The sequence below is a fragment of the Lolium rigidum genome, chromosome 7, assembly GCF_022539505.1.
Source record: "Lolium rigidum isolate FL_2022 chromosome 7, APGP_CSIRO_Lrig_0.1, whole genome shotgun sequence".
In the NCBI taxonomy this organism is placed as follows: domain Eukaryota; kingdom Viridiplantae; phylum Streptophyta; class Magnoliopsida; order Poales; family Poaceae; genus Lolium; species Lolium rigidum.
The window spans coordinates 336,689,861-336,761,949 of NC_061514.1; the positions used below are offsets into that span (position 1 = coordinate 336,689,861).

General features: G+C 45.2%; 3 protein-coding genes and 1 non-coding gene across 4 annotated transcripts; 2 read left to right on the top strand and 2 right to left on the bottom strand.

Annotated features, from left to right (window-relative positions):
- Positions 1-6,496: 6,496 nt before the first annotated feature.
- On the top strand, positions 6,497-12,016 carry LOC124676214 (probable leucine-rich repeat receptor-like protein kinase At1g35710). The gene is made up of 3 exons (XM_047212288.1): positions 6,497-7,119; positions 8,566-11,268; positions 11,407-12,016. The coding sequence occupies exons 1-3, from the start codon at positions 6,591-6,593 to the stop codon at positions 11,763-11,765; spliced, it is 3,591 nt and encodes a 1,196-aa protein (XP_047068244.1). The 5' UTR covers positions 6,497-6,590; the 3' UTR covers positions 11,766-12,016.
- Positions 12,017-19,879: 7,863 nt separating this feature from the next.
- LOC124679930 lies at positions 19,880-20,015 on the bottom strand. Its single transcript, XR_006995347.1, has one exon. It is a non-coding gene; the product is annotated as a small nucleolar RNA Z247 (small nucleolar RNA).
- Positions 20,016-62,109: 42,094 nt separating this feature from the next.
- On the top strand, positions 62,110-65,862 carry LOC124678493. The gene is made up of 8 exons (XM_047214369.1): positions 62,110-62,662; positions 62,750-62,869; positions 63,539-63,839; positions 64,130-64,538; positions 64,630-64,729; positions 64,867-65,016; positions 65,122-65,241; positions 65,327-65,862. Exons 1-8 carry the CDS (start codon positions 62,477-62,479, stop codon positions 65,684-65,686), a joined length of 1,746 nt encoding a protein of 581 aa, XP_047070325.1. The 5' UTR covers positions 62,110-62,476; the 3' UTR covers positions 65,687-65,862.
- A 2,150-nt stretch (positions 65,863-68,012) lies between these two features.
- On the bottom strand, positions 68,013-70,801 carry LOC124675874 (G-type lectin S-receptor-like serine/threonine-protein kinase At2g19130). The gene has a single exon (XM_047211942.1). It carries the CDS (start codon positions 70,611-70,613, stop codon positions 68,109-68,111), a length of 2,505 nt encoding a protein of 834 aa, XP_047067898.1. The 5' UTR covers positions 70,614-70,801; the 3' UTR covers positions 68,013-68,108.
- Between the last annotated feature and the right edge of the window lie 1,288 nt (positions 70,802-72,089).

The following is a 72,089-nucleotide window of genomic DNA, read 5'->3' on the forward strand; positions in this document are numbered from 1 at the left end:
GGTGGGTGCGTACGGAAGCAAAAACGTGGTAAAATTAGTTTTATTTTATTTTTTAAGAGATCATCCATTAGCTAAGTGAAGATAACCTTCTTTTTTTCATTCTCTTTGTTAATTAAGCCAAAATCTAACGCGAAAATCCTAGAAAAAGTCTGAAATCACCACTAACCACTCCAGCTGCACTTTTTATTAATATGATGGTCCAGGCGGCGATGCTCGCACCGTCAAACCGCTGAGAACCTAGGGATTGCAACAACCTTACTCTATTTAGGTAATTAGATCCATCGATTAATTTGACCTATTGGAACTCTTCCACACCTAACCCTCTTGCACCCACCGGGCGACTCCTCTAGTTCTGCTCTTCCTTTTCCTCGACCTCCCCTCCTACCATAACCGCCTAGGGAGTCGCCTAGCAAAGCCCGTGCGGCGCGGAGACGGCGGATTTCCTCGATCGTAATTTGGGGCGTGACAACGGCATTTAGACAGCCCTCCCACCGGTGCTTGGTGTGGGTAGCGGCGGCCGGAAGCGTGGCGTTTCGGTGGCTGCAAGCGGTTTGAGGCACCGACATCGTGCAGTCAGGGCCAATCTAGACCCAGATGGGCTCGGATGGGCCACGACCTGTAGATTGCTTCTTCATCTTGTCGTCTTCATCGACGACACGTGCGATACTGGGCTATGCCCTCATCCTGAAGAAGACATGGACTATGTTCCCACGCATGGTGGTGGTGGTCTCCTTCTCCACCGAAGGTGGTCGGCCGGTGATGCATGTAAAATGCATACATGAACTTTGTAGTTTATTGTGTCAAAATCATTATTATTATGCAACTTTATTATATTTATTGGTACTAACCTATAGTTGCAAACATGCACTAGTTCTTGTTTATACTTCCCCTCGGGGTCTGATCTTCCCGCGGTTTGATGACATATTTGATATGTTTCACCTTAATCCGTTGCACTATACTTTTGTTTGCCTATTTTCGCTTAGTATCGAGATGCAGATGATTAAAGACAAGACCTAGGACATCACGATAGTGGATCCCTTCTACATGTGTGGCAACCACTTGGGCAACACTGTGGACCGGCAAGTTGCGACTAAGTACCTCCAAGGCATCATGGTAGCGAAAAAATAGGAAGGATTACATCCTGATGCCTTACTTTTCCGAGTAAGTCATCCCCTCACCCCTCACCGTCGTAACATATGATTTCTTAGATTTTGAGCTTTTTTTCCAACATTCCGTTCAAACTAGTTTCCGCATAGAAAAACACTGCACACTCATTTCTTTCTACCTGAAATATTTGGTAGCCACGTATTTCGACTTGGATAGACTTGGATAGTAAGTGGAAGAAAGACTATGAGAATAGTAAACATTTCAAGACTATAAAAATTGTCAGATTTTGCATGTAATATAATACAAATTAATTTGCATTGAGAATTTACACCATTGTAGCACCTCTATAATTTTGATTTAGTTTTTTTGAAACTTTAAATACAAATTTTGAGTGTTTGAAAATAAAGAGTTACCTCCAACACGTCACAATTGTGAACATATACTATTCACAATATAACAAAGTTTAGTTCTCTTTTTTATGCATGTTACACTGATTGTATTTTCTCTTATAAATTTGCACGAGTAAGTATCATTTTGACATGCACGAAAAATTTCAATTTTTTCTAAAACATTTGATTACCATTTTTCAAAATTTTCCTAATACTCCTCTATTATACTTGCTTTGAGCGGAAGCAGAGACGCACGAAGCCTAGACTCTAAGGGCATCTCCAGCGGCGCGACGCATTTCAGACACCCAAAATGTCCGCGGACGTCCGTTTGCGTCGCCTGGCGGACACGGAAATGGTCGCACGTCCGTTTGCGTCTGGGGCCGGCTCCAGCGGGGCGATGCATTTTCGGCGCAGGCCAGATTTCAAAAAAGAGAAACTAGCATCAACTTTGCACGAAATTACAGCCGCAAATTGAGGTATGCAATATGTTCATCACACTTTGCACAAAGTAGGACGCAAAGTGGATCAAAAGGGGTACAACAAGGCCTGAACAGCAATAAAAAAAAGGTCCAAAAGGAAGCCAAGGTGCTGGGCGCATGGCGATCAGGCGTCTCGCGCGCGGATTTCGGCGCGCCTCTTCATGAAGCATGCCCTGGTGTCGTCGTCGACGCCGCTCAAGTCGGCAAGCATGATCCTTGTGTCTTCTGCACGGGTCTTGGCCTCGGCGTCCATCCTCCCCGCCTCGGCGTCACGCAATTTGGCCTTGGCGTCTGCCTTTTTGGCCTCGACGTCCATCCTTTGGACCTCAATGACCTCCTTCGCGAGGTTGTGGTAGATGGCAGCTGCGGACTCTTTTTCCAGACACCTCTTCTCGTCCCTAGCAGCCAAGGCGGCAATGTTCCCGGCCTTATCTTCTCCATGCTCTGGGTGAACGCAATGGCCTGCACCTCCCGGGCTAGATCTGCCTTGGTAGCCTTATGGCCTCGGTGAAAGGACACGGATGTCGCCTAGAGGGGGGGGGTGAATAGGCGATTTAAACTTTTACGAGATGGGCTTAACAAATGCGGAATAAAACTAGCGTTTACTTTGTCAAGCCCAAAGCCTATATACTATGGTTCACCTATGTGCACCAACAACTTATGCTTAGCAATACAAGCAATTATGTGATAGCAAGATATATAACTTCAAGCACGATGGCTATCACAAGGTAAAGTGCATAAGTAAAGAGCTCGGGTATAGAGATAACCGAGGCACGCGGGAGACGAAGATTTATCCCGAAGTTCACACTCTTGCGAGTGCTAATCACCGTTGGAGAGGTGCGGTGGCTTAGTGCTCCCGAACGCCACAAGAGGCTCACCTTGAGGTGTGGTTGCTCGATGCACACCAACGCCACAAAGGCCTCACCCCAAGATGCGGTACTCACACCACACACCGAACGCCACGAAGGCGCCTCACCTTATTCTCCGGTGACCCTCGCCACAAAGGCCTAGGTCACGGTTCCACTAAGGGATTTCCTTCGAGGCGGAAACGGGCCTTACACAAAGATTGGGGCACACATCCACAACTTAATTGGAGGCTCCCAACAAACCGCCACAAAGGGCTAGAATCCGTCTAGGGTTCCAAGAACCCAAGAGTAAAAATCTTCTTGCTTTCACCACCACGAATCACCGTGGAGAACTCAAACCTATGCACCAAATGCAATGGCAAGAACACCACAAAGATGCTCAAGTCCTTCTATCTCAAATTCCAACAAAGCTACAAAAGCTATTGGGGAATAAGAGAGGAAGAACAAAGAGGAGAACACAAAATTCTCCAAGATCTAGATCCCAAAGATTCACTCACAAAGAGATGATATGGTTTGGTCAAAGTGTGGATCTGGATCTCCACTCTCTCTTCCCTCAAAAGGGGGCAAGAATCATGGAGGGATAGAGAGATAGGGCAAGCTTCTGAAGATCAACAATGGAGGAGAGAGAGAGAGTGGAAGAAGCAACAGCCCAAGGAGGAAGAAGGGGGGTATTTATACCCCCAAGAAAATCTAGCCGTTGGGGCAAATTTGGGGGCGGATAATCCGGCCTAAGTGAGGGGCGGATAATCCGCCCCCCCCCCCGGAAAATCCGGGTCTTGGAAAAATCCGGGAAAATGTCCAGCCCTTGATCCAGGGGATTACTGAGCCGCACGTCGAAAAGTCCTTAGCCGATTTTCAGGGGCCGGATATTTTGCAAATATCCGGCCCGGATTATCCGGCCTAGCAAACTTGTAAAATCAATATCTGAAGTTTGGTAGCTCCGAATAGAGTGAACCTAATTTTGTTGGAAAGAGGACGAATAGAGTGAAAATATGGAAACTAGTGAGGGTGATTTTCTATTATTTTTAGAGGTGCAACACCTCAACATGAGAAACCGAGAAAACCACCAAACTCGAAAACACAACAAGTGATCTATGCAAAATCCGTTTTCGATGAACTAGAGCTTGTCATGAGAATAAGCACAAGTTCTAAAACATCACATGGATAAGATCCAAATAACAACCAAGAGAGATGATGCAAGGATGCAAAGGTTTGAGCTCTTCGAAGGATACGATCGAGTTACTCAATCGAGAGCCCTCTTGATAGTACGGCAACTAAACTGTAAACCGGTCTCCAACTACACCATGAGATCGGTGAGAAAGAAACCCTATCAAGAGCAAACCTTAACCTTGCGCATTCCACTTGAGCTTGATGATGACGGTCTTGACCGCAACAAGATGGAACGCCTTTCTTGATTGTGCTTGCTTGATGAAGTCATGCGAAATGCTCCCCCATACTCCACTATGGGAGAGCTTCTTCTTTGGCGCGTCTTCACATATCCATGATCACCATATGGATGACAAGCTTCAAGCATATGATCTCTTCGAGTTGGCTCATCTTGAACTTGCACTTCATTTCTTCATTCTTCATCATGTTGATGTCTTGAAGTAACTTGAGGGCTCACTTCATCTTTATCTTCATCTTCAAGACATACTTGACACTTGATATCCTTCATCAATTTCTTCTTATTGCAACCTTGAAGCCAACATATGGTTCAAGCATTGCTATGGACAACTCCTACAAATATAACTCAATGCAAACATTAGTCCATAGGGATTGTCATTAATTACCAAAACCACACATGGGGGCTCCATGCACTTTCACTCGGGGACGAGGTGGAAGGGCTGGACGGCCTTGATCGTCGTCTTCGCCGTCGAGGTTGATCGCTGTCCCATTCCTCATAGCTTCGTTGTAGGACGCAAAGCTTTTCATCCACTTGTTGGCGTCCTTGAGCACGTCCCAGCAATGGACCATATGGAATCCCTTCTTATGCATCGCCCTGAACTTCTCCAAGGCGCGGGATACCTGCAATCATAGCCGCCAATGATGTACATAGAATGATGCAAATAGTGTAGAATGATGACGGTTGTATCGTGTTTACCAGTGAAACGACGCCAGTGCCGCTTACGGGGTGGTTCCTAGCATGTTCGACCTTGGCCCAATAGACTTTGCCCTTTTGCTGCGCGCCATTAATACAATCATGGCTCGTTGCCAGCCACGCTTCGCACAAACACTTATCCTCGTCGTCGATGAAGCCTTGTGTCCTGCGGCTCTCCCCTTCTTCTTGGTAGCAATGTCCGTGGGGACATGCTGTGTTGGCGCGTCGTCGAAGTCGTCGACGGACACGGGTGGTGGTTGCGTCTGCTGGGTGGCGAACAGCCGTGCGGTCCATGGCGGTGGTTCCGCCGGAGTTGCACCCTCCATTGTGGCTATGGTAGTGGCTACGGGGGAGTGTGGGGCGGCGGCGGGTGCGAGGGTTTGCTCCGCATCCATGGCGGTGGCTGCGGCGGCGAGGACGTCCATCGCTTCTGGACTGCTCGCACCGGTCTAGTTTGATATTTCGCGCGGGGAATGGCCAGTGGCGGGAATAATATCGGCCTCCCTGTCACTAATGCGCGGGTCCTACGTCTTTTTCGGTGGACACTCGGCGCGACCGCGGAGCGTCCACGGAGACACAAACCTGGCGCATATTTGGGCCAGGTTTGCGTCTCCGCGAACGGATCGGTCACTTTGCGTCGCCCCGCTGGAGCAGGATCCAAACGTATTTTCGGTCACGGCGGACGAAAACGATCGCTCAGCGTCCATTTGTATTGCGGGCCGCTGGAGATGCCGTAAGCCCGCGAGCAGCCAGATAGGCCCAGTCTCCAGTCTCCAGTCCAACCATATCACTCTCTCGGCATGGCCGTGTACTTTTCAGAGGGGTTCAGATGGAGAGAGGCCCGCCTGTAGTATTAATTTAGTGAATTTTCGGTCGTAGTCTGACAGTGAATTCCCCCGGCCCCGGGTTACTATCGATGCTGACAGACTGGAGCCATTTACATGTCAAAAGCTCTCATATGATTTCCAAAGCAACGAGTTCGTTGTGATGAGGCCGTGATTTCCAGAATCTGTTTTAAGTGTACGCAGTCCTAAAATATTCCGCTGATGGCTTCAGGAAATAGATGAATTATTGGCGACCCTTGTGTTCTGAATTGCTAGCTAGATAGAACACGTACGTACGTCCCATTGTGTTTATGAGCTCCCGAAAGCGCAATACCTGCTGTCCATTTCCAGCCTAGCTCCGATCCACCTGCACCACTTGCCAATGCACAGTGTACTTGTCCGCAACCTAGCCCGATCGATGCTGACAAACTTCAAAGCGTGGAGCAGTACGTTTTTCTGGTCCAAAATTCTCGTAGTACATATGCTTTCCAAAGTGTATTTTTTGTGGTCACGTTTTGTTGCTCGACACATTATTATTTGATGCATGTATGGACGTTGCGAGAGCCCTAGTCCGTCACAGCGTAAATTAATTTGCTGATGGCTCTAGGTAGCGCATAATGAACAAGTTCATCTTCTTCGACGATTCGGTGCTAGCTAGTCGTCGTCAAGTCATGGAGCGGGCCAAAAGACTAGTCTCTGCCTCCCCTCTGGTGAGAGATACATTGATCAAAGTGAAACCATGTAGGTACTATACATACCAAGGTAACACCACAAAATTTCACAGGCAAAACCAAGAGCCAACAAACTCCGCCATAGCTACTTCTGCCATGCAAGTAGGCATGGAGAACTCCCCTCTACTAAAGCTCATCTCACTTGTTCTACTAGCCTGGTTTCCAACGACCATGGCAGTACTGCCAACCCTCGAGGAACAAGCAGGAGCCCTCCTTGGCTGGAAAGCCACACTCCACAGACCACCAGCCGAGCTCCGATCATGGGGAACGGGAAACACTACTACACGGCCGTGCAGCTGGCATGGCATCAGCTGCAGCAAGCATCAAGAAGGCCACCAACAGGTCATCACGGAGATCTCTTTGCGGGGGTTGGGGTTGAGAGGGGAGCTCGACGCCCTCAACTTCACAGCTTTGTCAACCCTGACGAGCATCCAGCTCGCGCACAATCAGATAAGGGGCTCCTTTCCACCTGCTCTAGCATCATCCTTGACAAGCCTGCGACACCTCATGCTCCAGGAGAATGAGCTCTCTGGCAAAATACCATGGCAAATAAAACACCTAGAGAGTCTTGTAACGCTGGTCCTGTCCAACAATTACTTGTATGGTCCCATCCCCAGCGAACTAGGCTACTTTTTTCGATAAAGGGAATATATTAATATCAAAACGATACCAATTACACCCAGCCTCTGCAACAACGCACCACCCTAATGGCACTACGGATGCACACAGCCAAAAAAAAAGAAAAGAAACTAAGAAACAAAAGTCCCGCTACAGTATCTCGGGCCTAACAACAGCAATACATCCACCGCCAAGACAACACCTGAAATACAGAATCTCCAAAAACGACGCCTCCAAGAAGGGAACAGTGCGCGAACACCATCATCGCCCGATCAACGATCTTAGGTTTTCACCCTGAAGATAATTCCCGCTCTCAAAACAATGCCTCCAAAAAGGTCATTGCCAGGCACAACCAGTTAAGGCCAGACCTTGGATTTTCACCCTGAAAGGTAGGACTCTGAACTTCACCTGTGTTGTCGCCCCACTTTCATACCGCTGCTGTGAAGCCCGGAACACCAAGCAAGTCCCTCAACAACGCGGAGACTTGAACCTCCCTTAGCTAGTCCTCCCTCCGGCCTTCATGAACTTCTCTTCTTCCGACTTTCATCATGGATTCATAGTCACTTGATGTCAACACAGAAAAAGAGCTTCGCGCCGCTCCCTCCGGAACCAATCGGTCGGAATAAAAGCATGGGTGCGCACGACCGAATACCACCGATCCAGCAAACTCCGGGCAAAAAGCACTCGTTACATTCGCCGGCGGAGCCTTCCGGAACTCAACACTCCGGCCAGATCACGAGTCCAGGCCTCCGGTAGGTCTTCCTCTTCACGCAAGAGAGACCCTAGGACCACCGCCTTTATACAGGTCGGACCCCCACGTCGGCGACCATCCCGGGCTGGCCACTCCAACCCTCCACCGGCGACTCCGTCGCCGGCTCCAAGCATCTCCATCTCGCCGCCGGAACGCGGTGATAGATCGATAGATCCACCACCACCAACCGCAGGCCAACCCTCTCCGGCGAAGAAGAGGGCCACCTCCACCGTCTTACCCAAGGCTGCTGCCCCGGGCGACCTCGTGTCGCGGGTGAAGCCCGAGATCGCCTCCACTCACCGGCGAGAGGCGGGGGGAATTGGCGCAGGCCATGAGCCTGGCCGCCGCCCACCACCAGTCCCTGTCGGAGTGCTGCGGAGAGCCGACGGGAGGAGGGAGGCCGCAGCGCTGGCCGCCGCCGCCCATCCCAACCGCGCCGGCCGAGGGAGAGCCGATGGGAGAAGGGGGCGCAGCGCAGGCCGCCGCCGCCCAACCCATCCGCGCGCCCGCCATGCGTCGAGGAAGGGGATCCGGCCGCCGTCCACCAGGCGTCGACGAGGAAGGGCCCCCGCCGCCGCCACGCCGCGAGGGTCTTTGCCCCGGCGGCGCTAAAGGCGGCGGCGGCGGCGTTTAGGGCTGGGGAGTTACGGGAGGCTGGGGCGTTTAGGGCTGGGGCGTTTAGGGCTGGGGTGTGCGAACTAGGCTACCTAAACAAGCTGGTTAGATTAGACCTATCCAGCAACAACCTCACGGGGGGTCGCATTCCAAGAAATTTAGGGAATCTTACTCAACTCACTATCTTGTACCTTGATGACAATCAGGCACTCGGACATATTCCTCGAGAACTAGGTTACCTGGCGAATTTACAGGAGTTAGATCTTAGGGACAACAAACTCATGGGTTCCATCCCTGATACGTTTGGGAGTTTGGTTAATATCACTACCTTGTACCTATGTGATAACCAACTTTCCGGGTATATTCCTCGAGAACTAGGTTACCTGGTGAATTTAGAAGATTTAGAACTTTGCCGTAACAAACTCATGGGTTCCTTCCCCAATATCTTTGGAAATTTGACAAAGCTCACTACCTTGTACCTTTTTAGTAATCAGTTATCTGGATATCTTCCTCCAGAACTAGGTTACCTAGTGAATTTACAAGACTTAAAACTCGGTAATAACAAACTCATTGGCTCCATCCCTGATACGTTTGGGAGTTTGGTTAATATCACTATCTTGTACCTATGGGATAACCAACTTTCTGGGCGTCTTCCTCGAGAACTAGGTTACCTGGTGAATTTAAAAGAATTGGGTCTCAGTGGTAACAAACTCATTGGTTCGATCCCCACAATATTTGGAAATTTGACAAAGCTCAGTAAGTTGTACCTTGATGAAAATAAATTCTCTGGGCGTATTCCTCCAAAACTAGGTTACTTAGTGAATTTACAAGAGTTGGATCTCGGCGATAACAAACTCATTGGTTCCATCCCCGGTACGTTTGGGAGTTTGGTTAATATCACTATCTTGTACCTATGGGATAACCAACTTTCTGGGCGTCTTCCTCGAGAACTAGGTTACCTGGTGAATTTAAAAGAATTGGGTCTCAGTTGTAACAAACTCATTGGTTCGATCCCCACAATATTTGGAAATTTGACAAAGCTCAGTAAGTTGTACCTTGATGAAAATAAATTCTCTGGACATATTCCTCAAGAAATTGGAACCTTAATGGATCTCCAATATCTGCAACTTGATGGGAACAATCTCTCTGGTCCTCTGCCACCCAAGTTGTGTGTTGGAGGATTTCTCCAAAGGTTAATTGCATTTGATAACAACCTTAATGGACCTCTGCCATCAAGTCTGCTAAATTGTAGAAGCTTAGTCAGAGTTCGTCTTGAAAGGAATCAACTAGAAGGGGATATCTCTGAATTGGGGATTCACCCAAATCTTGTGTATATGGATATGAGCTCAAACAAATTGTTTGGCCAATTGTCTTATCATTGGAGGGAATGTCGTAATCTTACCATGCTACACCTCTCGAACAACAATCTCGTAGGAAAAATACCTGCAAGTATAGGGGAACTATCTCAGCTAGAGATACTTAATCTTTCATCAAATAAGCTTGAAGGAGAGCTTCCAAGTGCAGTGGGCAATCTACAAAAATTGTCCCGATTAGGTGTCGCAAACAATTTTCTCCATGGAAGCATTCCACAAGAAATTGGAGCATTGTCCAACTTGGAGTTCCTTGATTTGTCATCAAATAACCTAAGTGGTTTGATACAAGGTTCATTCAATAACTGTTTGAAGCTTAACTTTTTGAAATTGAGTCACAATAACATTAAAGGAAACATACCTCTGGATCTAGGGGTGATGTTCAATTTACATGAGCTGTTGGACTTAAGTGATAATTCCTTTGGTGGGGAGATACCAAGTCAATTGAGTGGTCTGGTCATGCTAGATGCTTTGAATCTTTCGCACAATGAATTGAATGGATTAATTCCATCATCATTTCGGAGTATGGGAAGTTTGACATCCATTGATGTATCTTACAATGAATTGGAAGGACCAGTACCGGACAGTAGGTTCTTCCAGGGAGCTCCGGTCCAGTGGTTCATGCATAATAAGTTGCTATGTGGTGAAGTGAAAGGATTGCCTCCTTGTACTAGTGCAACTCATGAAGGAGGACAGAGGAATGCATACAAAATAATTGGTGTAGCAACGGTTCCTATTTTGTTATCTCTTGTTCTTCTCGCGGCTATAGTGATGTTCCGGCATGGAAGGAGGAAATCCAAACAAATTATTTCCAATAAAGAAACACAAGCAAATGTGTTCTCCATTTGGAGCTTTGATGGGGTAGATGTGTTCAAGCAAATCGTTGAAGCAACTAAAGACTTTAGTGAGATGCATTGCATAGGAACTGGGAGTTATGGATCTGTCTACAAAGCCACACTTAAAACAGGTGAGATATTTGCAGTGAAGAAGATACACATAATAGAAGAAGATTGTTTCGTGAATGAGTTGCTGTTCAATCGTGAGATTGAGGCATTGTTGCAGATTCGGCATCGAAACATCGTAAAATTATTCGGATATTGTTCCTCTAGCAGAGGGAGGTTTCTTATATATAAATACATCGAGAGAGGAAACTTGGTAGAAACACAGAGATCCAATGAAAGGGCAATAGATTTGGATTGGAAAAGGCGGATACAACTTGTGCTGGATGTGGTTCATGCTTTGGCATACATGCATCATGATTGTTCCTCACCAATAGTCCATCGGGATATAACAAGCAAAAACATTTTGCTTGATGTGGAATTTAGAGCTTACATCTCGGATTTTGGGACTGCTAAAATTCTCAATGTTAATGGCCGGAATATCACACAAATTGCTGGAACTAAAGGATACCTTGCACCAGGTAAATAAAAGTCAAATCATGTACTATTCTCTAGACTTAGATATGTCATATATGTGTGTTGCTTTTATATATGCAGAACATTATGATACTCGGAACTTTGTATTGCAATATTGATGAACTATTTGCTACTGATTGCAGAGCTAGCATATACACAAAATGTGACAGAGAAGTGTGATATATACAGCTTCGGAGTGCTTGCTCTGGAGCTATTTATGGGATCCCATCCAGGCGATCTGCTTTCATCCCTCCACTTGACAACCAACAAGAATGATGTGTGCATGAAGAATCTGCTTGACTCCAGGCTCGAGATACCTGATGCTGAAACCGCTAGAGAGATCTACGGCGTGCTCAGTGTTGCAGTTCAGTGCCTGGAGCCTAACCCATCACGCAGGCCAATGGCACGAAGTGCTAGTGATGAGCTATCTGCTGGGTTTAAGATATACGGAGACCAACATGTTGATTATCTAGACGCCGTCCTGACCATTCCGACCCAATAGTGCCGATGGCCATCGATGAGAAATTGGTAGTCCCGTGTATTTTCTTCGCTGCTGCCTACGGTTCGTGCTTACATGGACGAGGAATTGGTACTCCTATTTTTTTTATATAAGCATAAACTTCGGATTGTTTGGAACTAGTAAATAAAGTTGGATTAATAACGAATGTATTGTACTAGTAAACCTTTTTTTTGTACATGTGAAGGTGATTGTATTTTCTAAGTCAAAATGTTCCTGATGGTTCTTATATTTCCTGTCAATTGTTTGGCCATGTACATCTCTTAGTGGGTGTGGTGTCGTGTTTTATACTACCTCGCAATAATCCAGAAATTATGAGTTCACTCGAAACGAACGATTTTCCTGGGAGGCGAGCTTGCTTCATCGTTGACATGGTACTTGTCATCTTACCCACATTTAATTGTAAGATGAAATTTCAGAAACAAATATGAAAGATAATATGCTTTCTCTGAACAAGAAGTACCTGTGGCCTCTTGATATACATTGATTGTCTTTGTGGTTGCAGGATCATGGTTTCCAGACTCACAACTCTAGTCATAGAAGAACTTCTCTAATTAAATGATTATTATCTATTATTTAGGCTTGTTTTATAATACCTTTTACCACTCCACGTGAGGGGAGCGGTATGATTTGAGACAACGGTCAAGATTAAACGAACTAGATTAGGCCCGGCAGCCCAGCAAAACATAGGTAATAAAAAAGTAAACAAAAATATGAGTATTCAGCCCAGCCCAAACAATTGGATACTAGAGATTTCCAGGCCGAGGACGCGACCTCCAGCTGCCAGTAATGTCGCCGCCGCATCAAGGGACATCGCCACCATCCTTCATCGCGGTCGACCGCCACCGCCACCAGGCCGACCCCGTCCTTCATCGCCAGGTTTGCCTTGTATTGCTTCGCCAGCGAGCGCCGCCGCCACCAGGTCGACCCCGTACTGCAGCGCGGATGACCGGCGCCTCAACCATGTTGCCAGGTTGGCCCCGTCCTGCATAGGCCGCCACCAATCTCGCCAGGTACGTCGACTCCGGAGCATCCTGGGAGAAGGTATACTATTGCTGGTGTAGTCGCTGATGCGGGTTTAGTTCATGGCGAGTGGTAAGAAAGTTCTTGTTTCGCTAAATCATGGGTGCCGTGAACCTGATGCTTCACATTATTCAGACTATGTGTGCGTTGTTGCATAGCTCATAGCTGCTTCTAGCTTTGCAGCGAATTACCTTTCGAAAATAAGAATACAAGGAAACTGTTAGCCATATTCAATCAGCTAGATATTACTTTGAGTGAGTAATAAGAATTAAGTATTTAATATCAGTGGTTCTTGGCATCCTCGTTCTGAAAAAACAGTGCAGAGAGGAGGCCTATATATTGGTTCAGTGTTTGCCAAAAGTTCGTGTAAAATTCGTTTGCCCTCATATAAAAATTTAAAAAGAAATCGTTTGGTCATGTATGGTCGCCCTTATTTTATTGCTAGGATGATTGTACCTTCATCTAATGGAGATTGTCATAGGCCATAACACGATTGGTCTATTTCCTTCTAATTCTGTTGTAGTTGTTTTGTTCTCTTTTTCATAAGGCAATCTTAAATCTTTCTCATTTACCAAATTTGTATATACATGTCGTCGACTGATTTCAGTTTATTTAGTCATGAATTATGTCATGTGTTGTTCCACTCTGTTAATCATTATTTCTGACTGAAGTAATTTGAAAGTAATCATTGATAAATGCATCAACTCCTATGGTCTAAACTGCAATTACTTTTGTTAATTTAGTTTCTTCTTTCATGCTAATACTGATGCAGAGTGTGCTTACTAAATTAGTCTTTGCTGAAAGGGCAAGTCACAGTAATGTATGTCATTATATTTGTTATTGCAATAAGTTCTGATACATGCATAAACTTGTTCCGTGCATGAGCTGATTTGCATGCAGAATATGCAGTCTTCTCATATAATAATCCACACTGCTTTATAATTTGGACTATTAAAATTTTCAGTTGGATTACCATTTCGGATAACTTATTTTTGTTACGTAGTAGTCTGCTGCTCAGAGTACTACTTGATTTCTCATTCTAGTATAGAACCTGCAGTCCGTTCTTCTGAAATTGCAGATTTCCATCATAATATATAGTGATGAGCTTTACTTTTTTGTTCCTGGTTTCAGGTTTCAGGTTTGGATTTGTGGTGAAGTGCTTAGGCCTAGATCGAGCCCAGCCGCCATGTGCGGCCACGGGCAGCGGGACACTCACCACACAGCACCCTTCACCGCGTGCCCTCCGCATCGCCACCACGCGCCCTCCCTGTACCTGCACACCGCAGCACTGGCCATGGTCGTCGTGATGAGGCAGTGCGGGAGAGATAGACCCCGCCTCAGTTGGCGGCAGCGCGAGCTAAGCCATGTCTTCCGATAGAGGCGGAGGGTAGAGAGGAGGGAAGGAAGCCGCCTGGTGGGTGCCGCCTGACGGGAAGAAGATAATATTGCCTTGTAGTGAAGATGTTCCATATATGGATCCTGCTTGTAATTAGGGCTTTCTGAAGAAATGGAGATGGTTTGCTACTAATAATTAGGACTTCCAGAAATAGTACTAGAAAAAGAATACAAATGAGCAGTTACAAACGGCCATTGTAGAGAAGTTCAAATATGGTCAACCATCCAGGCAATTGAAGCAAATATCCTCATTACAGAACCTACAGTACTTTCCATGTGCTCTGGGTTTAGAGATGACTCTGAATATTGCCACTCCGTTTGTATCTTAACTTGTTGACGGCAATATAGCTGACCACTTACAAACGAGATACATACTAATGATTTCTCTTGTATTTACCACTTACATACGAGATACGTAGTAATGATTTTGGCATTGAGAACACAACTCATATTCAAATGAGAGCTCCACCATGTAAGTTTTTTCATGATTAAACCTTCTCTTTGTTGTTTCACACATCAGGAGTAAAGCTTCAGAAAAAAAATTGATCACGACTAAAGGTCACTACACACACGTGGCTTATTCCTCAATTCACCTCTACGGTACATAATATTATTCTACTATGTTATGGTAAAAATAAATTGATCTCGGTACAAGGGTTTTCGTACACCTTTACTGTTTACAACTAAGCTAACAAATCAATACCGCAACACGACAGACCAATGCTAATTTTAATCTCTCCTGGGCTATAAGGAGCTTATGCAACTCAGCCAACCTTGAGCTTTGAGGGCTTCACTGAGGAGATCTTGGCTTCTTCGGGCGTCCTGGCCTCAACATGTTGCTCCTGCAACACATCAGAGATGGCTTGTTGGAAGAAATACAAAATTCAGTGTTGTAAGGAGTAAGGTACACAAAAACAAATTCTACGGACAGGACATACAACCCTATAAAAAGGGTTTGATGATTTCGCTAACTGGTATCAGCATCTTACCGGGGGGAATTCCCTGGAAGCTGCTATAGCAAACTGCAAGCAAAAGAAAAGAACCACTGGATAGGAGGAGGCAATGAGATAAACTGAAGCTGATGAATGGAGGAACTGATGGTATAAATGGAGCAAATGCAGAGTATCCTGGTAGGGTAGATGCTTAATATGCGGAAAGAGAACATTTGTTTCATGATAAAGTCCACCAAGTGTATCAATAGTGCTTCATCCCAATCACATTAGGCAGCTAACCCAGCCCGTGTTGCTACTGTTAGAAGAAAACAGTTACACTTGTCTCACAGCAATGACTTAACCACGATCTGACAAGTGACAAGACAGTTAGCTCTGGCATGATCTAGGTGCTAAAAGCACGCTATTTTTCAACATCAAAAAATATGAATTCCAAATAAAAGTCAAACTTTGAACAATGAAATTTGAACTATCAGCAATGCATCAGGCAGGCAAGTATAATGCTATGATTGCAAATGAAGAAGAAAACCATCAGAGTTGCAGTTTATCCGGAAATCTTGGAGAAGAACTGGATAGACCTCCTCCCACTTTTCTCTGGAGCTGTAGAAGCTCTTTACAGCGTGCTGCATGTCAATTGTGACGGGAACGATACCCTCTCCCTGGGCTCGGTTGCGTGTTATATATGAGTATGGAACAGCCCCATACGTGGCATTACAGAGGGGTATAATACCGGTTAGAGTACTACTCTATACCGGTATTATACGGTGGTATTACATAGCCTAACATCCCCCCTTAATCTTAACCACGGGAGAGGTTAAGATTACGCTTAAATTCATTTAACTCCTTAACAGCTAAGGTTTTGGTAAAACCATCAGCAACCTGATCCTTGGTGGAAATGAACCTGATGTCGAGACGCTTGGCAGTCACACGTTCTCGAACAAAATGATAATCGATCTCAATGTGTTTGGTGCGAGCATGAAAGATGGGATTAGCAGACAGGTAAGTGGCGCCAAGATTGTCACACCACAAACAGGGACGTATAGCAAGAGACACACCCAATTCTCGAATAAGTGCCTCAACCCAAATCATTTCAGCTGTAGCATTTGCGACTGCTTTATATTCTGCTTCAGTGCTAGAGCGAGAGACTGTAGCTTGTTTACGAGCACTCCATGAAATCAGATTTGGACCAAAAAAGACTGCAAAACCACCAGTGGAGCGTCTATCATCAAGACATCCTGCCCAGTCAGCATCTAAAAAGGCACTGAGGAGCGTAGAAGTGGATGGCTGAAACGTAAGTCCAACATGCAAAGTACCTTGAACATAGCGTAATATGCGCTTAACTGCTGTCCAATGATCAGTAGTGGGAGCATGTAAAAACCGACGGACCTTATTAACGGAGAAGGATAAGTCGGGACGTGTAAGCGTCAAATACCGCGAGCACCAACAACACTGCGATAATTTTTGGTATCTTCAGGGCCAAGTGGAGAGCCATCATATAGACTGAGCTTGTCTGTAGTAGACAGAGGCGTGGGACAGGTAGAACACTGTGTCAGACCCACTTTGGCAATTAAATCAGTAGCATACTTTCCTTGAGATAATATAAGATCACCATGACGCCGGCTGACTTCAAGACCAAGAAAGTAGTGAAGCTCACCAAGGTCCTTAATGGCAAAATGAACAGTCAATTTTCGAAGAAGACATTGAGTAGCGAGTATCACTTGAACTCGGCAACAATGATATCATCAACATATATAAGGATGAACATGGTAAGGCCGGCTTTGTTAAATAGGAAAAGAGATGTGTCACCCTTGGATGGAAGAAACCCCAATTCTTGAAGTTTGGAACTTAACCGAGAATACCATGCACGAGGTGCTTGCTTGAGTCCATAGAGGGATTTAGTAAGTTTGCAAACGTGATGCGGAAAGCGAGGATCTTCAAAACCAGGTGGTTGTTTCATATAAACCTCTTCCTCCGAACACCATGTAAGAACGCGTTCTTGACATCCAGCTGCCGAAGACTCATACCTTTGGATACGAGACAAAGCAAGCACAAGACGAATAGTTGCAGCTTTAACAACAGGACTGAAGGTGTCTTCATAATCAATACCATACCGTTGTTTAAATCCCTTTGCGACTAGACAAGCCTTATATCGGTCAATAGTGCCATCAGCCCGCTTCTTAATGCGATAAACCCATTTGCGAGTCAATGAGATTCTTGTTTGGAGTGGAGGGAACTAAGTGCCAAGTGTTGTTTTCCATAAGTGCATCATATTCTTCTTTCATGGCATTCTTCCAAGTTTGATTAGAAAGAGCTTCAGAAAAATTGCGAGGTTCACCTGTAGATGTAAGAAGGCCATACCGTACAGTGCCATCAGTATATACTTTGGGTGTTTTTATACCTCGCTGTCCACGAGTCCGAAGCGGAGAAAGCGGAGTGGAGGCAGCACCGGCAGTAGAGGAAACTGCAGGCACAGAAGATCCCACCGGGTCACCGTGTGCCGATGTAGAGGATCCAGGGACATCATCATTACCAGATGAGGAAGATTCGGTCGGGGCCTGCGCGGAGCTGGCAGCGCATGCAGGGGAGCCTGGCGGGCTGTCGGCCACTGAGGAGACGCCAGGCGACGTGGCCGGCGCAGTGTGGCCGGGGGCAGCGCGGGACGGAGGCGTCCGATCCAAGGACGATGTGGAGAATGAGTGCTCAGGAGTTTGCAGCGAATCGTCCTCAGAGTTCGTGCTGGCATTTTCTGCATGAGAATCTTGCATAAAATCATGGTGTGGTGCATCATGTGCAATATTTGGAGCATCATTTTGGACACCGATTTGAGCAGCAGCTTCAGTAACTTGTGGAACATTAGTAACAGGAACAAGAGGTGCAAATGGCAATGTATCATTAGTATGCTCCCCCTCATGATTGGTCGGTGTAGGTGTGTTAGGAGGTAGAAGCAAGATTTCAGCTTGTAGTCTAGCACCAGCATTAGGCCGAAGAGAGGCAAATGGAAAAAGATGTTCATCAAAGATGACATCTCGGGATATGTAAACGCGTCCAGTGGAGGTATCAAGACATTTTACTCCTTTATGCATAGGACTATACCCTAAGAAAACACACTTCTTGGAACGGAAAGCCAGCTTATGTTTGTTGTAAGGACGGAGATTGGGCCAACATGCACAACCAAAAGTGCGTAAGGACTCATAATTAGGAGTAACATTGAGCAACTTTTCAGCAGGAGAAGCAAGATTGAGCACTTTGGTGGGTAAAAGGTTGATAAGGAAGGTGGCAGTTAAAAATGCTTCATCCCAAAATTTCAATGGCATGGATGCATGAGCAAGGAGAGATAGCCCAACCTCAACAATATGACGATGTTTGCGCTCAGCAGAACCATTTTGTTGATGAGCATGTGGACATGAGACATGATGAGTGATCCCTATTTTCTGAAAGAAACCATGGAGTTTTTCATATTCACCACCCCAATCAGTTTGCATAGTGATTATTTTAGTACCAAATTTGCGTTCAACGAGTTGTTGGAAATTGAGGAAGACTTGGTACACATCACTGCGTTTCTTAAGCAAATAAATCCAAGTAAACTTGCTATAATCATCAATAAAGCTTACATAATACTGGCGTTTGCCAACAGAGACTGGAGCAGGACCCCATACATCAGAGAACACTTGTTCCAAAGGAACAGTGGATACACTAGTGGAAGTGGGGTAGGGAAGTTGGTGACTCTTCCCTTGTTGGCAAGGATCACACACATAAGGATTTATTTCTGGCGAATACTCGAGTTTATTTCTTCTAAGAACTTGTTGAACTATAAAAGATGACGGATGTCCTAGACGACGATGCCATGTTGAAGAAGACGGCTTGTTGGTGAGGAAGGCATGCTTGGAAGACCCAGCGGCAATGGGCACAAGAGGGTATAAGCCGCCATGACATGGACCTTTAAACAGGATTTGCTTGGTGGCCTGATCCTTGATCAAAAAGAAAAATGGGTGAAATTCAACAAAGGCATCATTATCGAGAGCAATTTTGTGTGTAGAGAGCAAATTTTTAGAAGCACTAGGAACATGAAGAATGTTTTTAAGATGCAAGGAACTATGAGGGGTATGCAATACTGAATGACCAACATGCTCAATTTTCATACCTGCACCACTAGCATTGTTGACTTGATCACGGCCTTGATAGTTGTCTCGAGTGTGAAGCTTGTTGAGCTGCCCGAGTTATATGATCAGTAGCGCCGCTGTCCATATACCAGTTGGTATCAACCCCATAGGCACCCTTCTCACGAGAGCGAGAGTCATCTTCATCATCACCGTCACGGTCAGAATAGCGCCACCAGCACTGATTAGCGGTGGTGGCCATGTTTCTTGCAAATCTGACACTCGGTGTCAACATAGGGGGTGGGGGTCCGACCACGACCACGGCCACCCTTGGGAGCACCACGATCATCCCGGCGGTACCTCCCTCCATCATCACGGCGCTGCTCACGACGACCTTCACGGCGCCCATCATCACGGTAATACCGCCCACCATCATCACGGCGCTGCGTGTCACGGCCGTCACGGCGATAGCCATCATCGCGGCGATAGTCCTGCCGCCCGTCCCGATCACGACGAGGCTGATCACGGTAGTCCCGGTGACCATGAGGTGCAGGACCACGACGAGCTGCGGCATTGGCAGAAGTCTCAAAGGCAGTGGGTATGGTGCTGTTCTCCTTCAACATAATCTGACGCTGATCAAAAGCCTGGAGCTGGGAACACATGTCATTGAGAGTAGTAGTGGGAACCGCATTGATAGACGAAACAAGAGAAGTATAGTCGCCATCAAGGCCAGCTAAGATATATCCTTTGAGCTCATCATCATCAACCTTCTTACCAATAGCAGCAAGCTCGGAGGCAAATCCTTTCATCAAGGTAATGAACCGAGACGCTGTTTTGTCAAGTTTCTTTGTATTGGCCGGTGAACTACGCAGCATATTCACACGGTAACGAGACCGTGATTGAAACGAGATCTTCAATAGTTTTCCATACCTCATGTGCATGCTCAAGGCCAAGAACTTGAGCGAGGATGTCCGGGTTGAGGGACTTCATGAGGAAGCTGAGCACGATCCGGTCACGGGCAAGCCAAGCACCATAGAGTGGATTGGGGATTGTGATAGGTTTGTTGTCCTTGTCTTCAGCTTCAATGGTCTGGGGCGGGGCGGGATCGGAACCATCCAGGAGCCCCATCACTTGTGCGCCACGGAGAGCCGGGAGCACTTGAGCCTTCCAAAAGAGGTGGTTGTCGCGGGAGAGTTTCTCTCGCGGAGGCGATCCAAGCGCGGATGCAAGGGATGCCATGGTGGACATGGTGGAGGACGAAGCCATCTGAGCGCGGCGACGGATCGGAGAGATCGCCGCGAGAGGGTTTTGTTGATGTCGAGGGCGGCGGCGGATCGGATCGATCGGCGGCAGCAGGGTTTTCTTGATGTCAACGGCGGCGGCGGATCAGATTGACCGGCGGCAGCAGATTTGTAGGGTTTGTCTTGGAAAAAATTTCTGGTGACGGCGGCGAGGAGCACCGCGGCCTGGGTTTTGTCGTGGTTGTTGTTGGGTCGTTGTTTGTTTGAGCACGGCGATCGCCGGCGGTGTTTAGGGTTTTGGTTTTTCGGAGCTGGGTGTCGTAGAGGAAGATCGCTCTGATACCATGTCAATTGTGACGGGAACGATACCCTCTCCCTGGGCTCGGTTGCGTGTTATATATGAGTATGGAACAGCCCCATACGTGGCATTATAGAGGGGTATAATACCGGTTAGAGTACTACTCTATACCGGTATTATACGGTGGTATTACATAGCCTAACACTGCACACTCAGCATGGTAAGCAACAGCTAGTTCTTTGATCAATGCCTTCCTTACCAGGCGGCTGGTAGAGCCCAGGCACACCTTATCGGCACCCGCACGAGTGCAGCTGACCGACTGGGCTTCGACTCCCTCCACTCGCATGCAACTGCAGCTCACAATCGACCACGAGCATGACGCAGAGGAGAACAGGGAAGGACCGATGACAAAGACGTGGAGAAGGCGACACACCGGTGAGCACCGAAACAAGCGTCGGCAACGCCTCCCAATGACTCCTTCCATTTCACCTCCAAGCACCATTTCGTCGGCCTCCTCCCACCTCATGCACTACCCCGGGACAGCATGGGCAGCGCGCCGCGATGACAGCCAAGCACCGCTCGCGGAACCGTGTGGTGGGCTAATTGGCAACGCCGGGGGTATGCGGGTGTATTCGTTTGAATACTCAAGATTCCGAGGAACTTTTTTATACATGTAGTCATATGGCCTAGTCCCATACAGGACACAACCACTAACCAACCCACAGGCCACAGCCTCACGCCGTCTGCTCGCACGGTCACACCGTCTCAAAGAGTCGGTCGACCAGAGTACCAAAGGCACTCACACATACATCGGCAGGCGACGCGGCAGCGATCGGCGGCGGAACATGCTATTGGTGCGGCGACCGGCAGGCGGGCGGTTGCGACGGCAATGGCCAAGTACTCTTCAGCTCTTAAACACCAACCCCTTTTAGCCACATTGGCATATCAATCTAGCAGATTAGCAATAGAAGATTATAAATTTCTTTGTTTATCATAGTAGACAACTAGACTATCAAAGTAAAGAAGTTATATACCTACAATCAGTGCCTATCATTGTGCAAATACGAACATCGGTAGAAACCGCAGCAGGTACATTTCGGTAATTTTGCGACAAAATCGTGACTCTGTATCAAATGTTTGGATGTGTGTACTATGTATCACTGCATCTTGTGTACACGATAGTAAACAAAATGAATCAATAGGTACCACAAATCCATGACCAAAACGGGAGCTAGTTTTCAGGTTCCAGGTTTTGAATTGAATGAATGTTTCATACACTGCATTGAGAACAAATACAATGAATACCTAGCATCTATCCTGGCGCCGCCACTGGGTGGGCTTGGCCTCCTTGGCGAGCGACGACGACGGCACCTTCGATCTTGGACCCATGCCGATTGATGTCTACGGGTGCTTCTATTCTTGTAGACAGTGTTGGGCCTCCAAGAGCAGAGGTTTGTAGAACAGCAGCAAGTTTCCCTTAAGTGGATCACCCAAGGTTTATCGAACTCAGGGAGGAAGAGGTCAAAGATATCCCTCTCAAGCAACTCTGCAGTCACGATACAAGAAGTCTCTTGTGTCCCCAACACCCCTAATACACTTGTCAGATGTATAGGTGCACTAGTTCGGCGAAGAGATAGTGAAATACAAGTAATATGGATGTATATGAGTGATAATAGCAATCTGAATAAAATATGGCAGCGAGTAAACATGCAACGAACGATAAGTAAACGGAGTTTCGATGCTTAGAAACAAGGCCTAGGGATCATACTTTCACTAGTGGACACTCTCAACTTTGATCACATAATAAAACCACTCTACACTCTCTTGTTGGATGATGAACACCACTAATTGCGTAGGGCTGCAAGAGCACCTCAATGCCGGAGTTAACAAGCTCCACAACATTCGATGTTCATATTTACATAACCTTAGAGTGCATGATAGATCATTGCAATTACACCAAGTACTAACATAGCATGCACACTGTCACCATCACACTATGAAGGAGGAATAGATCACATCAATACTATCATAGCAATAATTAACTTAATCTACAAGAGATTACAATCATAACCTACGCCAAGTACTACATGATGCACACACGGTCACCTTTACACCATGGAGGAGGAATAGACTACTTTACTAACATCACCAGAGTAACACATAGATGAATAGTGATACAAAGCTCATATGAATCTCAATCATGTAAGGCAGCTCATGAGATTATTGTATTGAAGTACATAGGAGAGAGATTAACCACATAGCTACCGGTACAACCCTTAGCCTAGATGGAGAACTACTCCCTCCTCATGGGAGATAGCAGCGTTGATGAAGATGGCGGTGGTGTCGATGGAGGAGCCTTCCGGGGGCACTTCCCCGTCCCGGTGGCGTGCCGGAACAGAGACTCCTGTCCCCCAGATCTTGGCTTCGCGATGGCGACGGCTCTGAAAGGTTTCTCGTACCGTGACTTTTCTGTATCGAAGATTTAGGTCAGGGACCTTTAAATAGGCGAAGAGGCGGAGTCGGAGGGGCTGCGGGGCAGCCACACAGTAGGGGGGCGCGCCCCCCTTGGGCCGCGCCGCCCTGTTGTCTGGTGGCCCTGTGGCTCTCCTCTGGTCCCTCCCGGGTGTTCTGGAAGCTTCGTGGAATTCTAAGATGCTAGGCGTTGATTTCGTCCGATTCCGAGAATATTTCCTTTCTAGGATTTCTGAAACCAAAAACAGCAGAAAACAGCAACTGGCACTTCGGCATCTCGTTAGTAGGTTAGTTCCGGAAAATGCATCAAAACGATATAAAGTGTGAACAAAACATGTAGGTATTGTCATGAAACAAGCATGAAACATAAGAAATTATAGATACGTTTGAGACGTATCACCAATGCCAAGGGCCAAGGCCGCCGCCACGGCGCCACTGGGACAGTATTAGGGAATGTAATGGCGGAAGTGGTAGGTCTACATCAGACCGTCATGCCGAACGAAGGGGGCAAGGGGGCGGTCGCCGGAGTTGGGGAAGGGCAGAGAACGGCGGCGACACCTCTCCGAGTGACGGTCTGATGGAAGAACCAGGGGATAGAACTCTCGCCTTTACCCTCTTCGATCGGTAGTTGTTGGGCTGGACCAATCTATTGGACTAGGCTCTCTACTAGGCCGGGCCCGTTTACGGTTTTTCTCCGATGTGCGAAATCTGCCCCAGGTATGTATCATACCGATCAAGATTTGGACAGTGGTATGAAACTTTTTGGACCACTAGATGGTCGAAAATAAAGGGCTAACATTTAGTTGGGGGTACCACAAAAGAACTCATTATTTATGATTTTCTGAGACTTAGAGCTTGCAGTAATGCATAGACGTAGCAGATCGTATGGAAAAGGCACTAATTAATTCTCATTTCGGCATATCGCAGTGTGTTAATTCATGGAGTACAAACTGATTAAAGCATCTCTAAATCAATATCCTGAAGAATTGGTATATATATGCAATCAATCAACTTTAGAGCATGTCTAGCAGATCCCTTACTTTTCTGCCCCGTATTTCGCGACTTTTTCTCCCCGTATAAAAAAATGCTTGTAGATACACCATTCCATCTAGCAGACCCCGTATTTGACCCCGTATATTCGTAAATTTAAAACCCCGGGAAACTTGTTCATTCATAGTTCGTCGATCATACATACGAATCGACGTACATACATACAAAATGCGCGATCATGGATCGCGACTTCTAGTCGGAGAGGTTGATGATGTACCCGTCGGCCTCTGCCTCCCGCGCCTCCGCCTCCTTCACGGCGGCGATGGCCGCCACCCTATCTTCCTCCTCCGCCCTCTTCCTCTCGTCGGCGTCCTTGAGGGACTCTTGAATCGCCTTCAAGAAGGCGGGGTCCTGGTCCTGGTCCTCCTCCTCCTCCTCGCCGGCGAGCGGAGCACCTCCGCCGCTGGTGCTCCCGATGCTCGCCCTCCATGCCTCCTTCACCCGGCGTTGGCGCTCCCACTCGGCGCGCCACTACTCGAACTTGGGGCCGCTCATCGGCTTGAGCGGCGGGTCCTCGTTGTACCAGCGGCCGCCCCGCGCGAAGTCACGGAGCTTCGGCGGGACGAACGCGGCGCCGTCGTACTTGCAGGCCGCACGGCGGCTTCTGATACGTCTCCAACGTATCGATAATTTCTTGTGTTCCATGCCACATTATTGATGTTATCTACATGTTTTATGCACACTTTATGTCATATTCGTGCATTTTCTGGAACTAACCTATTAACAAGATGCCGAAGTGCCGCTTGTCGTTTTCTGCTGTTTTTGGTTTCGTAAATCCTAGTAAAGAAATATTCTCGGAATTGGACGAAATAAAAGCCCAGAGGCCTATTTTCTCACGAAGCTTCCAGAAGTCCGAAGGAGAGACGAAGAGGGGCCACGGGGGAGCCAAACCCTAGGGCGGCGCGGCCACCCCCTTGGCCGCGCGGCCCCGTGGTGTGGGCCCCCGTGCCGCCTCTCGACTTGCCCTTCCGCCTACAAATAGCCTCCGTGACGAAACCCCCGCACCGAGAGCCACGATACGGAAAACATTACCGAGACGCCGTCACCGCCGATCCCATCTCGGGGATCCTGGAGATCGCCTCCGGCACCCTGCCGGAGAGGGGATTCATCTCCCGGAGGACTCTACGCCGCCATGGTCGCCTCCGGTGTGATGTGTGAGTAGTCTACCCCTGGACTATGGGTCCATAGCAGTAGCTAGATGGTTGTCTTCTCCCCATTGTGCTATCATTGTCGGATCTTGTGAGCTGCCTATCATGATCAAGATCATCTATATGTAATTCTATATGTTGCGTTTGTTGGGATCCGATGAATAGAGAATACTTGTTATGTTGATTATCAAAGTTATGCTTATGTGTTGTTTATGATCTTGCATGCTCTCCGTTACTAGTAGATGCTCTGGCCAAGTAGATGCTTGTAACTCCAAGAGGGAGTACTTATGCTCGATAGTGGGTTCATGCCTCGCATTGACACCTGGGACGAGTGACAGAAAGTTCTAAGGTTGTGTTGTGCTGTTGCCACTAGGGATAAAACATTGATGCTATGTCTAAGGATGTAGTTGTTGATTACATTACGCACCATACTTAATGCAATTGTCCGTTGCTTGCAACTTAATACCGGAGGGGTTCGGATGATAACCTCGAAGGTGGACTTTTTAGGCATAGATGCAGTTGGATGGCGGTCTATGTACTTTGTCGTAATGCCCAATTAAATCTCACTATACTCATCATGATATGTATGTGCATTGTCATGCTCTCTTTATTTGTCAATTGCCCAACCGTAATTTGTTCACCCAACATGCTCGTTCGTCTTATGGGAGAGACACCTCTAGTGAACCGTGGACCCCGGTCCAATTCTCTTTACTCGAAATACAATCTACTCGCAATACTTGTTCTACTGTTTTCTCGCAAACAATCATCTTCCACACAATACGGTTAATCCTTTGTTACAGCAAGCCGGTGAGATTGACAACCTCACCGTTTCGTTGGGGCAAAGTAGTTTGGTTGTGTTGTGCAGGTTCCACGTTGGCGCCGGAATCCCCGGTGTTGCGCCGCACTACATCCCGCCGCCATCAACCTTCAACGTGCTTCTTGGCTCCTCCCGGTTCGATAAACCTTGGTTTCTTTCCGAGGGAAAACTTGCTGCTGTGCGCATCATACCTTCCTCTTGGGGTTGCCCAACGAACGTGTGAAATACACGCCATCAAGCTCTTTTCCGGCGCCGTTGCCGGGGAGATCAAGACACGCTGCAAGGGGAGTCTCCACTTCTCAATCTCTTTACTTTGTTTTTGTCTTGCTTTATTTTATTTACTACTTTGTTTGCTGCACTAAATCAAAATACAAAAAAATTAGTTGCTAGATTTACTTTATTTGCTATCTTGTTTGCTATATCGAAAACACAAAAAAATTAGTTTACTTGCATTTACTTTATCTAGTTTGCTTTATTTACTGTTGCTAAAATGGCCAACGCTGAAAATACTAAGTTGTGTGACTTCACAACCACAAATAATAATGATTTCTTATGCACACCTATTGCTCCACCTGCTACTACAAGCAGAATTCTTTGAAATTAAACCTCGCTTTATCGAATCTTGTCATGAAAGATCAATTTTCCGGAATTAGTTCTGATGATGCTGCTGCCCATCTTAATAATTTTGTTGAACTATGCGAAATGCAAAAATATAAAGATGTAGATGGTGATATTATTAAACTAAAATTGTTCCCTTTCTCATTAAGAGGAAGAGCTAAAGATTGGTTGCTATCTCTCGCCTAAGAATAGTATTGATTCATGGACTAAATGCAAGGATGCTTTTATTGGTAGATATTATCCCCCTGCTAAAATTATATCTTTGAGGAGTAGCATAATGAATTTTAAACAATTAGATACTGAACATGTTGCTCAAGCTTGGGAAAGAATGAAATCTCTCGGTTAAAAATTGCCCAACCCATGGACTCGACTACTTGGATGATCATCCAAACCTTCTATGCAGGACTAAATTTTTCTTCACGGAATTTATTGGATTCAGCTGCTGGAGGTACCTTTATGTCCATCACTCTTGGTGAAGCAACAAAGCTTCTTGATAATATGATGATCAACTACTCTGAATGGCACACGGAAAGAGCTCCACAAGGTAAGAAGGTAAATTCGTCGAAGAAACCTCTTCCTTGAGTGATAAGGTTGATGCTATTATGTCTATGCTTGCGAGTGGTAGGCCTAATGTTAATTTTAATAATGTTCCGTTAGCATCATTGGCTGCTCAAAAAGAATATGTTGATGTGAATTTCATTAAAAATAACAATTACAATGATTCTAGGCCATATCCCGCCAATGGTAATTCTCATGGTAGATATGTTTCACCTAATGAAGAGAAGATATTAGAAATTGAAAGATCCACTAAGAGCTTTATGCAATCACAATATGAGCAAAATAAGTTGTTTACTAAAACATTGAATGAGCAATCTACCTTGTTGAAGAATATAGGGAATCAACTTGAAAATCTGAATAGGGAGATCTCGGGGTTGCAAACTAAACTTGCTAATGCCGAGAACCGAATTTCATACATGTCCGCATCACAATCTTCTTTAATTAATAAAATGGCTGCTAAACCTGAGGATTTAGATGATAAAATTACTACTACAGCAAATGCCATTCAAGTTAGAATTAATGAGAATATAAGATTAATGGCTGAACTGCGTGCTAGGTGGGATAGAGAAGAAAATGAAAAACTAGCTAAAGAGAAGAATATAGCTAAAGTTTGGACTATTACCACCACTAGTAATGCTAATGCTACACATGTTGCTGCACCTCCTACTCATACTAATAAAAGAATTGGTGTTAGCAATGTTTCCACTTCTAATGCAAAGCGCGAAAACTCGCTCGAAACCGCTAAAACCGCTGAAATTGCCCGTGATAAAGCTGCTGAAATTTTTTCCAACATTGGGGATGATGATCCCATTGCTTTAGATTATAATGGTTTGAATTTTGATGATTGCCACATCTCTGAAGTTATAAAGTTCTTGCAAAAACTTGCTAAAAGTCCTAATGCTAGTGCTATAAATTTGGCTTTCACGCATCATATTACAAATGCTCTCATAAAAGCTAGAGAAGAGAAACTAGAGCGCGAAGCCTCTATTCCTAAAAAGCTAGAAGATGGTTGGGAGCCCATCATTAAGATGAAGGTTAAAGATTTTGATTGTAATGCTTTATGTGATCTTGGTGCAAGTATTTCGTTATGCCGAAGAAAATTTATAATATGCTTGACTTGCCACCGCTGAAAAATTGTTATTTGGATGTTAATCTTGCTGATCATTCTACAAAGAAACCTTTGGGTAAGGTTGATAATGTTCGCATTACCGTTAACAATAACCTTGTTCCCGTTGATTTTGTTGTCTTGGATATTGAATGCAATGCATCTTGTCCAATTATATTGGGAAGACCTTTTCTTCGAACTGTTGGTGCTATTATTGATATGAGGGAAGGAAATATAAAATATCAATTTCCTCTCAAGAAAGGTATGGAACACTTCCCTAGAAAGAGAATGAAGGTACCTTATGATTCTATTATTAGAACAAATTATGATGTTGATGCTTCATCTCTCGATGTTACTTGATACACACTTTCTGCGCCTAGCTGAAAGGCGTTAAAGAAAAGCGCTTATGGGAGACAACCCATGTTTTTACCTACAGTACTTTGTTTTTATTTTGTGTCTTGGAAGTTGTTTACTACTGTAGCAACCTCTCCTTATCTTAGTTTTGAGTTTTGTTGTGCCAAGTTAAGCCGTTGATAGAAAAGTAAGTACTAGATTTGGATTACTGCGCAGTTCCAGATTTCTTTGCTGTCACGAATCTGAGCCCACTGCCCTGCAGGAAGCTCAGAAAATTATGCCAATTTACGTGCATGATCCTCAGATATGTACGCAACTTTCTTTCAATTTGAGCATTTTCATTTGATCAAGTCTGGTGCCATTTTAAAATTCGTCAATACGAACTGTTCTGTTTTGACAGATTCTGCCTTTTATTTCGCATTGCCTCTTTCGCTATGTTGGATGAATTTCTTTGATCCACTAATGTCCAGTAGCATTATGCAATGTCCAGAAGTGTTAAGAATGATTGTGTCACCTCTGAATATGTCAATTTATATTGTGCACTAACCCTCTAATGAGTTGTTTCGAGTTTGGTGTGGAGGAAGTTTTCAAGGATCAAGAGAGGAGTATGATGCAACATGATCAAGGAGAGTGAAAGCTCTAAGCTTGGGGATGCACCCGGTGGTTCACCCCTGCATATATCAAGAAGACTCAAGCGTCTAAGCTTGGGGATGCCCAAGGCATCCCCTTCTTCATCAACAAATTATCAGGTTCCTCCCCTGAAACTACATTTTTATTCGGCCACATCTTATGTGCTTTTTCTTGGAGCGTCGGTTTGTTTTTATTTTTGTTTTGTTTGAATAAAATGGATCCTAGCATTCACATTATGGGAGAGATACACACTCCGCTGTAGCATATGGACCAATATGTCCTTGATTTCTACTCATAGTATTCATGGCGAAGTTTCTCCTTCGTTAAATTGTTATATGGTTGGAATTGGAAAATGATACATGTAGTAATTGCTATAAATGTCTTGGGTAATGTGATACTTGGCAATTGTTGTGCTCATGTTTAAGCTCTTGCATCATATGCTTTGCACCCATTAATGAAGAAATACATAGAGCATGCTAAAATTTGGTTTGCATAATTGGTTTCTCTAAGGTCTAGATAATTTCTAGTATTGAGTTTGAACAACAAGGAAGACGGTGTAGAGTTTTATAATGTTTTCAATATGTCTTTTATGTGAGTTTTGCTGTACCGTTCATCCTTGTGTTTGTTTCAAATAAGCCTTGCTAGCCTAAACCTTGTATCGAGAGGGAATACTTCTCATGCATCCAAAATACTTGAGCCAACCACTATGCCATTTGTGTCCACCATACCTACCTATACTACATGGTATTTTCCCGCCATTCCAAAGTAAATTGCTTGAGTGCTACCTTTAAAATTCCATCATTCACCTTTGCAATATATAGCTCATGGGACAAATAGCTTAAAAACTATTGTGGTATTGAATATGTAATTATGCACTTTATCTCTTATTAAGTTGCTTGTTGTGCGATAACCATGTTTACTGGGGAACGCCATCAACTCATTGTTGAATTTCATGTGAGTTGCTATGCATGTTCGTCTTGTCCGAAGTAAGGGCGATCTACACCGAGTTGAATGGTTTGAGCATGCATATTGTGAGAGAAGAACATTGGGCCGCTAACTAAAGCCATGTTCCATGGTGGAAGTTTCAGTTTTGGACAAACATCCTCAAATCTCTAATGAGAAAAGAATTAATTGTTGTTGAATGCTTAAAGCATTAAAAGAGGAGTCCATTATCTCGTTGTCTATGTTGTCCCGGTATGGATGTCTAAGTTGAGAATAATCAAAAGCGAGAAATCCAAATGCGAGCTTTCTCCTTAGACCTTTGTACGAGCGGCATAGAGGTACCCCTTTGTGATACTTGGTTAAAGCATATGTATTGCGGTGATAATCCGGGTAGTCCAAGCTAATTAGGACAAGGTGCGGGCACTATTAGTACACTATGCATGAGGCTTGCAACTTATAAGATATAATTTACATGATGCATATGCTTTATTACTACCGTTGACAAAATTGTTTCATGTTTTCAAAATCAAAGCTCTAGCACAAATATAGCAATCGATGCTTTTCCTCTATGAGGACTATTCTTTTACTTTCAATGTTGAGTCGGTTCACCTATTTCTCTCCACCTCAAGAAGCAAACACTTGTGTGAACTGTGCATTGATTCCTACATATTCGCTTATTGCACTTATTATATTACTCTATGTTGACAATATCCATGAGATATACATGTTACAAGTTGAAAGCAACCGCTGAAACTTAATCTTCTTTTGTGTTGCTTCAATACCTTTACTTTGAATTATTGCTTTATGAGTTAACTCTTATGCAAGACTTATTGATGCTTGTCTTGAAGTGCTATTCATGAAAAGTCTTTGCTTTATGATTCACTTGTTTACTCATGTCATCACCATTGTTTTGATCGCTGCATTCTCTACATATGCTTTACAAATAGTATGATCAAGTTTATGATGGCATGTCACTCCGTAAATTATCTTTGTTATCGTTTTACCTGCTCGGGACGAGCGTAACTAAGCTTGGGGATGCCGATACGTCTCCAACGTATCGATAATTTCTTGTGTTCCATGCCACATTATTGATGTTATCTACATGTTTTATGCACACTTTATGTCATATTCGTGCATTTTCCGGAACTAACCTATTAACAAGATGCCGAAGTGCCGCTTGTCGTTTTCTGCTGTTTTTGGTTTCGTAAATCCTAGTAAAGAAATATTCTCGGAATTGGACGAAATAAAAGCCCGGAGGCCTATTTTCTCACGAAGCTTCCGGAAGTCCGAAGGAGAGACGAAGAGGGGCCACGGGGGAGCCAAACCCTAGGGCGGCGCGGCCCCCCTTGGCCGCGCGGCCCCGTGGTGTGGGCCCCCGTGCCGCCTCTCGACTTGCCCTTCCGCCTACAAATAGCCTCCGTGACGAAACCCCCAGCACCGAGAGCCACGATACGGAAAACATTACCGAGACGCCGTCGCCGCCGATCCCATCTCGGGGGATCCTGGAGATCGCCTCCGGCACCCTCGCCGGAGAGGGGATTCATCTCCCGGAGGACTCTACGCCGCCATGGTCGCCTCCGGTGTGATGTGTGAGTAGTCTACCCCTGGACTATGGGTCCATAGCAGTAGCTAGATGGTTGTCTTCTCCCCATTGTGCTATCATTGTCGGATCTTGTGAGCTGCCTATCATGATCAAGATCATCTATATGTAATTCTATATGTTGCGTTTGTTGGGATCCGATGAATAGAGAATACTTGTTATGTTGATTATCAAAGTTATGCTTATGTGTTGTTTATGATCTTGCATGCTCTCCGTTACTAGTAGATGCTCTGGCCAAGTAGATGCTTGTAACTCCAAGAGGGAGTACTTATGCTCGATAGTGGGTTCATGCCTCGCATTGACACCGGGACGAGTGACGTAAAGTTCTAAGGTTGTGTTGTGCTCGTTGCCACTAGGGATAAAACATTGATGCTATGTCTAAGGATGTAGTTGTTGATTACATTACGCACCATACTTAATGCAATTGTCCGTTGCTTGCAACTTAATACCGGAGGGGTTCGGATGATAACCCGAAGGTGGACTTTTTAGGCATAGATGCGGTTGGATGGCGGTCTATGTACTTTGTCGTAATGCCCAATTAAATCTCACTATACTCATCATGATATGTATGTGCATTGTCATGCTCTCTTTATTTGTCAATTGCCCAACCGTAATTTGTTCACCCAACATGCCGTTCGTCTTATGGGAGAGACACCTCTAGTGAACTGTGGACCCCGGTCCAATTCTCTTTACTCGAAATACAATCTACTGCAATACTTGTTCTACTCGTTTTCTCGCAAACAATCATCTTCCACACAATACGGTTAATCCTTTGTTACAAGCAAGCCGGTGAGATTGACAACCTCACTCGTTTCGTTGGGGCAAAGTAGTTTGGTTGTGTTGTGCAGGTTCCACGTTGGCGCCGGAATCCCCGGTGTTGCGCCGCACTACATCCCGCCGCCATCAACCTTCAACGTGCTTCTTGGCTCCTCCTGGTTCGATAAACCTTGGTTTCTTTCTGAGGGAAAACTTGCTGCTGTGCGCATCATACCTTCCTCTTGGGGTTGCCCAACGAACGTGTGAAATACACGCCATCAGCTTCCGGCGGCGGATCTTTTGCATTGAAGCCACCACGCATCCTCCACGTTGTCCGGCGAGCGGGATCGCTTCGATCCGCTCGCCGGCGAGGCGGTACTGCGGCGGCGGGCGTCTATGCCGGAGTTGGGGTGGAATGCGGCGCGGGGGAGTGAGGAATTGCTCGCCGGAGCAGGATGGAGGAGGCGGCGGCTCACGGCGGAGCTAGGGTTGCGAGTGAGGGGTTAACCCCTCACTCGCACGTCCGCCCGGTATAAGTAGGGGGCGGCGGGGCGGATTTCCTGGGCCCCGTATTCCGCCGAAACGGGCCGGCCCGAATACGGGGGCTGCTAGACGGCCCAAACCGCGCCTGCCCCGTATCTCGCCGGAATTTTACGAGGTGGGCGGATTATAAGGGGCCTGTTAGACATGCTCTTAGCACATAGCAACGGAAGGAGGAAACTAACCCAGTGGGGGGAAATAGGAACATGTAGACCGGAAAGTATCATTTGCTCCTGAGCACCAGTGCTCTCGTCGTTTAAATAAATTTAAAATCATGGTTTACAAGTTTAAAAAAATCTGAAAATAATTCTGCACATAGTTAGTGTTGTATCCCACAAGCATGTAAAATCGTGACTTGAAATTCTTTGTATTATGGGCTACACAAAAATGAAAAATCTGATAAAATTTGGGGATTTGGAACATACTTCTACATATCTACATTTTTGTTATTTTTTTACAGCTCAGAATACAAAGTATTTGGAATTGATATTTTACACGTTTGTGGTATAATTCATGAACTACATCCGAATATTTTTTTTTCTATTTTTTTAAGATTCACAGATATGATTTTAATTTTTGAACTAACCAGGAGCACTGGAGCTCGGGAGCACGAAATCTGCGTTCCATGTAGTGCGCCCTCTTTGGGCTGATCAGGGGCGTTGACCGCGTCCGTACATGAGAGCTGTAGAGAGATGAGAAAGGGGATTATTCACTTGGTACGGTACCGCCTCCGCACAGGGCGTCATCTCGGCTACAACAGCGGTCTCTTGCGGTGGCAGAGCATCACCGGCGCGAAGGCTAGCGCCAAGGTCGAGCCATCCTCGCGCCTCACTTGGGCCTAGCCGAGACGATGCCAACGATGGAGGGAAAACAAGGCGCTCAAGGGCTCGTTTGGCTGTTCGGGCTAAACTTCCCCGGATAAATATTTACGGCGGGAAATAGGCAGAAATAGGAGCAAATCCCCGGGATTATTTTCCCGACCTCCGGACTATGGGCAAAATCTTCCTGTAACCAAATGAGCCCCAAGGGGGCACCATCTTCCCCTCTCCCACGGTTCCGCCAGCCTCCTCGCCACCTCCATTGCATCATTTGCTCGTCGAGCCGCCGGCCGCCGTTGGCCCATCGGGTTGTCCTCCGCTGCCTGCGGTCGTGACGCTGCTTCACTGCCCCGCCCTGCAGCAACCAAAATTCGGCGTTAGCCCCACCTCACCCTAAGATTCGGCGTCGTCTCCGCCAGCGCCGATTAAGATTCGGCGACCGCTCCACCGGCGCCCCGCCTCCGCGTTGGGCTCGTATTCTCCTGTTGGTGCTCTCATCTAGCGACTGGATAGGGAAAGAGGCAAAGCGAAGAGAATCATGCCTAGGACGCTGGTGGACTGAAATAGGAAACGACGGAGCGTGAAAGCCGTGGAAGCGGACAGACGGCCGGCCGAGCCGACCTTGCAATTCAACCGACATAGCGGACCATGGGCACGATTGAGCGAGAGGCGGCCGATTTCATGTGCAGTGAAACGCTGACTCGCATATGCGTGCGTGTAGGCCCGACGAAAGCGACCCGCTGATCGCCAAAACACTGGAAGCTTAGAGCTCTGAAAGATACTGTATATTGCAGCCAAGCACACGGATTCTTTGTTGGCAAGGGCACACCAGAATCGACTGTACTACTGTAGTAATGCTTTAGAGGGAGTAATTAAGTTCATCCCGGTGACAAAAGTTATACAAATGCTATCTGCAAACAATCCTTCTTCAGTTTTGATGGATTCTTCTTCATTGATGTGCCATTCAAGCAATTATTCAGCAGCTTAGGCTGTGTGCACCCACCTGATTTATGCCAAGAGCTGTTTCTACAACCTCTCGAGACACATGGCCGCATCACTCCCTTTTGGTTTTAAACATAAGGCCAAAGGTCCAGCTTTAAATTAATAAAGCCATATACGGTAGATACAAGAGTGCTTACAAACAGCTTACAGGAACGGGCACCAAGCAGACTAAGGATACATCAGAAACATAGTTAGAGATGCCTAGACCACAGCATGACACCGAGAAGACTCCTAAGACAGCGAGATTGAGGAGAAGGCAGCCGGGAACACGCCGACGTCTGCTCCAGCCGAACAACTAGACCCGAGCTCCACCGTCTTCACCTCCAGAAAGGACTCCCAATCCCTCGCCCCGGTTCGAAGGGCGTCGAACCATCAGGAGGCAAAGCAGTTCCCCCAAGAACACGGCGGACCTAAGACGACTAGGCTGCCGGGGGAGAATCCACCATAAGCGTCCAGAAAGCTTCACCGAGACCACCACCACCACAGGCACCACCGCAACATCGTACCGAAGCTGCCGGACGAAGGCACACCCAGGAAGAAGCGACGGAAGGGACGCCACCACCCCATGTTGCTGAACAAGACCACCAAAGCCTGTAGACGCATCTGCCAAACCGCCATTGTTGCCGTAGAGGGGAACCCTTTCCCCTCTCGCCCAGGCGAGGGCGTCGACCAGCAAGCAATTGCCTTTCCGCGGCCAGACACCAGACCAAGCACTTGACAGACGACATGGGCGAGGGCGACGCCGAGCAAGAAATGTCGCAACGGCCACCACCAAACACAGCTGCAAAGCCTACACCTCTGCGCTTCCCCGGATGGCGCCTCCAAGAAGGGGAACGATGCCTCAACGCCACCGCCATCCGCACGGAGAACTAGGGCTATCACCCAGTTAGAGGAGGGGTTAGCCAGGGTGTTACCTCAATGAGACCTTCAGGAAGGGGGCCGGCGCCAGCGGGGTCGTCCTCGTCGTGGCCGGCCAGGATGACCAAGGGTTTCTGTTATGGTGCTGCTAGAGGGATGGCGCGAGAGGGCCGGCCGGGGACCTTGCCCACGGCCGGTGGCAAGAGGGAAGGGATTTCCTTCTTAATTTTTGCTTCATTAGATTGATACGTCTCCTCTCATTATATAGAGAGGTTTACTTGACCCGTAAGCAAACGACCCTTATCTCTAATTAACCCTTAAACTAACGGGCTATACAGCCAGTCCAAGCCCATTACGTACTCTAACACTATTACGTACTCTAACAGTTTCCCCCAGCACCAGACACTAGCACCCACCCACCTGTCGGGGCACCCAGATCCGGCGACCAGAGACCACCAAGATCCGGGATTGGCAGGGGCCCGCAGATCAGGTAGGAGCAGGCTTCCTCCTCAGGTCTGGAGCAAGGGCCAGCCACTACTCCGCGAACCACGGCCGCCGTCTCCATGCCGCCCGCGCGGCCGAGGAAGATTCAATTTATGGAGCCGCAGCCATGATCTCTTGACCTTCGGCGACGATGCTGAACTTCCCGATGATTTATGTGCTGAACTGTAGATTCAGTTTATGGAGCGGAATCTCGACCTTCATTTACATACCATTTATACCCTCGAAGACCTTGAAATCGCCTCGACCATGTTAATGCGATCTCCCGCCTCCGCGCCCAGCCTGGACTCTGGAGCACGTCCATCTCCTTCTCCCCTGGTAGCAGTCTATGGTGCCTCTGGCGCTGAACTTGGACCCAGCGCCAGATCCTGCTCGACCTGCATAGACCAGAGACCACGCCCACCATCCATCCATTCATGAACACACACACATCCAACCTGTTGACGAAATGCGCGAGCCTGGTGGAGGAGGCGGCACTCGGAGAGGCCCTCCTAGTCGATGAGCGTGGCCCAGACGGCCTCCATCGGCGCGCCGACGCGCACCGTTGTAATCACGGCGCCGGTTCTTCTTTCCCGGCAGCTTAGGGCTGTTGTGAAGTGTACAAGTAGATTGCCTTTTCTTTTCCATTAGTTCGAACTTTTGGTTCAAGTGGCTAGTGCATGAAGCTTAACATGGTATCAGAGCCCCAGGTCTCGAGTTCAAATCCTGGCTTTCACATGGTTTTCGCAATTAAACCTAAAAATTGTTGTTGCCCCCCTCTTTAGCCACCGCTGATGCCCTGTTTCGGTGTGCTCTTCTTCTTTCACGTATTGATTTTCTCTTCTCCCGTCACACGCGAGTGGGGGTGTTGTGAAGTGTACAAGTAGATTGCCTTTCGCTTTCCATCAGTTCAGACTTTTGCTTCAAGTGGCTAGTGCATGAAGCTTAACAAGGGCGAGTTTGGTAATTTGGTCATTGATACGTCTCCGACGTATCGATAATTTCTTATGTTCTATGCCATATTATTGATGATACCTACATGTTTTATGCACACTTTATGTCATATTCGTGCATTTTCTGGAACTAACCTATTAACAAGATGCCGAAGTGCCGATTCTGTCGTTTTCTCGCTGTTTTTGGTTTCAGAAATCCTAGTAACGAAATATTCTCGGAATTGGACGAAATTAAAGCCCGGGGGCCTATTTTTCCACGAAGCTTCCGAAGTCCGAAGGAGAGACGAAGAGGGGCCACGAGGGGCACACCCTAGGGCGGCGCCCCCCTTGGCCGCGCGGCCCTGTGGTGTGGGGCCCTCGTGCCGCCTCTTGACCTACCCTTCCGCCTACTTAAAGCCTCCGTGGCGAAAGCCCCGGTACCGAGAGCCACGATACGGAAAACCTTGCGAGACGCCGTCACCGCCGATCCCATCTCGGGGGATCCGAGAGATCGCCTCCGGCACCTCGCCGGAGAGGGGAATCATCTCCCGGAGGACTCTACACCGCCATGGTCGCCTCCGGAGTGATGAGTGAGTAGTCTACCCCTGGACTATGGGTCCATAGCAGTAGCTAGATGGTTGTCTTCTCCCCATTGTGCTATCATTGTCGGATCTTGTGAGCTGCCTAACATGATCAAGATCATCTATCTGTAATTCTATATGTTGTGTTTGTCGGGATCCGATGGATAGAGAATACCATGTCATGTTAATTATCAAGTTATTACATATGTGTTGTTTATGATCTTGCATGCTCTCCGTTTCTAGTAGAGGCTTTGGCCAAGTTTTTACTTTTAACTCCAAGAGGGAGTACTTATGCTCGATAGTGGGTTCATGCCGCATTGACACCGGGACGATGATGAGAAAGTTCTAAAGTTGTGTTGTGCTTGTTGCCACTAGGGATAAAACATTGGCGCTATGTCCGAGGATGTAGTTGTTGATTACATTACGCACCATACTTAATGCAATTGTCTGTTGTTAGCAACTTAATACTTGGAGGGGTTCGGATGATAACCTGAAGGTGGACTTTTTAGGCATAGATGCGGTTGGATGGCGGTCTATGTACTTTGTCGTAATGCCCAATTAAATCTCACTATACTTATCATGTCATATATGTGCATTGTTATGCCCTCTCTATTTGTCAATTGCCCGACTGTAATTTGTTCACCCAACATGCTTTTATCTTATGGGAGAGACACCTCTAGTGAGCTGTGGACCCGGTCCATTCTTTAATACTGAAATACAAATCTGTTGCAATACTTGTTTTTACTGTTTTCTCTGCAAACAATCATCTTCCACACAATACGGTTAATCCTTTGTTACGAGCAAGCCGGTGAGATTGACAACCTCACTCTGTTTCGTTGGGGCAAAGTACTTTGGTTGTGTTGTGCGGGTTCCACGTTGGCGCCGGAATCTCCGGTGTTGCGCCGCACTACATCCCGCCGCCATCAACCTTCAACGTGCTTCTTGGCTCCTCCTGGTTCGATAAACCTTGGTTTCTTTCTGAGGGAAAACTTGCTGCTGTGCGCATCATACCTTCCTCTTGGGGTTGCCCAACGAACGTGTGAAATACACGCCATCAGTCATTTGTGTGTTTCACTGCGCCAGTGCGCCATTGAGATGACAGCAGTGCGCCTTTCATACAATCTCTGGGCAAGAAAAAAACGATTTATTTGGTAGCCTGGATTGAATCCCGAGGCACTTAAATGCTATTTTATTTGGTTGCCTGCAAATATAATTAGATACTCCCTCCGTTTCAATCTATAGTGCCTATAGATTTTCTGCATTTGTTTCATAATATAAGAGTATATCTGTGTTTATTTGCAAAGAAACCCTTCCACCGAGATGAGCTGAATAGCTAGAAATAAGGACTCCACAGCGGGATCGAGGGATCGGTAGATCGGGAGTATTTCTGAGATTGTGGTTTGACTTTTTAGGGGGTTTTGTGTTAAAAAATAAATTGCGCTAATTACCGTGCAGAAAATCTATAGGCACTATAGATTGAAACGGAGGGAGTACAACTTACATATGTTTGATAACTCTGTATTAGTGTGCATTGTCTCGTATCTACTAATCTTCTAATAACAGAAATGCGTTTTGGCTCTCGGGACTATCTGCTCCCGATTCCTGGACCAACGAGCTGGAGCCAGATGGAAACCCATGTGCGTATACTGCCAGGTATTGGCCTCAGTATCCGGATTATTGAACAGTGTCTCTGGCCCACGTCAGCCGTTTTGCTAGTGCCGGTACAGATGGTGGGCCGATGTCCTGGACCAACTCAACCCGTCGAGTTACACAACCCAGCTATCCCAGCAGTTCCTCACATGTGTTATGTGTAGCCTTATTCATGGGCGGATCTAGCCTATTGGCAAGGGGGGCAGCTGCCCCCACTTAAACATTTAATCTCTTTGTAAAGTCTAGCTTAAATAGAGGTTTGCCCCCACTTAAAATATATTTTTTCTTCAATAAGCATATTCTTGCCCCCTCTCAATTCTCAACCAGGCTCCGCCCTTGCCTTATTAATGGTACGGAGTAGCAAGCAGTGAGCACCACGGCCAAGAGTATACCTCTAGTCGCACATGTCCAATGCGCAGAGTAACCACTTTTTTTTTCTTTACCCACATGCTACAAACACTGAAAAATATGCGTCTGCATTGTACAAGTCATCACCAGGCAGGCTCAACACACAAAGTTGGACATGTTATGTCCAGTTGTCCACAATAGCAAATCGAAAATTGCATTACAGATTTCTGCATAAATCATATGCATCTATCGCCGATGCTACTCCGTTACAAAGTGTCGAATCAATGTTTCATATGCTAGTCACTAACTGTAATCTACATAAGCACTAATCATGCAATGTCTGGTAGTCCTAGATGTTTCCTACAGGTGCTCTTGCGATGACATGTGCACATCGACTGCATCTCCCTTCCTTCCTTGGCTGCTTGGGTTGGTCACCTCTGTCCGGACATGTTATTCTGCCTTCTTGCAAATGATGCAGAATCTTGATCTTTTCTCCTTATCCTCGTAAGGTGCTCTTTCCTTGCTTGTACTTGGCCTCCCAACTTTCACCTTCTTGCATGGAGCACCCAGACCAATCAACAGATTGCCATTTGCGCCACTGCCATATGCAGAACCTTCGTCTGGAAATTCTGCTCGCTTTCTCACAGCCCCAACCATTCTATCTTAGAGACCAAATCCATATCTAGCATTTTCGTATGGCGTCAATGCTACTAGATTTTCCTTAAACAATGACACCGCTTTTTCATACGCTTCCATGCTAGAATCCCCGAGCCTCACAACTTCCATTACAAGTATGTATAGGCTACAATGCTTACCTATTTGCCCTTCGATTGATCTCGCTGGTAATAGCTCAAGTGATCAGGCAGCACATCTCTAGCATCCCTCATCCATAGCTTCAATATGTGCTTCTCCGGTATTTGTGTGACTCCAACATAAGCCATCACCTACAAACACTCAAACTGAGGAAGTGCTCTACCTTTTCAGAGTGCAAATAGACCCCCCTGGCAATCAAATCCATCCATGTCTCCTATTATTTTAACCGCAAATTCAATCCTGCTCAACTTTTCACACATCGCCGCATTTGTGTGCCTCGCCTTGTAAAACTTGTCCTTCTCAATCTCCTCTACCCTTATGCAAAACCTCTGTACAACATCTTACCGAACTGCTCAAACATGGCACATGTATAAATCTTGCTGGATTTCCTTTCGATGTCCAAGTTGTGATGCACGACGATGCCCTCCTACAAAAACCATCCATTGAACATAACATGCGGATATGCATTCATGATTTACTATCTACATTTGTTCAGCACTTACTAGCTCAGTTCGTTTCTCTTCGTAGCTCTCGTTAGCATCCTGGTCATGCTGCAACCGCATGTGTACTGGACACCCTCTGGGACATATGTCTTCAAGAAACTGTTTGCACTCTCACTTCTCTATGTACTTGTCATCTTGACGTAGAATACCCCCTTTAAGTAAGGTTTTTCCCATTTATTTATTATCTCATACAGCTGAATCATATATGGATGCGTAGTGGAACTCATCGGTTGTTAGCATAGTGTTCATTGTTCACTAGCATGTGGAATTCCGCACAGAACTCGTTCTTCTAGGTGTACAGAGACCCCAGACACTCCTTTGCCTTCTTCAGTACATGCCACTTGCACCACCGATATGTTGTGGTGGGCATCACATTCCTAATTGCCACTTCCAGTGCTGATTTGGCCCAGGCTAACAATTTTGGCAGACCAATTGGTCCCTACAAGTTTTGCCGTCAACCTCCGCCACTGTACATGTCTATGTGCTTGTGTGCTGGCAAGAATACCTTCTCGCCACAATGCTCGATCATTGTGTGGTATGCTTCACTTGGTACTGTGTAATGTAACACCGATTGTCGGCTCTCCTCAGCAACCTTAATTACCATCGCGGGGCACTCACACCGGCATGACCTAGTATTCTACCCTTTTAGCTTACTCTACTGAAAATAATACCACCAAACAAATCATATGTCAGCACAATGAACAAACTCGTACATGGGGTTCTGGCCAATAGTCATTTTTTAAATTTATGTATTCACTCACCGAGCATCTGTACACAATTTCGTGCATGCACTTTGTTTCTGTACCTTCAGACAACTCTTCCCACACCTTATGCCGAAACCAAGTTCTCAGGAGTAGAGGTTGTAGAAGTCATAAGCCTCACTTAGCGAATCGAAAGTGGTACCAAGGCAAGGATCTATGCCATCGTCACCCAAATTTTCTGCATAGCCACGTATCAACTTCTCAAAGGCACTCGGTCTCGAAGGGCATGGTTCCCTCTCTGGCGGTGCTTGACCAACCCGTACCCTGCACCGATAAACAGCAAGTTCCACATTTTTTATTGTGCATAGTTTTTCTTCAAAGGGAGGCGGTACATTAATTAATTCTTTCAGCATTTAAATACTGAAGCGACCTCTTTACATGTGATCTCTTTTTTTCAGTCAGCTATCCAGCACTTCAAATTCATGCCCACATGTTTCAGTGAATTAGTCTGACATTTTGTGCATCAGTAACTGAACATTTCCATTTTTATTCACGAATGCATTACTCGGCAGCATCAGACAGTCCAGCAAATTTGCAAAACATTTTCTAACTGCAGGGCAGTATCTTTCTTACTAACTTGACAGGCCTGCAACATATTGTTAACACCAAAAATCATTTGATCTACAGAGCAAGATCCTGGGGGTTTCACTAAATTCCTATGTCTGCAACTTTTTGTTTTCTGTTACTCGTACCCTGTTTTTCATGTGTTTGGTAATTTTATTCTACCAAACTCACATCGCAGGACTACATCATACTGATCCATTCATCAGTACGCACAAGTCTAGCAGTGATATACGGCGCTGTCACAACGCAACAATGGACGACAACCATTGAGCAGCAAGTTTTTTACCTCTTTCCAGTCCGTAGATGCTTCATTCTTATTCAACGGTGCACTGTGCTGAATCCCATCTCCGTCGCCGGCAGCAGCTATTGCCTGCACGATACCCGCAATGGATGCATCCGGCTCCACCGACCCGACATGGATGCGCGCGCCATCTTCCGCCACTGCATCACCGTTTGCTGCAGCATCCTTGGTGCTCTCATATATTGCCACACTGCAATGACAAACAGAAATCACACGTTCACACCCCTCAAAATCCAGGACAAAATTGACATGTTTAGTTTCAAATTGGGGGAAATCTCATTCAGTTACCTGCTCTCCAGTTTCAGGGGAAGTCCATAGCCATCGCCGGTGGTGTTGCCACTAACTGTCGCCGGTGAAGATTCCGCCAATGCTCGCCCGGTCGCTTGTGATGCGCCCACGCCGACAGGCGAGCCCCCCGAATCAAGAACGCGGAGTGCAGTCGACGTGCTTCTAGAGAGTTGTGGAATCGTCCTGCCCTCAAACCAGGACCGACATTAATTTTTCACCCTGCAGATCCCTAACTCAGGCGCAACCCAATACCTACCTCATCATTTTCTGTACCATGGTCCCGGTAATCCATCCCGACTTGTTCCGCGGGTCCAGCTTGGCAGTTCCAGACGTGCGGTCTTCAGACTTCAGAGGCAATCGCCGTCGCCCGCCCGTTACTCTACCGTGGGCCACGAGTACGGACATACGCTGGTTCATCAGTGTATACATGTTTTCCTGCTGCTTGCATGTCAGAGTATTGACCAGGAACACCAATCTCCAACCACGTTACAGTGGTCCAGATAACAGGACTAAATGCGCCCGGGAGCCAAAACTGCATGCCCTTCTAATAACATCTACTTTAACAACTACTCCCTTCATACCGGTTTACAGAGGTATTACTTCGAAAAGAAAGTTTGACTATAAATTTGGTGAACAAAATATGAGATATATGCCAGTAAAACTAAGACGGTCCCAGTAGGAGTTACAACCCGTGTGGCCACAAAAAGACCATCGTCTGAGCAGCCATCTCCTAGAACTACTAGGGCCTCTTCGAGGAGAGATACCAATTCATAGTGTAAAGGCACAAAAAGACAATTGCGAGACCGCCACTTGGTAGAAGTACCAGGTCCATGTCCACAACCAGCAACAACATAGATGGCGAATCTGACTTTGATGTAAATGAATCAAGTAGTCATTGCAGAGCCACCAGAAGTCGTAAAGTTTTTACTCACCAGAACTTACTGCATTTAGCATGTTGTACTGCAAGGCCTTTTATGCATTTTGCTAGCTACGATTACTGAGGCTGTGTGCCTCCCTTTTTTTCGAAATGGGGTATATCCCCAACCTCTGCATCAATCGATGCACTCAGCTCTCTTTATTACTCAAAGTATCAAAATATCAAGTATTAAAGTTTTACAACTCAAAGATCATACAACGTGTACCCATAAACTAGCCAACGAAACAGTATAGTGACACATTTATGCATCTTGAATTCGTTTACTAGGTCGCCAACCAGCCTGGCTGTAAATAGCTTGTGCCACCGCTTCCAGCCGGCGGCATCCAGCATGCATAGGCTCTCGTTGCGCCTCCGGCAGTAAGAGAGACCAGTCGTGGATCCAGTGTGATACCATACGGATAACCTGTAAAAAATTAACATTTGTATTCCTGTTAAAGACAATGTCATTACGGCTATTCCATATAGCCCACATCAACGCGCTAAAACCAATTCTAATTCTAACTTTAGCCGTCTTACCCACCCCACTTAACCAGTTCCCGAACATGTTTGTAACATTAGTCGGTGGGGGTATATTAAAGGTAAACTGAATAGATCTCCAAATAAGCTTTGCGAAGGGACAATCAAAGAACAAATGGTTTATTGATTCCGATGAATCACATAATACACATTTCTTACAATTATTCCAATTTCGGCGAGCTAAATTGTCTTTGGTGAGGACAATTTTTTATGAAGAAACCACATAAAAATCCGAACTTTTAGTGGTATCTTAAGCTTCCAAATATATTTACGAAGAAAAATCGTATGACCATTCATATAGTCCGCGTACATTGACTTAACCGAAAAGATCCAGAAGTTGTTAACCTCCACACCAAGGCATCCTTCTCGTCGGACAAGGAAATAAACATAAGTCGTTGGACCAAATCGATCCAAGCAGCCCACTTATTTCCTGTCAAAGACCTTCTAAATTCTAAATTCAAAGGTCTATTTGTGAGAACATCAGCGACTAAAGCGTTCTTTCGTCTGACGATATTATATAACGAAGGATACTAACTCGCGAGAGGAGCATCTCCCAGCCAAGTGTCTTCCCAGAAGCGTACTTGCTGGCCATTACCTACTGAAAAAGTACTCCGTGAGAAGAAATCGTCTTTCACTCCCATGAGTCCTTTCCAAAATGGAGACTCGGATGGTTTCGCAGTCACCTGTGACAAGGTCTTGGTTTTAAGATATTTTTTATATAATAGTTCCTGCCAAACTCCTTGTTCGGTAAGGAGTTTATATAGCCACTTGCTTAACAAGCATCTATTTTTTAATTCCAAGACTTCCACCCCTAGCCCTCCCTACTCGTTGGGCCTACAAATAATGTTCCATCTGGTCAATCTATATTTTCGTTTTAGCTGATCGTTCTGCCAGAAAAAACGAGACCGATAGAAATCTAATCCTTTCCTTACCCCTTTAGGTATTTCAAAAAAAAAGATAGCATAAACTGTGTGCCTCCCTTGTTTGTTGATAACATTGCTACAGGTCAGGGCAGTGAAAATGCTGATTTGGATGAAGCAGACGAGGACCCTGTGGTGCCATCCGAAAATGGTACCGTTGATAAAGGCACGTTCCTGTAATTTGTCTATTCCTTATAGAGTCTATTTTGTGTAACACCATTATTATCTCATCAGTTGTTTATATATGTAGCGGTAAGAGGGGCGAACATGGGGAAATGACCGATCAAAATAACCCGTTCTCGAGGATCCAAGCCGCCTCTAATAATAAAAAGAGGGAGGACAAAGCCGACATCAGCTCTTATCGGCGCAAAATTTGTAAGTGAGTGCAAACATTGCAGTCACGAACCACATTCATGTACATATGCATTGGAAGAAGTACCGCCAAGACCCATGGCTCCTGTGTGACTTCTATTAAAAATAGCGTTATTTACAAACTGCATTCTTTTGCCTACCTTTACTATTTATAAAGTTGTTATTTCTCAGAAATTATCATTCTTATGCATGTTCTTCCATATCACTAGGGTAAATTTTCAATGGACACGAAGCAGTCACTAGTAAAAGGTGCATGCAACAATCATCTTCAGAATGGTGTACGTCAATTTCGGCACAATCTAAAGAAAAAAAATACTTTGATGGCGTTTCACTTTCTGAAGTGCCGACTGAAAGTCTTGTTGCCAGTACGACTCACGGGGATTGGCGCCGGCTTGTGGAGCACCGGAAATCTTCCCACAATATTTTCAGTCTATTTTTTAAAATCAAAGTTTTTACTTGTACATGCAAATGCATGTATAGCGTTATTAATTCTAACTTGGATGCAGAAGATCGACAATATATAAATAAAAACAACCGTTTTAAGGTTCTGCTCCATCAAACAACTGGGTCGCGCAGCTACACTGCACACGTGGAAAATCTGGTAAGTCAAGATCTCTGTTGTTTACAGAATGATAGAGTACACAGTTCCATCAACAATTAAGCTGGATGGGTATATACTATATAGCTTGTATTTTGCTGAATGCATGCGCTGGTCTTTTAAATCACATATTGTGTTCATACATGTTTGACGTAGATAGTTAATATATCTAACTCCTAGTATCATTTTCATGATGCTCACTTTGCCAAGAAGGTATATTGCTTAGTTCTGCTATGGATAGCTCATGTGCATTTTAAACTAAATTCATTTTTTGGTAGGTAGCGGTTTGTAGGAGCTTTTGTGCACATCGTTGCTTGCGCTAAAGTCTGCAGATTCTTTGTACAATATAGATGCTCTGCATTGAACTGCTTTAAATAGTGATTAACTTGCACATCAACATATAACATCGCACACATTATTGATATTCACAAAATTCTTTATAGAACCTATAAGTTGGTGATACGTCTCCGACGTATCAATAATTTCTTATGTTCTATGCCATATTATTGATGATACCTACATGTTTTATGCACACTTTATGTCATATTCGTGCATTTTCTGGAACTAACCTATTAACAAGATGCCGAAGTGCCGATTCTTGTTTTCTGCTGTTTTTGGTTTCAGAAATCCTAGTAAGGAAATATTCTCGGAATTGGACGAAATCAAAGCCCGGGGGCCTATTTTTCCACGAAGCTTCCGGAAGTCCGAAGACGAGACGAAGAGGGGCCACGGGGTGGCCAAACCCTAGGGCGGCGCGGCCCCACCCCTGGCCGCGCCGGCCTATGGTGTGGGCCCCCGTGCCGCCTCTTGACTTGCCCTTCCGCCTACTTAAAGCCACCGTGACGAAACCCCCAGTACCGAGAGCCACGATACGGAAAACCTTACTGAGACGCCGCCGCCGCCGATCCCCTCCCGGGGGATCCAGGAGATCGCCTCCGGCACCCCGCCGGAGAGGGGATTCATCTCCCGGAGGACTCTACACCGCCATGGTCGCCTCCGGAGTGATGAGTGAGTAGTTCACCCCTGGACTATGGGTCCATAGCGGTAGCTAGATGGTTGTCTTCTCCTCATTGTGCTTCATTGTTGGATCTTGTGAGCTGCCTAACATGATCAAGATCATCTATCCGTAATTCTATATGTTGTGTTTGTCGGGATCCGATGGATAGAGAATACCATGTCATGTTAATTATCAAGTTATTATACATGTGTTGTTTATGATCTTGCATGCTCTCCGTTTCTAGTAGAGGCTCGGCCAAGTTTTTACTTTTAACTCCAAGAGGGAGTACTTATGCTCGATAGTGGGTTCATGCCTGCATTGACACTGGGACGAGTGACGAAAGTTCTAAGGTTGTGTTGTCTCTGTTGCCACTAGGGATAAAACATTGGCGCTATGTCCGAGGATGTAGTTGTTGATTACATTACGCACCATACTTAATGCAATTGTCCGTTGCTTTGCAACTTAATACTGGAGGGGTTCGGACGATAACCTGAAGGTGGACTTTTTAGGCATAGATGCGGTTGGATGGCGGTCTATGTACTTTGTCGTAATGCCCAATTAAATCTCACTATACTTATCATGTCATGTATGTGCATTGTTATGCCCTCTCTATTTGTCAATTGCCCGACCGTAATTTGTTCACCCAACATGCTTTTATCTTATGGGAGAGACACCTCTAGTGAACTGTGGACCCCGGTCCATTCTTTAATACTGAAATACAAATCTGCTGCAATACTTGTTTTTACTGTTTTCTCTGCAAACAATCATCTTCCACACAATACGGTTAATCCTTTGTTACGGCAAGCCGGTGAGATTGACAACCTCAGCTGTTTCGTTGGGGCAAAGTACTTTGGTTGCGTTGTGCGGGTTCCACGTTGGCGCCGGAATCTCCGGTGTTGCGCCGCACTACATCTCGCCGCCATCAACCTTCAACGTGCTTCTTGACTCCTACTGGTTCGATTAAACCTTGGTTTCTAACGAGGGAAACTTGCCGCTGTGCGCATCACACCTTCCTCTTGGGGTTCCCAACGGACGTGTCAACTACACGCATCAAGCAAATTTACGACGCCGTTGCCGGGAGATCAAGACACGCTGCAAGGGAGTCTCCACTTCTCAATCTCTTTACTTTGTTTTTGTCTTGCTTTATTTTATTTACTACTTTGTTTGCTGCATTATATCAAAACACAAAAAAATTAGTTGCTAGCTTTACTTTATTTACTGTCTTGTTTGCTATATCAAAAACACAAAAAAATTAGTTTACTTGCATTTACTTTATCTAGTTTGCTTTATTTACTGTCTTATACTCTATATTAAAAATACAAAAAAAAAATTTAGTTACTTTTGTCACCATGTCTAGCTCCGAACCTGTTACTTCTTCGCCTGAAGAATTAGTTTTCACTTTTAAACAAGGGGATGAGGAGAGTTTTAAGGATGCTTGGTCTAGAATTTTTACTTCTTATCGTGAAACTGAACCTCTAATGACTCTAAGTTTGCTCCTTAGTAATTTTTATTTTGGTCTTATGGTTCGCTATAGATATGCTTTGGATACTTTAGTGGGAGGAGATTTCCTCCATTGCAATGGGGATCAAGCTTTTAATGCCATAAAGAAGTTGGTTGCATCACATGATTCAGCTAATAATTTTGATTCAGCCCTTATCGGCATTCATAATAGATTAAATACTCTTGAGACAAGTGCATCTCGCTTAAATGAAAATTATGGATACATTCGTAACCGTCTTGATCAAGTTTTAGTGAACTCGAACTTTCATTATGGGATCCTGCTGTTAAAATTGTTATCGGTGATCGAACTCTTCATGCCTACTCGTGATATTATGTATGAATCTTGCCTTATGCCCGAAAGCATTTATAAATCTTTGAAACTTTGGGGAGTCGATGAAGGAGGAGAAGAGATAACTCTCATTGATAACTCTATTATAATTCCTAAGGGAGTAGCTGCAGGTGTGCATACAACCATTCTTGGAAGAACAATATCCATTGATTATCTTGTTATTGAAACAGGAAAAATCATACTTGGGAGATCCCTGTTGAAACTATTGGGAGCAGTCATTGATGTGGGAAAAGGCACTCTGAAATTCACCTCTATGTCAGGGGGGAATCATATATTCCCTAAACCAAAGGGAAGGAAAAACAATAAGAAAGGTAAGGGTAAAGCCCAAGGTAAGGTTGACGCACCATCCTTCGATAATACTTGAGTTACACTTTCGCGCCTAGTCGAAAGGCGTTAAAGAAAAGCGCTTATGGGAGACAACCCATGTTTTTACTACAGTACTTTATTTTATATTTGTGTCTTGGAAGTTGTTTACTACTGTAGCAACCTCTCCTTATCTTAGTTTTATGTTTTGTTGTGCCAAGTAAAGTCTTTGATAGAAAAGTAAGTACTAGATTTGGATTACTACGCAGTTCCAGAATTCTTTGCCGTCACGAATCTGGGTCTATCTCCCTGTAGGTAGCTCAGAAAATTACGCCAATTTACGAGCATGATCCTCGGATATGTACGCAACTTTCATTAAATTTGAGAATTTTCGTTTGAGCAAGTCCGGTGGCCTAATAAAATCCATCTTTACGGACTGTTCTGTTTTGACAGATTCTGTCTTTTATTTCGCATTGCCTCTTTTGCTATGTTGGATGAATTTCTTTGATCCATTAATGTCCGAGTAGCTTTATGCAATGTCCGGAAGTGTTAAGAATGATTGTGTCACCTCTGAACATGTGAATTTTTATTATGCACTAACCCTCTAATGAGTTGTTTCGAGTTTGGTGTGGAGGAAGTTTTCAAGGATCAAGAGAGGAGTATGATGCAATATGATTAAGGAGAGTGAAAGCTCTAAGCTTGGGGATGCCCGGTGGTTCACCCCTGCATATATTAAGAAGACTCAAGCGTCTAAGCTTGGGGATGCCCAAGGCATCCCCTTCTTCATCGACAACATTATCGGGTTCCTCCCCCGAAACTATATTTTTATTCGGCCACATCTTATGCACTTTGCTTGGAGCGTCGGTTTGTTTTTGTTTTTTGTTTTGTTTGAATAAAATGGATCCTAGCATTCACTTTATGGGAGAGAGACACGCTCCGTTGTTGCATATGGACAAATATGTCCTTAGGCTCTACTCATAGTATTCATGGCGAAGTTTCTCCTTCGTTAAATTGTTATATGGTTGGAATTGGAAAATGCTACATGTAGTAACTCTAAAATGTCTTGGATAATTTGATACTTGGCAATTGTTGTGCTCATGTTTAAGCTCTTGCATCATATACTTTGCACCCATTAATGAGGAAATACTTAGAGCTTGCTAATTTGGTTTGCATATTTGGTTTCTCTAGAGTCTAGATAACATCTAGTATTGAGTTTTGAACAACAAGGAAGACGGTATGGAGTCTTATAATGTTTACCATATGTCTTTTATGTGAGTTTTTCTGTACCGTTCATCCTTGTGTTTGTTTCAAATAACCTTACTAGCCTAAAACCTTGTATCGAGAGGGAATACTTCTCATGCATCCAAAATCCTTGAGCCAACCACTATGCCATTTGTGTCCACCATACCTACCTACTACATGGTATTTATCCGCCATTCCAAAGTAAATTGCTTGAGTGCTACCTTTAAAATTCCATCATTCACCTTTGCAATATATAGCTCATGGGACAAATAGCTTAAAAACTATTGTAGTATTGAATATGTACTTATGCACTTTATCTCTTATTAAGTTGCTTGTTGAGCGGTAACCATGTTTCGGGGACGCCATCAACTATTCTTTGTTGGATATCATGTGAGTTGCTATGCATGTCCGTCTTGTCCGAAGCAAGAGAGATCTACCACCTTCATGGTTGGAGCATGCATATTGTTAGAGAAGAACTTTGGGCCGCTAACTAAAGCCATGATTCATGGTGGAAGTTTCGGTTTGGACACATATCCTCAATCTCATATGAGAATAATAATTGTTGCCACATGCTTATGCATAAAAGAGGAGTCCATTATCCGTTGTCCATGTTGTCCCGGTATGGATGTCTAAGTTGAGAATAATCAAAAGCGAGAAATCCAAAATGCGAGCTTTCTCCTTAGACCTTTGTACGGAGCGGCATGGAGGTACCCCATTGTGACACTTGGTCAAAACATGTGCATTGCAAAGATCCGGTAGTCCAAGTTAATTAGGACAAGGTGCGGGCACTATTAGTATACTATGCATGAGACTTGCAACTTGTAAGATATAATGTACATAACTCATATGCTTTATTACTACCGTTGACAAAATTGTTTCATGTTTTCAAAATAAAAGCTCTAGCACAAATATAGCAATCGATGCTTTCCTCTTTGAAGGACCATTCTCTTTACTTTTATGTTGAGTCAGTTCACCTATCTCTCTCCACCTCAAGAAGCAAACACTTGTGTGAACTGTGCATTGATTCCTACATACTTGCATATTGTACTTGTTATATTACTCTATGTTGACTATTATCCATGAGATATACATGTTACAAGTTGAAAGCAACCGCTGAAACTTAATCTTCCTTTGTGTTGCTTCAATACCTTTACTTTGATTTATTGCTTTATGAGTTAACTCTTATGCAAGACTTATTGATGCTTGTCTTGAAGTACTATTCATGAAAAGTCTTTGCTTTATGATTCACTTGTTTACTCATGTCATCACCATTGTTTTGATCGCTGCATCCACTACATATGTTTACAAATAGTATGATCAAGGTTATGATGGCATATCACTTCAGAAATTATCTTTGTTATCGTTTTACCTCGCTCGGGACGAGCAGAACTAAGCTTGGGGATGCTTGATACGTCTCCGACGTATCGATAATTTCTTATGTTCTATGCCATATTATTGATGATACCTACATGTTTTATGCACACTTTATGTCATATTCGTGCATTTTCTGGAACTAACCTATTAACAAGATGTCGAAGTGCCAATTCTTGTTTTCTCGCTGTTTTTGGTTTCAGAAATCCTAGTAAGGAAATATTCTCGGAATTGGACGAAATCAAAGCCCAGGGGCCTATTTTTCCACGAAGCTTCCGAAGTCCGAAGACGAGACGAAGAGGGGCCACGGGGTGGCCAAACCCTAGGGCGGCGCGGCCCCACCCTCGGCCGCGCCGGCCTATGGTGTGGGCCCCCGTGCCGCCTCTTGACTTGCCCTTCCGCCTACTTAAAGCCACCGTGACGAAACCCCCAGTACCGAGAGCCACGATACGGAAAACCTTATCGAGACGCCGCCGCCGCCGATCCCATCTCGGGGATCCAGAGATCGCCTCCGCACCCTCGCCGGAGAGGGGATTCATCTCCCGGAGGACTCTACACCGCCATGGTCGCCTCCGGAGTGATGAGTGAGTAGTTCACCCCTGGACTATGGGTCCATAGCGGTAGCTAGATGGTTGTCTTCTCCTCATTGTGCTTCATTGTTGGATCTTGTGAGCTGCCTAACATGATCAAGATCATCTATCCGTAATTCTATATGTTGTGTTTGTCGGGATCCGATGGATAGAGAATACCATGTCATGTTAATTATCAAGTTATTATACATGTGTTGTTTATGATCTTGCATGCTCTCCGTTTCTAGTAGAGGCTCGGCCAAGTTTTTACTTTTAACTCCAAGAGGGAGTACTTATGCTCGATAGTGGGTTCATGCCCGCATTGACACTCGGGACAGAGTGACGTAAAGTTCTAAGGTTGTGTTGTGCTTGTTGCCACTAGGGATAAAACATTGGCGCTATGTCCGAGGATGTAGTTGTTGATTACATTACGCACCATACTTAATGCAATTGTCCGTTGCTTTGCAACTTAATACTGGAGGGGTTCGGACGATAACCCGAAGGTGGACTTTTTAGGCATAGATGCGGTTGGATGGCGGTCTATGTACTTTGTCGTAATGCCCAATTAAATCTCACTATACTTATCATGTCATGTATGTGCATTGTTATGCCCTCTCTATTTGTCAATTGCCCGACTGTAATTTGTTCACCCAACATGCTTTTATCTTATGGGAGAGACACCTCTAGTGAACTGTGGACCCCGGTCCATTCTTTAATACTCGAAATACAAATCTGCTGCAATACTTGTTTTTACTTGTTTTCTCTCGCAAACAATCATCTTCCACACAATACGGTTAATCCTTTGTTACAGCAAGCCGGTGAGATTGACAACCTCACTGTTTCGTTGGGGCAAAGTACTTTGGTTGCGTTGTGCAGGTTCCACGTTGGCGCCGGAATCTCTGGTGTTGCGCCGCACTACATCTCGCCGCCATCAACCTTCAACGTGCTTCTTGACTCCTACTGGTTCGATTAAACCTTGGTTTCTAACTGAGGGAAACTTGCCGCTGTGCGCATCACACCTTCCTCTTGGGGTTCCCAACGGACGTGTCAACTACACGCATCAGTTGGCTGCATGTATGTGTTTGTTTTCAGGGAGACTCTTACATGGGTAACCAACCTAGTCATGTGGATCTGTTCAGGGAGACACACCACAACAAGGACAACTGCTACTCCTCTGAAGTACAACTTGTTCTTGTGAGTAAGCATTTAATGAGTTATCGCTGAAACAAAGTTAATACATTGCTTCATCTAACATCAATTTGTCTTCTGTCTTTATTGCTAAACAAGGCTGAGATTGAAAAAGAGATGTCTCAACCTACACCAGATGGAGAGCGAAAGAATGAGACCTAGGTTTTATCCGAGGTCCTTGGTAAGAGAGTAAAGAAACCAATGTTTTTTCAGAATGTGGGACTCGAGCATAAGCCACAATAATCAAATATGAGCACCCTAGCTGATTTACTGGAGATAGAGTGGAGGGGAAAAGTGGACCTTCAAGATCTTATCGACTCCCAGAGTGCTAATTGATGTCTACGCACGCTTCTATTCCTGTAGACAGTGTTGGGTCTCCAAGAGCAGAGGTTTGTAGAACAACAGCAAGTTTCCCTTAAGTGAATCACCCAAGGTTTATCGAACTCAGGGAGGTAGAGGTCAAAGATATCCCTCTCAAGCAACCCTGCAATTACGATACAAGAAGTCTCTTGTGTCCCCAACACACCTAATACACTTGTCAGATGTATAGGTGCACTAGTTCGGCGAAGAGATAGTGAGATGCAAGTGATATGGATGAATATGAGTGGTAATAGCAATCTGAAATAAAGATGGCAGCGAGTAAACATGCAACAGAACAGTAAATAAACGGTGATTCGATGCTTGGAAACAAGGCCTAGGGATCATACTTTCACTAGTGGACACTCTCAACATTGATCACATAACTGAATAAACAAATACTACTTTCTCTACACTCTCTTGTTGGATGACAAACACCATTCATTGTGTAGGGCTACAAGAGCTCCCTCAAGCCGGAGTTAACAAGCTCCACAACATTCGGAGTTCATATTTAAGTAACCTTAGAGTGCATAATAGACCATTGCAATTATACCGAGTACTAACATAGCATGCACACTCGTCACCGTCGAGCTATGAAAGGGGGAATAGATCGCATCAATACTATCATAGTAATAGTTAACTTCATAATCTACAAGAGATCACAATCATAGCTTATACCAAGTACTACATGATGCACACACCGTCAACATTACATCATGGAGGAGGAATAGACTACTTTAATAACATCACTAGAGTAGCACATAGATGATATTCAACTAGATCACAAAGCTCATGATCACATAAAGATCACATAGAGAGAGAGAGAGAGATGAACCACATAGCTACGGTGCGAGCCCTTAGCCTCGGGGGAGAACTACTCCCTCCTCATCATAGGAGACAGCAGCGGTGATGAAGATGGCGGTCGTGTCGATGGAGATGCCTTCCGGGGGCACTTCCCCGTCCCGGCGGCGTGCCGGAATAGAGACTTCTATCCCCCGAATCTTGGCTTCGCGATGGCGGCGGCTGCGTAACTTTTCTCGTCCCGTGGCTTATTCCTTTAGGGTTTTCGTGACGGAGGCTTTATATAGGCGGAAGGGCAGCCTCGAGGGAGTCCTGGTGGAGCCACACCATAGGGGGGCGCCCCCCCCCTTGGCCGCGCCGCCAGGTGGGGTGGGGCCCCCAGGGCTCCCCTCTGGTCCCTCTCTGGCTCTCTGGAAGCTTCCGTGAAATATAAGATCGTGGGCATTGATTTCGTCCAATTCCGAGAATATTTCCTTTGTAGGATTTCTGAAACCAAAAACAGCAGAAAACAGGAACTGTCACTTCGGCATCTTGTTAATAGGTTAGTTCCGGAAAATGCATAATAATGATGTAAAGTGTGTATAAAACATGTGAGTATTGTCATAAAAGTAGCATGGAACATAAGAAATTACAGATACGTTGGAGACGTATCAAGCATCCCCAAGCTTAGTTCCTACTCGCCCTCGAGTAGGTAAACGATAACAAGGATAATTTCTGAAGTGACATGCTATCAACATGATCTTGATCAATACTATTGTAAAGCATATGAAATGAATGAAGTGATTCAAAGCAATGGTAAAGACAATGGCTTAAACAACTGAATCATATAGCAAAGACTTTTCATGAATAGTACTTTCAAGACAAGCATCAATAAGTCTTGTATAAGAGTTAACTCATAAAGCAATAGATTCAAAGTAGAAGGCATTGAAGCAACACAAAGGATGATTAAGTTTCAGCAATTGCTTTCAACTTGTAACATGTATATCTCATGGATAGTTGTCAACATAAAGCAATATAACAAGTGCAATAGGTAAACATGTAAGAATCAATGTACACAGTTGACACAAGTGTTTGCTTCGAGATAGAAGGAAGTAGGTAAACCGACTCAACATAAAGTAAAAGAATGGTCCTTCGCGAGAGGAAGCATGGATTACTATTTTTGTGCTAGAGCTTTTCATTTTGAAAACATAGAAACAATTTTGTCAACGGTAGTAATAAATCATATGTGTTATGTATAATACATCTTATAAGTTGCAAGCCTCATGCATAGATTACCAATAGTGCTCGCACCTTGTCCTAATTAGCTTGGATTAACACGGATTATCATTGCATAACATATGTTTCAACCAAGTGTCACAAAGGGGTACCTCTATGCCGCCTGTACAAAGGTCCAAGGAGATAGATCGCATTTGATTTCTCGTTTTTGATAGATCTCAACAAGGACATCCATATCGGGACAACATAGAAAACATATTATGGACTCCTCTTTAATGCATAAGCATTCAACAACAGATAATATTCTCATGAGAGATTGAGGATTAATGTCCAAACTGAAACTTCCACCATGATTCATGGTTTTAGTTAGCGGCCCAATGTTCTTCTCTAACAATATGCATACTCAAACCATTTGATCATGAAAATCGCCCTTACTTCAGACAAGACGAACATGCATAGCAACTCACATGATATTCAACAAAGGTGTAATAGTTGATGGCGTCCCCAGAAACATGGTTACCGCTCAACAAGCAACTTATAAGAAATAAGATACATAGCGACATATTCAATACCACAATAGTTTTTAAGGCTATTTTCCCATGAGCTATATATTGCAAAGACAAGGAATGAAATTTTAAAGGTAGCACTCAAGTAATTTACTTTGGAATGGCAGAGAAATACCACATAGTAGGTAGGTATGGTGGACACAAATGGCATAGTTTTTGGCTCAAGGATTTGGATGCACGAGAAGTATTCCCTCTTAATACAAGACTTTGGCTAGCAAGGTTGTTTGAAGCAAACACAAGTATGAACCGGTATAGCAAAACTTACATAAGAACATATTGCAAGCATTATAAGACTCTACACTGTCTTCCTTGTTGTTCAAACACTTCACCAGAAAATATCTAGACTTTAGAGAGACCAATCATGCAAACCAAATTTCAACAAGCTCTACGGTAGTTCTTCATTAATGCAAAGTACATGATGCAAGAGCTTAAACATGTTCTATGAGAGCTCAAAACAATTGCCAAGTATCAAATTATTCAAGACCATATACCATTTACCACATGAAGCATTTTCTGTTTCCAACCAAATAGCAATTAACGAAGCGGTTTTCAACCTTCGCCATGAACATTAAAGATAGAACTAAGAACACCAGCGTTCATATGAAACAGCGGAGCGTGTCTCTCTCCCACATAAGCATGAATTTATTCAGAGAATGAAAATAACAAAATGAAAATAAAAGCACACAGACGCTCCAAGTAAAGTACATAAGATGTGACGGAATAAAAATATAGTTTCACTAGAGATGACCTTGTAAGTTGTTGATGAAGAAAGGGATGCCTTGGGCATCCCCAAGCTTAGATGCTTGGGTCTTCTTGAAATATGCAGGGATGAACCACGGGGGCATCCCCAAGGTTAGACTTTTCACTCTTCTTGATCATAGTATATCATCCTCCTCTCTTGACCCTTGAAAACTTCCTCCACACCAAATTCGAAACAAACTTATTAGAGGGTTAGAGCGTAATCAAAAATTCACATGTTTAGAGGTAACACAATCATTCTTAACACTTCTGGACATTGCCCAAAGCTACTGGAAGTTAATGGAACAAAGAAATCCATTCAACATAGCAAAAGAGGCAATGCGAAATAAAAGGCAGAATCTGTCAAAACAGAACAGTTCGTAAAGACGAATTTTTCTGGGGCACTTAACTTGCTCAGATGAAAAAGCTCAAATTGAATGAAAGTTGCGTACATATCTGAGGATCACACACGTAAATTGGCAGATTTTACTGAGTTACCTACAGACGGGGCTGCTCAATTTCGTGACAATAAGAAATCTGTTTCTACGCAGTAATCCAAATCTAGTATCAACCTTACTATCAAAGACTTTACTTGGCATAACAATGCAATAAAATAAATATAAGGAGAGGTTGCTACAGTAGTAACAACTTCCAAGACGCAACAAAACAGTAGCAAAATAAAAACATGGGTTATCTCCCAAGAAGTGCTTTCTTTATAGCCATTAAGATGGGCTCAGTGATTTTAATGATGCTCGCGCAAGAAATAAGAGTTGAAGTAAAAGAGAGCATCAAAAAGAAAATTCAAAACACATTTAAGCCTAACCCACTTCCTATGAAAAGGAATCTTGTAAATAAACAAGTCATGTAAGCATAATACGACAAGCATAGAAAGGCAACACACGCGCAACTTCAAGATTCTCAACATAAAGAGGGGAAACTTAATATTATTAAGATGCATATAGCCATGTTTCCCTCTCTAATAACTTGCAGTGGCATCATGATCAAACTCAACAATATAAATATCACATAAAGCATTCTTATTCACATGCATAAAAGTATCATTACTCTCCACATAAGCATAATCAATTTTATTAGTAATAGTGGGAGTAAAACTATCACAACCATCATTGTAATCATCATAAATTGCAGGCATGGTATAATCATAATAAACTTTATCCTCCATAGTAGGTGGCACCAAAATACCACTATCATTATAATCATCATAAATAGGAGGTAAAGTATCATCAAAGAAAATTTTCTCCTCAAAACTTGGGGGACTAAAAATATCATGCTCATCAAAACCAGCTTCCCCAAGCTTAGAATTTTCCATAGCATTAGCAACAATGGTGTTCAAAACATTCATACTAATAACATTCCCATTAGCATGCATATAAAGTTCCATGGGTTTTTTAATTCTCTCTTCAAACACATCATGTACTAATTCAAGATAAAGTTCATAAAGATCTCTCATTTTGTTGTTGTTTTCCATTAAGCCTAACTAGTGAAAACAAGAAACAAAAAGATATAATTGCAGGATCTAAAGGAAATACCTTCGAGCACTCACACACCAGCAACAGTGCTAGGAAATAGCTTAGTAGTCGAAGGATGTGAATACCTTTTTACCTTACCTCCCCGGCAACGGCGCCAGAAAATAGCTTGATGTCTACGCACGCTTCTATTCCTGTAGACAGTGTTGGGCCTCTAAGAGCAGATGTTTGTAGAACAGCAGCAAGTTTTCCTTAAGTGAATCACCCAAGGTTTATCGAACTCAGGGAGGTAGAGGTCAAAGATATCCCTCTCAAGCAACCCTGCAATTACGATACAAGAAGTCTCTTGTGTCCCCAACACACCTAATACACTTGTCAGATGTATAGGTGCACTAGTTCGGCGAAGAGATAGTGAGATGCAAGTGATATGGATGAATATGAGTGGTAATAGCAATCTGAAATAAAGATGGCAGCGAGTAAACATGCAACAGAACAGTAAATAAACGGTGATTCGATGCTTGGAAACAAGGCCTAGGGATCAAACTTTCACTAGTGGACACTCTCAACATTGATCACATAACTGAATAAACAAATACTACTTTCTCTACACTCTCTTGTTGGATGACAAACGCCATTCATTGTGTAGGGCTACAAGAGCTCCCTCAAGCCGGAGTTAACAAGCTCCACAACATTCGGAGTTCATATTTAAGTAACCTTAGAGTGCATAATAGACCATTGCAATTATACCGAGTACTAACATAGCATGCACACTCGTCACCGTCGAGGCTATGAAAGGGGGAATAGATCGCATCAATACTATCATAGTAATAGTTAACTTCATAATCTACAAGAGATCACAATCATAGCTTATACCAAGTACTACATGATGCACACACTCGTCAACATTACATCATGGAGGAGGAATAGACTACTTTAATAACATCACTAGAGTAGCACATAGATGATATTCAACTAGATCACAAAGCTCATGATCACATAAAGATCACATGAGAGAGAGAGATGAACCACATAGCTACGGTACAGCCCTTAGCCTCGGGGAGAACTACTCCCTCCTCATCATAGGAGACAGCAGCGGTGATGAAGATGGCGGTGGTGTCGATGGAGATTCCTTCCGGGGGCACTTCCCCGTCCCGGCGGCGTGCCGAAACAGAGACTTCTGTCCCCCGAATCTTGGCTTCACGATGGCGGTGGCTGCGTAACTTTTCTCGTCCCGTGGCTTATTCCTTTACGGTTTCACGACGGGGGCTTTATATAGGCGGAAGGGCAGCCTCGAGGGAGTCCTGGTGGAGCCACACCATAGGGGGGCGCCCCCCCCCCCCTTGGCCGCGCCGCCAGGTGGGGTGGGGCCCCCAGGGCTCCCCTCTGGTCCCTCTCTGGCTCTCTGGAAGCTTCCGTGAAATATAAGATCGTGGGCATTGATTTCGTCCAATTCCGAGAATATTTTCTTTGTAGGATTTCTGAAACCAAAAACAGCAGAAAACAGGAACTGGCACTTCGGCATCTTGTTAATAGGTTAGTTCCGGAAAATGCATAATAATGATGTAAAGTGTGTATAAAACATGTGAGTATTGTCATAAAAGTAGCATGGAACATAAAAAATTATAGATACGTTGGAGACGTATCACTAATCTGTTTGAGCTTAACAGAAAGGTACATGGATCGGGAAAGAGGCAGGTTGCCCTTGAGGCAAGGCTTGAAACGTTTACCGGGTATGTGCGCGAGTAAAGATGGTGAACTGGTGGTGTTATGGTGGACAGTTGAACTGTATTTTGGGCTGGTGGTCTTGCTTTGGCATCGAATAAACGCCTTTGGCATGCGGACACTTGCACGCAATTTCCGTCGCGTTCTTTTTTGCTCGGCCAAAAGCTTTTCATTTCTCAGCCTAGGGTTTAACGACCCACGCTTTTCGTTTCTCGGCCTAGGTTTAGCGACCCACGCTTCCGCCGCGCCGCCCCCGGTGTGATTGATCTCTGCCGGGGCCACACAACTCATAGATAAGATCTTGTTATTAAAATTTTCTCACCCGGTTGTTTGACCGGCGTATCTTCTTCTTTTGCCAATCGTAGATCGGATTGCATCGTCTACCGCCGCATGTCGTCAACACGAGCCTCTACTCCAACCTCGGCGCTGACTCATCTCGGGCTATAGCCGCGACCTCCCAAAACAGCTATAGCCCGGCTATAGCCGGCTATTTAAGGACTTTGGCACTTTTAACCGGGCTATAACAGTTAGCCGCATCACGGGGGAAAGGCCGGCTATTTAAAACAGAGTTGTTTCTGAGCTTCACTCAAATATTTTGTAACTTTGTGTGAACCTATCTTTGCACGGACGAAGCCAATAAGAAATCGTTTGGTATCCATCATTTGGTCCTGTAATTCTAGAATTCATTTTGGAATTCCATAGGTGGGCTGTTTGGTTACCATAGAATTGGACCATCATTTTATTTAGAAAATCCAGCAAAATGATGTCATGGGTAAACACGATTCCGAACTGAGACATGTCATTCCGTTTCTCTATGAAAACCATTTATAAATTTAATATTGAATTCTGCTGTCATTTGCAATTCCTATGGCAACAAACCAGTGTTCATTCTAAAATTACAATGTAAATAAAATGCAAGTCTGGCTTCCAAACGACTTCTAAATTTTTTTCGCTGTCCAGTTGGGTACCTGGGTGCCGAGTCTTCTCTCTGACGATCGACGGGTGTTGAGCTGATAACAAGCAGCTGACGACAAACACGCTGTGCTCTGCTTGAAACGCGCGCAAGAAGAGAAACTGTGTCATCCGTAGGAAACAGCCAACACCAATCCCTGAAGGCCTGAACATATTTCTGCAGCCTGAACAAAAAAAAAGGTAAAGTAAAGAGGATCCAGGGATTCACGGGTACGTATAAATTCTGGAGCCATACGTTCATATGTTCAACCGCTGCAGAATTGAATTGAAGCCGCTCATATGCGTTTCATGCGTGTGATGCCGCTACCGGCCGTTTCCGTGAAACCTCCCTCCCTCTCTCCTTCCTCCTCCTCGCATGTGATCCAGTTCTTTGCTTCTCGCTCTTTATCTCTAGTCCTGGTCTCCAGCTCATCTCGCCGGCCACCATCTGCTCTGCTTCCTCTGGAAGCGGCAGCCCGTGCCGTGGTAGAGTACGCAAATTGAATGGGGTCGCCGCCGGCCACACCGACGCTATCACGAGCCGCCTCCACCGCCGGCAGTTACCCCGTGCACCTCCACCGGAGGCGAGGCTTAAGAAGGGCGACCAGGGCGCGGAGCAAGATGAAGCTCGCGTACTTCCTCATGGACGAGGACGAGCGGCGCTGCAAGACGGACGAGCTGCAGTTCGAGGTCACTCACCCTTCTCCTCTACTAGGAATCGTCAAGATTATATCTATGGTCTCTGCTGTTCATGAATCACGATCGACGCGCGTGCAGGTGTCGGAGCTGGAGGGGGTGCTGGAGAAGGAGAAGCGGCTCAACAGGGTCCTGCACTGCTCGCTGCAGGGCCGGAACGTCGTCTGCCATTGCTGCCTCTCCGCCTTGGTTCCAACAAAGGTAATTACTACTAGGATTTACATGCATGGCAAGTCAATTTATATTTACTGTCTTTCTCTGAAAAGTTTATTCTGGGAACAAAATTATGTTTCGTACTCTGAATTTTTTCTTACAGACATAAAACTGTTGCAGACATTCAGTTTCAAACATAACCATCATCACATCATAGTCAAGTGCAAACGCAACATCGCTTCATGTTCAGTGCAGTAGTTAGTGTCCCTCCCAGGATTAAACAGTCACATATGCTCAGTCCTGCCCGCTACAGATCTTATCATAATAGACAGCAGAGAACATCAAAGTACTATTTGTGCATTGCGTCCCTACAATGGCAGATTTGTCCGCAAATAACCACCACCATCATCTACCACACCTGATTTCCTTGGATTCCTGCCATCTGGTACATCATCAATCAATTGCACCTGTACGGCGGTCTGCTTACATGCCTATCAAACACGCCACGCCATGCCACGTCACTAGCTTACACATCACAATTCGGTTGATTGGGGTAACTAACATCTTCTGTAATTAAACATTAAACTACAAATTCCTTCTCTGATCAAATTGCATTTCATTCTTTTTCTTGATCAGCAGTGACTTTATTATGCAGCATGTTAGTTTTGTGATCACTGAAAATGTTGGTATTAATCACTTTGCTATGCATTCGTGTAGATAAGGGGGCTCCTTGCCGAGCTAGCGATCATCGAGGATGAGATATTTTACCTCGAGAAGAAGGTCGACGACCTACGGCTACGTCTTCGCCGTGAGCGCAATTGGACAGAACGTTGCATTCTCCAGCAGCGACAGCAGCATAATTGGCTGCAACAGAATTGGCGGCATTCCGGTGGTCCGAGAGAGATCGATGGTGGAGGACAACAATTTCCAATGCTGCCTTATCGAGGCAGCCAAGAGGAACGTGAAGCTGATATTGAGCGTGGGAGCAAGGCTTCCGGTGGATCTGTCTCTACACAAGGTACACACTGACATGTTCAGCAGACGCAGTTACACTTCTCATAAGTTTGTCGTCTTTGATCACTCTGGTAAGCTCATCTGTTTGAAAGGATTCCTTATTGGTTCTATATATAGACCTCAAACGATCAACTTGATTTTTGTTTTGTTGTCATGGCAAAAATCAGAAATAACAACTGAATCAACGTTATTTCATTTCGGAGGCAAAACATCAACAACTTCTTTTATAATTGAAAATAAAATAAATGCAAAACAAGATAATTTCTGATGTTTGTGTTTGAAATATTTGAACAGGTGAGGAAGTTGAGCAGGTCACAAGAAGAAGCCACTCTACAGGAAATATAAAACCCCCTGAAAGAAAAATTTGCTTGAGCAGTCCCAACAAGCTGTCAGAGGAGCTGATAAAGTTGACGGTGACCATCTTCCACAAGATCAACAAAACAACTCATCATGCAGCAGAGCTGGAGCTGAGCAGCGTGCCGAAGCTCAACATCACCTCGTGCATAGGCTCTTCTAGAAACCTTGCCCCCAAGTCGTCGTCATCGTCGAGCGATGGCGTAAAGAGCCGTGCATTGCCGCCGCGTGAGTACGGTGGTGGCGAGAGGGAGACTAGCGGAGGTTGCAAGAGGTTTGTGGAGTTCACGCGGAGCTCATTTGACGCAAGCCGCGTGTCGTCATGTCTCGCTGACATCAAGAACTTGAGGTGAGAGAGACTCAATCGCCATTATTGCATTGCAGTGCTTGATCAACTTTTCTAATAAGAACCCCGTCATCTTCGTTCCATGTTTCTTCAGAGTGTTGATGAACAAGCTTTCCACCGTGGATCCGAGTTTCTTGACCAACAAGCAGAAACTGGCCTTCTGGCTCAACATTTACAACTTCTGTGTGATGCATGTACGACAATTATTAAGCTTTTTCTATAAAGACGACAATTATTAAGCTAAGCTAATTAGTAATTATTATCAACACAACAACACCTGTAATTAACGAGCCTAATAAAAACAAGGATAAATTACATGATATATTTTCAGGCATTTCTTCAACATGGTCTGCCTCCATCAGCAGACAAGCTACTGTCGCTGCTAAACCAGGCGTCCGTGAATGTGGGAGGAACGGTGTTGAATGTTCTGTCCATCGAGCATCTCTTCCTCATGCAATCCCCTGATCAAGGCAACAAGGAGGTAACTAATTCACAATTTTTCAGATGAATTGTGCAACCTGATTGATATTCTTCTTACAAATTCGGCAAAATAATATTATTTAACCTGAACATTTGGGATGAATAGTTGAGTGAGAAAAAGATGATGACGGAAGGGGAGAGGGATCTTCAGCTCAACTACGGTCTTGGGTACCCAGAACCGAACGTCGTCTTTGCGCTCTGCAAAGGCAGCCGCTCCTCACCACCTGTACGCGCAAATTATTTGGCATTAGTCTTACTCAATCCGCTAATGTTAAACTGTTCACGGCAACCTGACCAAGAAACAAGTGCAGGTCCGGGTGTACACGGCGGAGGAGGTGTCAAGCGAGCTGGAGGAGGCGAAGGTGGAGTACCTGGAGCGGTGTGTCCGGGTCGTCCAAGCCGCTGGTGCGAGGAAGAAGAAGACCAAGGCATCGACGACGATCATGTTGCCGAAGCTATTGTATTGGCACATGTCGTGCTTCGCTGACGACGTGGAGTCGCTGCTGGAGTGGGTCCACAGCCAGCTCCCTCGCTCAACTAGTGCGCTCGAGCTCAAGAGAGCCATTAGGGACCTCCTTCTCCACCGCGATAGACCTCCAGTGCCGGAGAAGATGGTGCAGATCGAGCCCTATGAGGCAGAGTTCCGCTACCTGCTGCCACTGGTCTGGTGAATATGCACGCTTGTCTCCTGACGGCCATCAGCTCTGGTGTCGCTTTATTTAGTGTATGTATTTAAAGATGTTATCCAAATTCTATGTATATACAGAAACTAGGAGAAAAAAAATACTTCACTATTATACTTACTTTTTAAGGACCTAAATAATATTAAGCTCTACTTTGGATCGGATTTGGAAAGCATGGCCAAGCGGTAAGGCAGGGGCTGGAGAAATTTCTGTACATAACAACAATATGTACACGATACCCCATTTAGTGGAATTTCTACCAAACTATGCCATTGTGGAGATTTAAAATACGATTCTATACCAAATTAGTATTTTACTTGTTTTTGTTAGATAGGACCAACTTGTCACACCGATATTGCATTAAAAATGTGTAATGAATGGATGGTGTCACCGACAATAATGTCCCGGTTTCTCTTATCCGTTCGTTTCATTCCTCGTTATCCTCGTGATATTATTGAACCCGGTCATCACCTAATACCTTGCACAATGGGCATGCACTAGACAATAAGAATCCAAACCTTTTAAAATACATACTCTAGACCACCGCCTCGCTGTTTGGCGAGAGACAAGCCTCCTCCTCTTCTGACCTAGCCGCCGCCTCCTCCTCTCCCGCCCCCCCTCCCGAGCGGCGGCGGAGGATCCGACCACCCCGCTCCGAGCAGCCGCCCCCGGACCACCGCACCTCAGCAACCGCTGCTGCCGGCCTCGGCCCCGACCCTGGCCTTGGCCCCGGCTCCGGCCCTGGCCCCGGCAGTGGTGGCGGTGCCCCTTCCGTCGAACGACGAGGGGGAGGAGAGGGTTTCCGAGGCGGTGTTCCATGGGAGGTGATGAAGCGCCGTTGGAGGAAGCCAGGCGGCACGGCTACTTGGCCGGGGCCTGATGCTCTCCGTCGGTAGCCATGGAGGATTCAGTGGAGTGGTGGCGGCCTCCGCCCCCGGTGATGGTTCGGCGGTGGTACACATGATCCGCGCCGCTGTCCTCTTCCCTGGTGATCCGGTAGGAGGGTCTGGTGGCGTGGGGTCTGCTGGTCTTGCTTTGTTTTTTGTGGCGGTCCTCGGGTTTCTCGCAAGCGAAGATGAAGATCTACTGGAGGTCAGTTTGCCTTGATCTGGCTGGAGAATGAGTTCCGGAAAGCTCCGCCGGCGAATGGAACAATGCATCTTTTGCCTGGAGTTTGCTGGATCGGGTGGTATTTGGTCGCGCGCACCCATGTTTTTATTCCGACCGTTTGGTTCTGGAGGGAGCGGCGCGAAGCTCTATTCTGTGTTGCTGAGGGATTGGTGGACTGGCCAAAAGAGGTTCGAGTCTCTGTGATGCTGAGGGATTTGCTTGACGTCCCGGGCTCCGCAGCTGTGGTATGCATGTGGGGGCGGCAGCACAGGTGAATTTCAGAGTCTTACATCTCAGGGTGAAAACCCAAGCTCTGGCCTTAACTGGTTGTGCCTGACAATGACCTTGTTGGAGGCATTGTTTTGAGTGTGGGGACTATCTTCAGGGTGAAACCTAAGACCTTTTTGTTGGGCGATGACGGCGCTGGTGCACTGTTTCCATCTTGGAGGTGTCGCTTTTGGAGAGCATGTATTTCAGGTGTTGTCACGGTGGTGGTTGTATTTCTATTGCTAGGTCTAGAATGTTGTAGCGGGACTTTTTTTCTTAGTTTTCTTTACTTTTTTTGGCTGTGTGCATCCGTACTGCTATTAGGGTGGGGCGTTGTTGCAGAGGCTGGGTGTAATTGGTATCTTTTGATATTAATATATTTCCTTTATCTAAAAAAACATACTCTAGACATTTTCCACTAAATGGGTAATTTGTGTCACAATTGTATAACTAAGGAGAAAAGGTGAAGTTCACTCTATATTTTAAATCAGTGGTATTTCTTAGAACTGTAATTATCTTGAAAATAAACACACCAGATGGAAATGGAAATACTTGCTCGCAAGAAATGTTCGAAAGACTTTTCAACTGAACGGATGAGTTATCATAATCACCAAGTATGCGGGTCCAATTTTACAACATTCCCGGTATGCGAAAATGTATTTCACTCTCACAGAGGGGAACTACATGATTTCAACTTAGAATAAGAGCACGATATCTTTAAAATTGGTCTTCTGATACACAATTGTTTCTCTAAAGCTTCATTACAAATGTTACTACGCGATATTGATTAAAAAATTACAAAGCAAAGGCCCCAATATATGTTAGTGAAAGGGTGAAAGGGCCAAGAGTCCACAAAATAATGTTGACAATAATATCTATCTGCATGCGGGAATCTTTCCCTCACCAATTTGACAAAAGTAAATTTGAGACAATCATGTATTTGCACAATTTCATTCCTTTATTATTACACATTGACCGTGACTTAGATTTCTAAATCATTACACTCAAGTTCTTTTTTTGAAAGCTCTTACACTCAAATAGAATTACAGTGTTTAGTTATAGCTACAAGTAGTCTTGGCATCGGAAGCATATCAATTTCCTGGAGACCCTCAAGAACCCGAACCACTTCACCCATCGATGGACGATCAAGCTCATTGTCTTGGATGCACCATAATGCGACTTTGCAAACTCTTTCGGCCTGTTCCTCATTGAAGTTGTCATGTAACCGTGGATCCACCAAACTATGCATATCTCCCTCGTGAAGTTTGCTGATCACTAGCATGGGGAAATATTCAGCACGATCATTGTTGTCCGAATGTGCTTCAGGAAAATTCCTCTTTCCTGATATGATTTCAAACAATACCATGCCAAAGCTGTAAACATCAACCTTTGGTGTAACAGCAACTCCGCTCAGCCACTCCGGGGCAAGATAACCTACTGTTCCTCTGAATGTAGTCAGGACTCGGCTAAAATTTCTTCCCACAAATGTTGCCATTCCAAAGTCAGCAACTTTAGGAAAAAATGATGCATCTAGAAGTATATTTTCTGGCTTAATATCACAGTGTATGATGCACTCGTAGCAACTCTGATGCAAGTAGGACAATCCTCTAGCAATTCCTAGGACTATCTGGTACCTTATGTCCCAATTTAGTACAACGACATTGTTCTTAAAAAGGTGACCATCAAGAGATCCATTTAACATGTGTTCATACACAAGTAACCTATTATCACCTTGGCTGCAGAAACCAATCAATTTGACTAGGTTGACATGGTGGATCAATCCGATTGAGCTCACCTCGGCTCTAAATTGCTTCTCTCCCTGGCCTGCACCATCAAGCCTTTTCACTGCTATAGTAGTCGAATCACTTAACACTCCCTTATATACAGAACCAAAACCACCTGTTCCCAGCTTTTCAGAGAAGTTTTTAGTAGCATGAGATAAATCAGTGTATCTAAACGCTATAATACCAGTAGTGCCCTGATTGCCATATAGTGGCGAACCACACCACCTGAGTTTGTTCCTCCAAATCACTAACAAGAGCATGAGCATTAGTAACACAAAACTACTAATGCTTGCAGCAATAACAACTCCAACATTTGGTTTTCTTTTGTCCTTTAGCAAAATTGGCTCATCTTTGGCAGCAAGGCGAAGGTAAAGGGTATCTTCAGAAGTAATTTCAATGTCATCGTTCAAATTTACACCAAGCAGTTTCCCATGCCAGACAGAGCATATGCTGTTATTATAGGAGTAAGCGGTGCAAGAGCAAGAACTGAGACAAGATTCCTCACAGTTCCTGCGAGAGCCAGCAAGGTCCGTTCTTTGCGGGTTGTAGGGCAATGTAACCTGAGAAATTGGCCGGAACATGTCTGTTGAACTTGTGGTGTTCTTGTTACTAGTGCAATATAGCGGTGAATCTCTGACGCAGCCGTGTGATCGATCACCAAACTCCCAATGCCGCGGTGACTTCTTAGAAAAGCTCTCCATGCAGCCACAAGATGGCTGTGCTTTGCCATTGCAGACCGTGAAAGGTCCGCATGTAGCAAATGGAGTGCAGACATCAACGGGGTCGTCTAGTACAGCTTGCCAAGATCCTTGGGCTTGTGACCAAATATTCAGCTTGATCTGACCAGAGATGTCTAGCGAGAGAAATGAGGAAGATGATTCATTTGCTGAAGTGTACACGTAATACTCCTCTTCCTTGTTACTAACATAATCTGGAATAACCACGCCTTTGGTTTGTGGAACCAGTTCTAGCATCTTCTTGACTCTGGGTAATAATTTCAATATGGATGATGTTTCGGATCCATAAGTCCGATACACCAGCGAAGGTTTGCGGCGTTTGAGTATTATCCCAATATTGCCGTTGGTCTGCAGTTCAATGCTATAGTAGCCAAGCCCCGGATCGACGGTGCTCTTTTTTGAGATGCCCCTGCGGTTCAAGCGGGTGATCTTGTTCCGGCCAAACTTTGCACCAGGAAGCACAACATCTGTTGGGTAGTCAAAGCTCTCCCACAACACTTGGTCAGATAATGATGTGAGAACTAGGTTCGCACTGTTCATGAGAACTACACTTGTGGTGTTTATGCTGGGTCGTATCCTGCTATTGTGTGTAATATGAGTGGACCATATAACAACTTCATCGTGGACGATGATAAGGTTGCCATTGCTTGAGATTTTGAGGTGTGTGGTCAGGTTGAGCTTGGGGTCATTGGGGATCGGCTGGTCCCTGTTGGCGACCCACACGGTAGTAAAAACTGGTATCTGGTTGAACCATATGCCGAGGTACCAGTTAGCTGTGGAGGTGATGTTGGTGAACTTACTAGTAATGGTGCTTGCGGCTGGCTGGAAGAAGCCGAGCGCGAACTTGCCGTTGCTCGAGACAAGCTTGTCCCCGACCGCGAGCGCCTGGCCTGCCGTGAGAGTATCGTTTGCAGAGGAGGAGCATGGAAGGAGGAGCAGGCCGAGTAGTATGTAGAGGGTAGCCATGCATGGGGACGAGTACCGTGAATGATAAATTGGAGAAAAGAGGAAGCTCATGAATGCACCTTGTGTGTGCTGCTACTCTGAGAAAAGAGGAAGAAGATGGTGTATGTGGTTGCTGAGCTGAACACGCACTACATATATAGGAACCATGTTGAGTTGGGTTGGCCGATGGGGAAGAAACGCCGACGACTTTGGAGTCGTCGGCTGCCACAGAGCCACTTGAAACTGGTGCGCGCGAGCCAGCTTCAACGACGCTTTCGTTACTTCTGCGAGACATGGACCATATGGACGTGACTGCCAAGAGCGCGGCGGCCACAACATGCAGGTCGCTGGATCGTTACTACCCTAGAAGTGTCACGTCCGTCCTACATTTTTTTTTTGAGGCAAATCAGTGGGTTTCCCCACTGTGTATATTTATATATTTTCAAATAAAGAGTATGTACAAAAAAAACTTATTGCTAGAGTTTAGCAATAGTAGACTATCTAGTAGGCCCTAAGCCCAAATAAAGAAGAAAAAAAGAACAAACTTATTCAACCTGTTTTATTCATCATGTGGATGCGTCAAGATTTTCCAATAATGGCAAGGTAGACTTGTTCAACCTGTTTTATTCCCTTGAATACACGCCACAGTGAATGTGATCCACTTGATGTCCGTGTAATAATCCTAAGCATGTCAAAGCAGCTCTGTAGTTGCGAAAATGTAGATTTTTCAAAGCATTTCACCCTTGGTCAATGTATAGTGTAAAATGGTTTTAAAAAAGCGTGCAGAGATGGGATATTAAAGGTTTTTCTAAAGTTTGTTAAAAAAAATGTTTGTCTAAAGTTGGAGAGCGGCGTTTGATCGGGGTGTGGATCGTCTGCAGTTCAAGTACTACTGTACCCCGTACAGTAGTTGAGATATCTGACGTCCAATTACCAATTACGTCTATTTCAATCTAACGGCTCCCTTGCGGATAGACGGAGGCATCGCAGCAAATTTCCCCCTCCGCTTCGTGTGATCTCATGGCTGCTCTGCCTCTGACTTCAATCAATGGAATACAAATTATACAATCTATGCATCTAGTTCGGTAAGGCCAACAACAATATATGTCGTTGTGGTAGGATTGGCGAGCGAGAGAACCATTTGTTGGCTGCCGGAGAAGAAGGCCTTGACGCGGAAGACCGCTACGGCGACGAGGTCGTCGGCTGTTGCTTGCGATGGGCGTCGGCGGCGCCATTGGAGCTGCACGAGGCTGGGGACAGCTGTTGGTCCCCTCGGGCGGCGTGGGAGGCGACCCCACAGCCGCTACCATCGCAGCCGTAGGTTCGTCGGCCGGCCGAACTCCGGAGCATGGTGAAAAGGTGGCGCACGATAGTGTCCCGACACGCGCGCAGGGCACCGGGGCTATCGTCGGCGAGCGACCGGACGCCGGCAAGAGTCCGTTCGGCGTTTTGTATTTTTTCTCAGGTAACGCTGGCAGTAGTTGACTACTAGGAGGCTTGTTGGATTAAATTGGACGTCGGATATGTCTAATTACTGCACGGTACAGT

What these genes read in the sequence shown, in the direction of transcription:
- LOC124676214 (XM_047212288.1), top strand. Translation starts at nt 6,591, where the DNA reads ATGCAAGTAGGCATGGAGAACTCCCCTCTACTAAAGCTCATCTCACTT. An exon ending in TCCCATCCCCAGCGAACTAG is followed by an intron (nt 7,120 to 8,565) that starts GCTACTTTTTTC and finishes TGTGCGAACTAG; the next exon opens with GCTACCTAAACAAGCTGGTT. An exon ending in TAAAGGATACCTTGCACCAG is followed by an intron (nt 11,269 to 11,406) that starts GTAAATAAAAGT and finishes TACTGATTGCAG; the next exon opens with AGCTAGCATATACACAAAAT.
- LOC124678493 (XM_047214369.1), top strand. Translation starts at nt 62,477, where the DNA reads ATGGGGTCGCCGCCGGCCACACCGACGCTATCACGAGCCGCCTCCACC. An exon ending in TGGATCTGTCTCTACACAAG is followed by an intron (nt 63,840 to 64,129) that starts GTACACACTGAC and finishes ATATTTGAACAG; the next exon opens with GTGAGGAAGTTGAGCAGGTC. An exon ending in GCTGACATCAAGAACTTGAG is followed by an intron (nt 64,539 to 64,629) that starts GTGAGAGAGACT and finishes ATGTTTCTTCAG; the next exon opens with AGTGTTGATGAACAAGCTTT.
- LOC124675874 (XM_047211942.1), bottom strand. Translation starts at nt 70,613, where the DNA reads ATGAGCTTCCTCTTTTCTCCAATTTATCATTCACGGTACTCGTCCCCA.